General features: G+C 38.4%; 1 protein-coding gene across 1 annotated transcript; it reads left to right on the top strand.

Annotated features, from left to right (window-relative positions):
- The first annotated feature begins 52,681 nt into the window (after nucleotides 1–52,681).
- On the top strand, nucleotides 52,682–53,176 carry LOC141628761 (uncharacterized). The gene has a single exon (XM_074441854.1). It carries the CDS (start codon nucleotides 52,682–52,684, stop codon nucleotides 53,174–53,176), a length of 495 nt encoding a protein of 164 aa, XP_074297955.1.
- The last annotated feature ends 18,913 nt before the right edge of the window (nucleotides 53,177–72,089 follow it).

The following is a 72,089-nucleotide window of genomic DNA, read 5'->3' as shown; positions in this document are numbered from 1 at the left end:
ATAAATTCCGTTCATGGAGACTGCCTTGCCATAAATCATATTGTGTAAAGAGAAAATGCAACTATTATTCTCTATTACAAATGAAAAACCAAGTTTGTCAAGTGCAGAAACTGAAATAATGTTTTTCGAAAGACTGGGTACATAATAGCAGTTATATAAAAATAACTCAAATCCGCTAGGAAGCTGGATCATGTATGTTCCCCTTGAGACGGCAGCCACTCGTGCTCCATTCCCAACACGCAGGTCCACCTCACCCTTTACGAGGGGTTCGATGTTTTGAGCCCCGCACATGATTACACGAGATGAGAACCACAACCAGTATCAAGTACCCAAGTTCCGTAACTTGCGTGGTTAATCTCAATCATATGAATAAAAGTAGAAGAAGAAGAAGAAGACATACCAACAGGTTTAACACGACCTGCCTTTAAGTCCTCATGATAAACAGAACATGTACGCCTCCAATGCCCAGTCTTGTGGCAATGATGGCATTCCATGTTTTCATTCTTGCTCTTTGTCGCGCCTGATGAGGTGCTCGACTCACCAGGCCCACTCTTACCTGAACCTGACTTCTTGAACTTCGGTTTACCCTCGCGCTAGGTTTGCCTCGAGCTTTGCCCTTACCTTTCCCCTTGTTTGTCACAACGAGAACATCCTGTTTCAAGCTCCCACTGAACTTCATGTCCTTCTCGGTCTGTACGAGAAGGGAGTGCAGTTCATGGGGACTTTTCTTCAAATCATTCATATAGTAATTCGCTCTAAATTGCGAAAAACCATCGTGGAGTGAGTGAAGCATGCGGTCGATCACAATGTTCTCGCAGATCTTACAATCAAAGGTCTCAGACTTCTCGACATTCTCAATCATGCTGAGAATGTGTGGGCTAACTGGTTGGCCCTTCGGGAGTCTCGCATCAAAGAAGCGAGTGGTATGCTCATAGGTTACGATTCTCGGTGCTTTCGAGAATTCCTTGGTGAGCGTGGTGAAAATCTTGTTCGCACCATGGGCTATGAAGCGTTTCAGCAAATTGGGTTCCATTGCAAAAATGAGTACGTTTTTAATCGCACCGCTTCCATCTTTGAAATCGTTAAACTTGGTGATTTCAGCAGCTCTAGCCGTGGGACCTGGGTTTGCCGGGATGGGCTCTAATAGATATTTGAGCTTCCGTCAGCGGCAGCATTCCGTAATGCCGCCTCCCGGTCCGCGAAGTTTGATCCATCATTCTTGATCCGAGTAGACCGATTCATCCGATTCATGAAGATCCGAAGCCAGGACTCACGGTCCAATGTGGCACTTGGCATTGGGTTATCTGTAGAACCAGCCATTTGTTTTTAGCAGTTTAAAAGTTCGTGATCTACACTGAAAAGAAAGAAAAACAAAAACGAAATAAGCAACTCATCGAGGTGATTTAAGTCTATTTAAAAAATTCATTTTAACGTGTAGACTTGCGCACTTGCATAATTGATCTCCCTCAAGAATGATACAAGTGATCCCAAGACTCAATTTCTCTAAATTGATAAGCCAACTGTTTAGCTAATTCTTCCGTAAGAACTCTTGGTCGATAGATTTCCGTAAATCCTATCTATAGTCCACCATAGTCACAGGATCGTACGAGTGACCATAGTGTTGAGATAAAATAGGTCAATCGGTTCCAACTTACCCGACGTAGAAGGGGTCATATTATGCCTACCGACGAAGAAGGGACTCATTGGAGTTTGACCTATAAAGACTATTCTCAATTTTTGTTTATACGAGGAAGATCCCATCAACTTAATTATAATTCATATTAAGTGAACGAATAACTAGCGTCTGCGTGAATGAATTAATTTAGGTGATGGCTTAAAATCATGTGACATAAGAATGTCAAAGAAAACTAACTCGTGACCTCTATATGTGTCAGTTTTCATGCAATAATTAGGTGGTTTGGTTTTTAGGCGGAACATGATGCATATTATCGTTACGAAAAAATAAATAAAAGAATGCAATACGTAAATAAAAATTCCTAGTGTGGCCTATCCTAGTAAAAAGAACATAAAACAACTTTGGAATCCACCGTAGGACCCGAGAAGCTTGTCTTGATGTTCCATCTTGATCCAAGTAGCGGGAGTGAGCATCCGGTCTCCTTCTTTAGTCTTCTCAAAATGACAATTAAAATTTACAAAATATAAACCTATTTACATTCTAAATAAAAACTGTAATTAAAAGAAATAAAAGGAGATACGAGATCTCAAAATACAACCAAGACCGTGTTCCATCATTACGGTAACACGTTCTACTAAGGCCACACTAAGTTACAACCGTTTGCAAAAATAAATAAATACGTAATTAAAAGCATTCAAAAATCAAAAACGATAAATAAAATGCATCAACTAAAATTTAAATTTATTCGTGACATAATTCCGTAATTATGTTAAATTTGTCCAAACCACCAAAGACAATTAAAATTATATGACAAAACCGCTTTAGTCAAGTTAATTTTAATCCGAGATAATCCGTTACTATAAATCGTTTTAAAGTAACTTAATTTTACGTGGGTGAACCATTTCACTATCAAGCGTGAGCATAAAACCGTTTTATGCAATAAAAGGCCGAAAAAAACAAAAAATTTTTTTTTTTTTTTTCAGTCGTCTGTGGCGTGAAAAGACCCAGAAATTTTTTTTTTTTTAAATGCTGAAATTGCCGAGAGCATCAAAAAGCCAAAAAAAAAAATTAAACGGCTCAAAATCGTGAGCAACAAGAGATCAAAACAAAACGGTTTGATAAAACACAATTGCAATTTTAATCTAATCCGTATAGAAATCAAACCACAATTGTTACATCTTCAACATATTGCAATAATTATCGGTTAAAATTACAACATGTGAAGAACGATAGAAAACAAGAGATCGAATGATCTAACAAAAATGTGTGGCACGCAAATCGATGCAAAAATCAGAAAAAACAAGAAGAGGCCGCACGGTTCTTCAAAAAAATTTTCGAGACAAAAATTTGTGTCACACGAAATTTTATGCAATCATTTTGATAGATCTCTAACATATTGCAATGAATATCGATTACAAAACAATATGCAAAGATCAAAATGAAAACAAAACAAACAAACGACAACCAACACCGTGTAACCAAGACACGGATCCCAAGGCACAAGGAAAAAAAAACGCAGCAATTAAAAAATTGCCGAGAAAAAAAATGGCTGCCGAGACAATTTTTTTAAACAAAAATTCATCGATTCAAAATTCGTTTGATGAAAATCACATAGAAAAATTTACGTGGCCTCGCTCTGATACCACTTGTAGGGTAATATCCGTATAAAACCCATAATTTGAAGGATTATAACGCAAATTTTATACGTGATTAAATGTCATAAACGAAAACAACAATGAAACGATAAAGATTAAGGAATAACCTTCGGTCCTAGTGCAAAATGGCAATGAGAGATCAAAGTAGATCTCCTCCTAAATGATGCACCCAAGATTGTCCGAGAAATGCCCTTGTGCTAGAATGAATCCTCTAATTGCCTTGCAATATTGAGAGGATTGTTTTGTGAGTTTTCGTTGGATGAGAGATCCGAATTTTGAGAGGCAATTTTCTCAAAAACCCTAAAATTTTCTCAAATGAATGATTAGGTTACAAAAGAGGAGAGACTCCCTCTTTGTATGGTTCGGCCGTGAGCTTTAGATGAGGAGAGTGGGCTTTCCACTTTCTCTTGTTTTTGACTCATGGTACGACCCGAAATGCGCTAAATGTATATGACACGGTTTAATCATAAATCGTCATCGGTTATCGGTTATTAAAGCATCAACTAATAATACGGATTAGTTGAAACATTAATACATGTCCGACAAAGACGATATTGTATAATTATATTTATTCAATATACATTAATCAAATATAAATCGTTTATATTCAATTTTACGAATTAACAGCTTAATTCGCTTTAGCCATTATTATTTAATCCGTATTAAATAAAATATCTCAACATCACATTTTTGACTAATTAATAGTCAAATAACTCAGACTAACTGGTTAGTCAAATTTGGCATCTACATGACTGTATTTTCATACCGTCACATCTCTCAAACGTATCCTATAGGTGTGACTTTTAGGGACCAGTTGATCACCGCCATCTGTATGACAATAACGTCAAACTTATCTAGCAAGCGAACCGTTATTGATAAACGTGGACCAACTGATTATGATACAAAAGTATACCCTTTGATCCTTTTAGAGATTTATAAGTCCTTGCACTAACTGTAAAGGACACCAGCCCCAACACAAACAAAGTGTTTGGGTATTATGTTTGTAAACTGAATAAGTTTGAATATTATATATATACACGAACTTTGCAATTTATTTCATTTTGCATAAATAAATTTTACTACCCCCATCTCATTTTTATTGTCCTTTTTTTTTCAAATTTTATTATCCCATAATTATTATCCCCTTTCTAGATCTACTAAGGAAAAACTTTAGTCAACCAACTCGTCGCAATCAACCTCATTCCCACTCAAAACAACTTTTAGCCCACTACTTAATCCCTTCGATTCACACATAAAACGGTCTAAAATGCAAAGATTTAATATCTCTCTTGAAAAGTCCATGTAATTAACAGAAAACTAACTGCTACTTTCTGAACTTCATCAATTTTACATCCCGTAAAGATTAAGTTGAACATGACAAAAAAAAAATTGCAGAAACTAAGGTTTTGTTTTATAACGACAGATTGAAATTTTTTTTTAGCATTTTGAGAGTTTTTACACTATTTAAATAACAAATGTGCTATTTTGACTGTTGATCATCGACATATTGAAATAGTAGATTGTGGTATAATTTTCTGTTTATGCATGCACATTTGTCACAACCCAGTTCGGCATAGGGCCTTTTAGCCTTATAATATCTCATTTTTTTAATCGGAAGTTGTTATAAAATTGGATATTATAAATATATCAAAGGGTTTTTTCCTTCTAATTTAATAAAAAGTTAACAAATACTTATGAATAATTTTTTAATATTAATAAATTGAAGATAATTAATTTATTTCCTGTTTTTACTAATAAAATTGTAAAATAATTAATTAATTCTCATTTCTAATAAGAAAATCATATTCCTAATTATAATAGAAAATTTTTAAATAATTATTATCTCCTAATTCTAATAGTATAATTAGTAAAAAAAAACATAATAAATTGTTAATTTATTTCCTATTTCTAATAGGAAAATTGTAAAATAATTAATTAATTCTCATCTAATAGGAAAATTATATTCTTAATTATAATAGAAAAATTATAAATAATTAATTATCTCCTAATTCTAATGATAATAGTATAATTAGAAAAAAAAAAGTCTCCTTTACTTATATATATTGATTTACCCCATCAGTTATAATTTATATGCAAATAAGCCCCACACAAGATTTTCAGGTCAATTTCTCGCCAGAGAAAAATTACATGGCGCCGTAAATATAACCACAATAAGACTAACTATAACCCCCTCATCTCAGACTAAACTTGGTGGAAGGGCTACTTTTCCAACAGGTTAAAATGTTATTAAGCTTACACTTAACCCCCCTATTATTACTCTGTATTACACCACATATCCATAATTCAATACCCGCTATTCTTTACTGTTAATTCCATTGTACCAAAACCCCCAAAATTCTAATCTTACCCACTCAAGTTCTGATATTTTTCACGCCATTGTTAAGCATTGAATTGCTTCCGCCATTGTTTATTTTACCTTGAAGATGACTATGACACATGTATTCATCCCAATTTCTCCCATTTTCGTTTCCTTTTCAAAATTTCCCCAAAATTTCCACATTCTTTCTCAACAGAATGTTGCCTCCGCGAAATTCCCCAAATTTTCCACCTTGGAGATGACTATGACACATGTGACTCCATTGCCGATTCTAGAACCTCCGCCTTTGCGAATTTGATAAATTTGTTTGATTTTCCAGATTATAGGGTTCTGATTTTGTGAATTTTGTTGATTTTATTGGCTTATATCAGATTTATTTGTGTTATATTTGATATGATTGTACTGCATCTTTGTTTTTGATGTGAGATAGAATGATAGGTAAATTGTCTGTTGTTAGAATGATGTTTTGATACGAGTATTGGTTCAGCCTTCATTCTCCATTATTTTGTTTTTCATCGAAAGTTTTTTGATTTTCTGATGTTGGAATGATGTTATTTTAAAGGGTTTTTTTGTCTCACACAAAATAATTGAGATAACCTTTATAATGGAAAATTTCAGGGAAAAAAAATAAGGGAGGGAGATAAGAGATAAGTGAAAAGAATGAAAGAATGGAGGAAAATTGAAGGTTTAATAAAGGAGGAAGACTGCTAGGAGAAGAAGACTGTTTAAAAACAAAAGAGTGGGCCCCAATATGATACTTAACCGGAAATTCCAAGTTAAAAAAATATCAAGTTTAGTCTGAGATGGAGAGGTTATAGTTAGGTTTATTGTGGGTTAAATTTAAGTTGGGATTAATATGAGAATACCACCAATAGGTTGGATTATTCTTGTTAATTTTTCCTATATTATATGCGGATACACTTTGTGTAAATTGTTAAAAGTTTTAACACCAACTCTCGGATACGTTTCATGCTATTTGTGGATACATTTTTTTTTTTTGCGGATACACATGTCATTAAAGCCAGACACACATCTTATCAAACCCAGATACACATGTCACTAAAGTCAGATACGCATCTTATCATAGATCTATGAGAAACGCATTTCCAGATACACTAGCTAGTACCTCCGGATACACATGATATTAATATGGTATACACATGTATCCAGTATTAATACCAAGTGTATCCCGATAAATACCATGTGTATCTGGGGTGGTATTTTGTGTATCCACTTCCACCACCGTCATCACAGCCCCCACCACCACCGCCACCACCACCAGTGCCCTCACCACAGCGACCACCACCACTGCCGCCACCACCATTACTAAGTTGACCCGACTAACACTACACTACTACCACCACCATCCCACAAACAACACCGGCTACATCACCCCCACCACCGCGAACGCCACAACCACCACCACCACTACCCCCAACCACCATCATGCTGCCGTAACAGTCACCACACCACTAACAGTCATCAAGATCGAGAAAAATCACCCACATCTGAGCAGTCAGATTTCCCATTACCTGTTACCTGACGATGATAACTTCGCTGAACCTTCTCCTTCGTATTCGCACCTCCACGAGCGGTAGCACAACCTCCGACCACTGTCGTATATTGGCGCGCACCAAATCGTCGTTCAACACACCCTACCACACTGACCACCATTGCCACCAAAATAACACCACACTAGTCACCTACTCACCTCCATATCCAGTCACTCAATCCGTGAAATTTGTGCTGCACCACCACCATCATAGCCGCCTCAGATCCACCACATCTGACACCAATTGTGCCATTTCTGACCGGCAATAACATAGTTGATTTTTTAAAAATAGTCTTCATTTGTTTCAGATATACCACCACATCAACACGGACCATCTCCACCTTCAATCACCGCCATTCCGAGCCCATAATTAACCACGAACTGCCACTCCCTAGCTCGTTGACTTCAGGCCACCACTTCACGCATCCACCAGCAGCTGTGGTGGCACCAACATTACCATAATAAAACTCGGAATCAGAACCTGAATTGAATTGAGCTCAGATGCGATAGCAGCCACTGCTGCTCCTTCAATTCGAGCAACCCAGGTTCGACAACCGCCAGAGAGAATGGCGAGCCTGCTCACACAATCACCTGACCTTTTCCAACCATCTATAACTACCTTTGCCTTCGTATTCGCACCTCCACGATCGGTAATGATTGGAGCATGACCGGATGACAAATGAAAAGATAGGAGAGCACGAGGGTTCACCGACGGCCTGCAACAACTAATATATTAGCCGCTGGTACATCGGCGTCGGAGTCGGCGAGTTGAATGAGTGGGGTTAGAGATGAGGAGAGAGGAAGGATGAAAATATAAGATATGTCGGGGACGAGGAGTACGTCGCCGGCGTGTTTGACTGGTGATGGGACATGAAGAGCGGTGACTGGAGTTGAAATGGGGGAAGATGGTTGGGAGCCTACTGATGAGTGGATAAGGGAGAAATAAATGGATTGGAGTTATTTTGATACGCAGTAAGTGGAGTACGTCCCTTCATTTCACTAATTCAAGGGTTATTATTCAGTTCGTACGATTCGCATCGTAAAATAGTTCGCACAGGATCCTGATTATATATATATATATATATATATATATATACATATATATGTATATACATATATATGTATATACATATATATGTATATACATATATATGTATATACATATATATGTATATACATATATATGTATATACATATATATATATATATATATATATATATATATATATATATATATATATATATATGTATATATATATGTATGTATATATATGTATATATATATATGTATATATATAGAATTAGGATCACATGAGTCAACCAAATATTTTTGAGTCCGTGAGTCCAGTGAAACAATATCACATACTATACTAAACAATATCACGCATCATATTAAACAATATCACTCTTACTGAACCAAATTCGCCCTCTGTTATTAACTTCTTTTCTCATACTTTTTCTTACACCAATCAGTCCCAGCACCGGAGTTCCGCCAAACACCATCATCCTCGCGCACTTTCCCGCCTGTGAGTCGATTTTGGCGGCGTGTTCGTCGGAGTTATCACATATTACTTCTTATATATTTTTTTCCTCTATTGTTCTCTTCATTATCTTCGTCTATTTCATTCATCGCTGGCGTTGAGACCGCTAATTTAATGACGTCAGCGTTGTTCTTAGATGGAGGTTAATGGAAGAAGGATCGTTGATTGTATGTTTGTGAGGGGTGGTAACGATGGTCGTGAGACAGACTTGTGTGCCGTGGTGGTGATTGTTGTGGAGGTGAACGTGTGGTGGTCGGTCATGGGTGGTGGTTGTTGGGGAGGTGAAGGGGTGGTGGTGGGCCGTGGGTGGTTGTCGTCGACGAGTAGTGTCACTGACAATAGTTTTAAGCCTTCTTTTTACTGTTTTCGTTGTATATTTTCCGTGATATTGTTCAGTATAAGATGTGATATTGTTTCCTGTAGTGTTTGATATTCTTGTGTATAGGCTGTGATACTTAAGTGAACTCACGGGACTTAAATATTTAAGTAGACTCACCGGATCTTATATATATATATATATATATATATATATATATATATATATATATATATATATATATATATATATATATATATATATATATATATATATATATTAAATCAGCCCCTCGTAGCCTTAGGTTAAAGTTGTTCAACGGTCCCTATTAACAACACTTTATTACTGTCTCCTTCCCACACACCGTCACGCATGCACTACTCCTTCTTCCTTTCACCCATCTCACTTTCACCCCCGCAAGCAACTGACGCCGACAACCGACGCTGACATCGAATCTCGACGACAATCGTCATCTGACGTCAGGCTCTTCTACCGGCGTTTTGCCAGAGTTCGAATCTTCAACGATTCTCCACCATTGATGGTTGTGTTGTCAGCAATCCTTGTTCTCCTTTCTCTAATAACGCACCTGCTCTGATGATGTCACATCAATGCAATGAGATTTCTAAGATTTTATTTCGTTTATTTTGCAGATCTAATGTTCTGATCGAAAGTTGAAAAAAACGGAACCTTGATATATGCGATTGTGGGTTAGCACAATTGGTTGCTGGTGTGTGAGGTGGTCAAGATTGGGTGATGTGGGAGTGCGATGGAGGAGCGTGTATCACCGAAGGTCGAGTCTGCCAATTATGGTGGTGGGGACGGTGGGGGCACGACGGTGGATTGTGGCTGTCTAGGGAAGCTCGTGGTGTCGTCGGCGCCGTCTGGGGTGGTCGGTGATGTCGCCGTCGATTTATATGGTGAATAGTGATGTGGCCGGCATTGGTCATGGTGGCTGGACGATGACGGCTGGTGATGGTCATGGTAAAAGGCAATGGTAGTTTATGGTTGGAGGTGGGTACATAAAGTATAGCCCCTAGACACACAACCAACTGTTTCTAGATACACAAATGGATGTCTGTATCTGAGAGTACTAATTTGTGTATTCGGAAGTATGAACTTGCCAGAAGTATTATATTGTGTATCCGAGTAGTTCGTACGATTTGCACCATAACTCGGTTAGTACTGAACCCGCCTATATATATATATATATATATATATATATATATATATATATATATATATATATATATATATATATATATATATATATATATATATATATATATATATATATATATATATATATATATATATATATATATATATATATATATATATATATATATATATATATAACTTGATCCAAGTCACTCGATCCTAGTCATATTTTTGGCGCCATGTCATTTTTCTCCGGTGAGAAATTGACTTGAAAATCTTGTGTGGGGCTCATTTGCACATAAGTTATAACTGATGGCGTGGATTTGCACTAAAAAGAAAGAGATGGGGCTAATTTGCACACAGTATCAAACGTATGGATTGTTATATTTATGGTTTTACTCCTTTTTTTTTACAGTGAAAGAAAAGATATACTCAATGTCTAAAACTATAACTGATTTTGCTATAGAATGAGCACTCCTATTAAGGTTTCTAGTGCAATAAGTAATGGAATAACAGTGAGTAGTAACTAGTAAATTATTAATCAATACAAGGATGACCTTTGCATAATGATCCAAAACAGCATTGCCAGCAATCTGAAAGGCCAGATTCAAACAGTCTGTAGTAGCTTCAATATGCCTATAACCACGTCCAATAGCATCAGAAATCGTATAGTGAAGCGCAGAAGCATCATTTTAAAAAGCATATCTTGCCCAGAATTTTGCATGATTTTGATGAATGATTGTACTGGCATCATTTAAAAACAAAATCATCCTGCTACAACTTCAAAGTCCATCTTTCATGCAGCATCACATTTAATTCGAATGTAGCTTGAACAACTACAACTATATGATGGTACAAATTTTGAATCTTGGTCGCTTTAGAGTTTAAAGAATTATCAAGAGAAAACTCATTCTTAGTGTAACACCCCCTTCTTACCCGGCCAAGGTAATGGGAGGATGTTACCATCTCGGTTTCCCGAGGCGGTGAAACCGGAGTTGTAATTAAGAAACAATTAAATATAGGTAAATTATTTCGTGAATTACATAACCATAAATGAATAAATGTGAACTATACAACTTGACTACCATTTATGTCATCTAACAACTATCATGTACTCGACTCCAAGTCCATGGCTAGTCCCGTCTCCCACGTGACATCAAAACAACCTGTACTTAACCTACTCCCTATATGATTGGAAATATCATATGGATCGACACAGGCCACCTCGGAAATAGGTGACAATTACACAAACACACAACACGTCAGTTTCAATAATTAAATATAAGACACAACATGATAAACAACTATGCAACAAGCCAATGGTATGAATGAGATACAATTATACAATCACCACTCTGGTACCGGGACACGCCTAGAAGTACCCATAACCACCGGTGCCAGGGACACGCCCACAACAACACACCTCAAAAATAGGTACCGGGACACGCCCAGACGTACCGGGTCCGGAAGCCAACCGGATCCCCTGCCAAACGTCGTGTCTCAACCACACGAGCCCCTCCATACTCAAGCCATTAATGTGCACATCCCTCTTAGAGTGGGAAGCTCCAAGAGGCGACTTAAGCGTAAGACGGTCTCCCAACCGCCTTACGTCTCCTCAACAACCATAGTAACACCCCCAAAAATATCTAATGTCTACACTAACACATCTAACACAATATGCACATGGATGTCAAGCATAAAGTTTTCCCACTAGTTACAATTACCAACATGCCTCATGATACCATTTCCACATTAATATGCTATTATGCAATTCGATTAACAACATAAGACCAATGCTAATGATCCATTACCATGCTTCAAGAAAGTCCTACCAATGTCATGAAACCAACATCAATTACCCATTAATCATATTAAATGCAACACATCGATAATAACACATGTAAAGATTCTTATTATTGAAACCGAGTAGGATTAACCTACCTTTTAGCATACTCCATAAGCAATCCAACATAAGCAAGATTCGTCTCATAAGACCGTCTCATAAAATCATCTTATCCTACAATACCACACAACAACTATCACAATTTATCCTATACTATTATACAACACAAATCCCCTTATTAGTACCCACCAATTACCCATATTACATACACTAATTACTAATTAATTACCTAAACCAAAAACCCCCAAAAGTTAGGGTTCATACTGTTGAGTTCATTGATCCAGTACTTAAGAGAGGGAGGGGTGAATTAAGTACTCTTTTTAATATTTAAACCGAAAATAGCATTCACTTTTGATTCTGTATTAGTACATAGGCGAACTAAACAGCCTCGATGACTTTTCAAACAATATGAATTGTGCTGTACTGTTCTGATTGTATGCGTGAAATAAAAACTATGAAAATAAACGAGAAATAAAGCAAATAAAGAGAAAAGGCACGAGACACAAGATTTTTAACGTGGTTCGACCTACTATCTAAACGTCTACACTCATCCTCTCTCTTATTAATATTTTAATTATAACCAAACCCGATTACAAAGAAAACCCCCATGATCAACCCCGATCGTGTGACCCGAGTACAACCCCGTACCCCAAAAACACTCTCTCACAAACTGAAAATTACACCACGATTTGTCTCCTTATATGGTTCAATAAATTAGAACGATGGAGAATAAGATATCCCTATGAGTAATAGGAACTTGAGCACTCGAGAAGGGCTTAAAATGACACGGCTTAAAAACAATTTTGCACAACGATTTAAAGGCTCACGATGAAAAAATGCTTTTGCAAAAATTATAAAACTTTTTAATGCTCAAACTCGGTAGTCCTTTTCACTGGATGTTTGCATCTCTTATATAGAAGAAGATTGTTATAATTTCACTCCTATATTTTAGGAAACAAAATATCTTCAAATAATATCATATAATAAAATATTCCATAAAATATTTTGACTTCTTTTCCAAGGCAATTTCTTAACTAAATTAGAAAATAGTATTTTACACAAGATAAGAAAGTTTCTAACCAAATAATTTCAGTCAAAATTATATTTGAATATAATCTTTTGTTTCGAAAACTTTTGTTAGATAAAATCAGAAAAAGATCACAGCCGCGTTTTTTAAGAACCAATTAGAACTGAACATCTTCTAGGACTGTTCAGAACATACTTAAGAACTATACCCTTACAATCAGCTAGACGCACGAACAAGACTTGAACAATTACTTCCAACTCCTTTGACGGTTGAATCTTGTCCTGCAACATTTCATTTCTAGCCAACATATTATTCAAGAGGTAAAGAAACGATTAAGGACTTGTCATCATCAACATATATAGTTCTATAAATTCCCCCTTTGATGATGACAAGTCCCTTATGACTTATGTTCTGCCTCAACATAAGATTTCCAAGACAATAGCCAATAACATTGACTTCCATGACAATGAAAATTGGAAACATACAAGAGCTATTAAGATCAGCTAACATAATATTAACCACTAGTTTTGGGAACGCAAAAAGAAAATGATCATAGTCAAAGGTCTAAATCTAAATAGCTATTAAGTATTATAAGTCCGTCAATCTTTCCCCCTCTTGACATCATCAAAAGGAGAAAGAACGTCGAAAAGAGCCAATGCATCCATCCATTGTCAAAGAGACAAGGAAGTAGCTACCGGACACAATCAGATAAACATCATCATAATAAGTACAAGACAATCTATGAGAGTACCATCAGAAAACATATTCAATAAAATGATGTAGGCAAAATAAAACGGGGCAAGGGAAGGTAAGGTAAGGAAAAGGCTAAGGTAAACAGGCTAGGATATGTGAATGGAGGTAAGATGGGCAAGTTTGTTGTTGATAGTCACCATCCCTTTCTCAACCATCCCGAGACCATAAGCCACTTCCTCCGAGAGAACCAACTGAGAACGAACAACATCAATAGTCCCATGAGATGTACTACACACGACAACATCATAACCGTGTCCACTTAAGCCAATCAATAACTCGAATATGCATCTTACGTAGTAATCCATTTGTCATCCTATCATCCACGACCAGTGACACGGCTATCGCAACCATATCAAAGATAAAACCTAATGGCCTCAACTAAAATGTAGTAGAGGCAGTCGAGTATCGAATCCACAGGGAAGTAATGTAATTATAGCTGTCTAATCCTAATCCTACGGTAACAATTGGGGGGGTTGTTTGAATTTGGTTCTAAACTACGAAGTTTGAAAGGAAGAGAAATAAAGTAAAGAGCAGTAAATGCAATAAAATATGATTGAACTATCAAGAGGAGAGGGACATGTGGGGAATTCGGTTCACTACGGTAGTCCTGCGACTCAGCTGTAAATGATTCAGACGAACTAATGTGAGACGGATGTTGAAAGGTCCTTTCGGTCTACTTTCTGCTTCACTCGATCGAGTAGATAAACTACTCGATCGACCAACCTGTTCTTCCTGTTCGCTCGATCGAGTGGAAAAACCACTCGATCGAGGGCTTTCATCTTCAGTTCTGCTCCATCGAACACCAGATTTCAGTCGATCGAGCAACAGCTTTGTCGTGAGCCCTTTTTTCTCGACAGTACACTGTTCACTATCAGTATTAGCTTCCCTAGGGTCTGATTTTGACACTTCCGATCCCTCATAAGAAAGACCGCTTCTCAATTCTATCAGATTTACCGTCTCATGTGGATTCTTCTCATTTTGAGTCGGTAAATGACCCTGCTTTCTCGAGGATTGATTTACAGCAAGTTGGGTAACTTGAGTCTCAAGTGCCTTAAATGACGCATCCTTCTGTTGATTTTGTTGATCATTCAGCTGCAAATGCTTTGAAATGGATTGCAACATAGACTTTATCTCTCCTATTTCATTCACCCCACCGGAAGATGATGCACCATGGTTAGGAGGATTGAAAGAAGGAGGCTTCTGAAAGCTTTGTTGATTCTTGTGTGGAGGAATATACGTCAGTCGTCGCCGATTCGGAGGAGCAAAGTGGGATTGAGCACATTCTCGACCGCTCCACCTCAAATTAGGATGGACGTTCGGCTCGTAATAATCGTTGTTCCGCTGTAGTGTGGGAAGGCAAAGACAAGACTCATAGGAGTTGGGACAATGATCTGAGACATGTCCCTCTCCTCCACATCTTCTACAGACGAAAGGACCGTCTGACACAGCATTCACCTGATACATCCCTCCTTTGGAAGCTCCTCCCAACTCATATTTGTCAAATCTCGCAGTAAGAGCTTCAAGTGCAGCGACAGAAGAAGATTCAGCAGCTCTTCTTTGATTACCTCTAGAGTTCCCATATTCAGCCTTATGGGTGGCCAAATCATCAAAGATCTTCCACCCCTTAGCCTCTCCCATATTCTCAGCAAATCGGCAATTGGCTGCAGCATCCAAAATAGCCCTCTGATCGTCATACAACCCGTTATAGAACTGATTGCATAGACTCCACTTTTCGAACCCATGGTGCGGAATGGTTCGCACCAACTTCTTGAAGCGGACCCATGCCTCGTGAAAGTTCTCGCCAGGCCCTTGTTTAAAGCTCGTTATCTGAGCTCTAATGGCAATAGTCTTCGATGCAGAAAAGTACTTCTTATAAAATGCTAAAGCCAGTGAATTCCAGACAGTTACACCGTGAGCAGCCCGGTCCAAATCTCTATACCACTCCCTTGCAGCATCGCAAAGTGAGAAGATAAACATGGTTTCTTTTATTTGATCCGGTGTCACACCAGTTGGTGGGGGTATGGAGCAGCAATAATCGATAAAGGTCTCCATGTGCTTAGCTGCATCTTCATTTGCAGCTCCCCCGAACTGGTTCCTTTCAACCAATTTGATATAAGAAGGCTTTGGTTCAAATTTTCTTGCCTCCCCTGGTAGTACAAATCCCTTATAGAGATTTTTGCTTTGTCGGTTCGGAGAGGATGGCGATGGTTGCTTCTTCGGCCATTTCTAGAAAGTCCGGAGAAGTGACATTTCAGAGATGAATTTGAAATCGGAGATGAAGGTGGATCTTCCTCGAACAGCTCGTTCTCGTGAAAGCTTGACAGTACTCGGCTCTTCCTCTCGTCGGTAATACCCTTTGTGATCGTCTCAACTCGCGCAAAGATTTCTCAAGCTCAGGATTATAAGGCAATAATTCACCACCCTGTGACCTGCGCATAAGAAGAAACTACAAATAGGATATAAGAATAGTCTAAGGAACAGATGTCCCTTAAACTGAAAAACAGACTAAAATAAAGACAACCAAAAAATTAGAACAATTGCCTCCCCGGCAACGGCGCCAAAATTTGACACGGCTATCGCAACCCTATCAAAAATAAAACCCAACGGTCTAAACTAAAATGTAGTAGAGGCAGTCGAGTATCGAATCCACAGGGAGGTAATTTAATTATAGCTGTCTAATTCTAATCCTACGGTAACAATTGGGGGGTTGTTTGAATTTGGTTCTAAACTACGAAGTTTGAAAGGAAAAGGAAATAAAAACAAAAGCAATAGGGGCAAAAAATCGGTTTAAACTATCAATAAGAGAGGGACAAGTCGGGATTTCGGTTTACTACGGTAGTCCAATAACTCAGCTGTAAATGACTCAGACGAACTAATGTGAGACGGATGTTGAAAGCTCCTTTCGGTCCACTTTCTATCCTAAAAATACCACTAACTTAACTTTCATCCTCATTAGGGTAGTCTGCTGTTTATAGCAGGCATTTTTAGTCCAATCTTTCGATCCAGGATTAATTTTAGCCAGATTAAAGGGTGACATAGAAGCGTGCACTCAACTAGGTCGGATAAATACAATTAAATTGCCATAGTGGCAGAGTCTCGTAATCAATTCATCTAATTCAGTTACTACGTCGTCATAATTCTACCGCAGATTCCCTAATCCCAACATGAAGGGAGTTTAGCTACTCATATCGTTAATTAAACTAACAGCAAACAATTTTCCAGCAGTAAACATTATAAATAAACAATAAATTGCAATAAGGAAAATTAGGGCAAAAGAAGTAATAACACAAACGAGAAATTAAAGCAAACAAACGATTAATTATTATTAGAGGGAGAGAAGAAATTACAATCAATGCGAATCCGGCGTAAAGAACACAAAATCCGAGTAAAAGCAATCCCGAAATAAAGTAACAATAGAGGAAGAAAAGCAACGTAATAATGTTTAACAGTAGAGTGTTTGATAATATGAAAGATTATCCTAATTAACCTAGTAAAGCGTGCTTAAATAGCAAAGAAAAAGAGTTTAGCGAAATAAAACATCACGTGGACTAATTAAAGCCCAAACGCATCAAAACCACTCGATCGAGTGGATTAAAACCACTCGATCGACCAATTCTTCAGCCAAAACAGTTCGATCGACTAGAAAGCTACTCGATCGAGCAACAGCTCTTCTTGCAGCACAAGGTCGAGTGAAAAACCCCTCGATCGATCATCAGAAGAAGTAAAAACCACTCGATCGAGTGGTTAACTGCTCGATCGAGTAACTATATCTTCATTTCAGCTCAAGTCCGCGTCTAAGTACCTCATATTGCGTGCCACAACGCTTCCAAACACAGTATCTCACTCAGGAAAATCCCGTCTCCTCTAAATGCATGCAAAAAGGAGGAAAAAGGGTACGGATCCACTACTTTCGCGATCATTCCTACAAAAAGGACAAAATGCACCAAAGTAGCCAATTCGGGGCAAAATACCATAAAAACAGTATAAATATGCATAGAAATACGTGCTGAAATAGGCTAAAAAGACTATACATTAGGCACGTATCAACCAGCTAAAGACTATCCTCGAACAACACGTCTCTTATGTAATGAAATATAACTGAGGCAAGATTCACGTGCTTAAACTTCATAACGTGATACATTATCATAGGCAAATCGGAAATAGAGAAATTTCCCTTAGAATACACCCGAGGAGTTATGGTACGGCGAATGCAATTGAACACAAATTGGTGACTACCATCAAGGGTTTGGGGATGAATGGATGTTTTTATATAAGCATTTGGGTCAAAATATTGTAAAACATCAAATGGAGCAAGGCCATTCACAAGCTTCAAGGCCACCTTCTTCGCTTTTTTTTGGGTCACCGGAGCTTTCCCATTTTGTTTCCCCTCTGCAGCCACAAGTTTCTCAATCACAACCCCTTTATGATTGCGATGAACTGTCTTTGAAATCGACTTTGTCAAGCAAATAGTAGAGGCATCAGGTTGTGTGTCATGATTTTAGCGTCCCTCGATTTCCGTAGCCAGTTGCTCGGAAATAGTTGCATAGGCGGTAGAGGTGGTGGTTGGCTAGGTGATTGGTTTGGGTAAAGGAAATGGGTTTCGGGTTGAGCTGGTGGGTTTGGTTGTTTTTGGTAGTGTGGTTTTATTTCGCCATTGATGAAGTCGAAGTGAGGGAGAGGGTTACGGTTACGGTTTGGAGGAGTGTTTAATTTGGGTTGGTAATTGTGAAAGGAGGAGGGAAGGTTTATTTAGGTAAAAAGATTAGTGGAGGTAAACATGGTAGATGAGGGAATATTTATCGGTGATTTGGTTCAGGAATATGGGTAAGGTTGATAAGGGATACAGTTAAAATTACTTTGCCAAATTTGTACATGAATATGTAATCATAGTAACAACTCAAAAGATACGTCAACTTATTACTAGTCTATTTGAAAGAAACGACTAGAGTAAGTAGACTACAACCAAGCTCAATAACGAAAAGGAGAATCTTCCAACTCAATATCATGACTACTCCATTCTAGTCAATCATCGAGGAATTAATTTTAGGACAAAATTGACTATGAGCCACTATTCAAAAGACCTAATTCTAATCGGATTTTCTCAAATTGCTCCTTAGCCAATGGTTTAATGAAAAAAAAATCGGACAACCGATCTTCAGTTTTACAAAACTTTAAGCATATGTTCCCTTTTTCTACATGATCATGAAGAAAGTGATGACAAATTTCAAAAAACTTCTCCATGAAATATTGTACGAGATTTTTTGAAAAAATAATTGCACTCGTGTTATCACAAGAAAAAACACACGCTTAAAAATCATACCAAAATCCCGTAATTGTTGTCTAACCCATAGGATTTGAGAGCCACAATGAGTAGCATCTGTATTCACTTTCTTCGGTGGTTATGGTTGAGCTCTACCTGGATAGCGAAAATTCAATCGGAATCAGTTAAATCATTTTTAACATTATGAGGTTCTAATTCAAAAAGGAATAATGAGCACAAAAGTTATGTAATGAAGATCTCGTTTTGACTCTCTCATGAATATTGGTCAAGATGTTATCGAAAGGATGTGAACTTTGATGCTTCCATCATCGTGGAATAAAATTTTCTAGCATAAATTAGGATTGAACAGAACCTGTGTCTGTTCGAATCGCTTCAGTTTTTGTATTTGTGTTTCTTGAACCATCTGAGCTAGTGGAAGCCATATTTTTATTTGCATTAGAATCTCCGTCTGTCTGTTCATTTCCAGAAGTATGTGTAGGTGCTTCTTGATTGGACACTATCCCGTTCTGTTCAGCCCCCCTGAGTTTGTGGACTCTTCAGCATTTGTTCCCTCCAAGGACGAGGGTTCTTTTTCTAAATCAGGAGGGTCATCACCTATAAATCGAATCTCGAAATCATCATCATCCTATAATTCAGCATTGAGAACATCAATTTCATCAAAAATTACATGAAGATTTTCTTCAAAGCACATAGTTCTCTTATTATAGACTTTATAGACCTTGCGTTCATTTGAATATCCTATAAAAACCGCCTCATCGCTTCTTGGATCAAATTTTCCCATATAATTTTTGTCATTTTTATGAACATAGCATTTTCATCCAAACTAGCGAAATGTGAAATATTTGGCTTACACCCATTTTGTTATGGTGTTCTACGAACGTAGAAGTTATGTTCAACACCATGTTCCATGCAAAATGATATAAAAGACTCATATTCAGATTCTATTTCATGATTGGTTCTAATGGAGATCAATTTATGACCTAGTTTGTTTTGGAGCCTTTTCTTCAAACAATAAAATTCTTCAAAAATCTCACTTTTGGTATGTAAAAATAAGGTCCAAACAAACCGGGAATAATCATCCACTAGAACACATACATAAAGACTTCCACCTTGGCTTCTAATACTCATGGAACCACACAAATCCATGTAAATGAGTTCTAGAGGCTTGGTGGTGCTAACGAACCTTTCTGATTTAAATGAACTTCAGACATGTTTGGATTGAGCACAAATTTCACAATCTCCTTCACTTTCAAATTTGATAGATGGTAAACCATCCACTAAATCGAGTTTGCTAAGTTTGGTCAATAAGGAGAAACCTACATGCCCAAGTCTTTTATGCCATAAATTAGGATCGTTTTCCATAATGGATAAACAATTAATGGTTTCCCTAGAGATACTCCCTAAGTCGACCACATAAATGTTTTTAACATGCCTACCTTCCAGAACAGTTTCATTTGTACTTTCTTTGATTACATGACAAAGGTTTGCATGAAACTCAAGTTTATTTCCTTTGTCACATAATTGAGAAATACTAATCAAATTGAGTTTAAGACCCTTTACAAGCAGCACATCATCAATAGAATGTGAAAGAGACTTACCAACTTTGTCAATGCCAACTACCTCACCTTTTTTGTTGTCTCCAAAAGTCACATTTCCACCATTGTAGGCCGTTAAAGAGAGGAATTGGTTTCTATTACCTGTCATAAGTCGTGAACATCCGCTATCTAGATACCAACGGCTGCCTCCTTTCATATGACACTGCAAAAGAGATTAGTTAGAAGATTTAGGAACCCAAACAAGTTTGGGTCCCTTCTTATGACGTACATTATCTAAACCATCTTTCCTAATCCACATCTTCTTGACAACTCTTATGTTTTGATCCAGATGACCTAACCGTTTTTTACAAGCGTTAAATACATGACCTGTGTTTCCACAAAATTTGTAAATGATATATTCAGGTAATCCCACATACTTATGCTTGCGAAAATCTCCCTCGATGGGTTTAGGTCTCTTAGCAATTTCAGCACTGGCGTCATTCTATTTTGAACAGTCAGGAGGTGTGTTTACTTTCTGTTCAGGGACCCAGACAATACGGTATTCAGAAGCATTTGGCCTGAAGTCGGAACAAGAGTCATAGCCTAATCCAAGTTTATTAGTGTTCTAAGATTTATTAACCAGAAAACAAGGACCGTACTGCTACCTTCCCATTTAGAAACAACATTTCTCGCATTACTTAAATCAATTTCAAGATTTTTGACTTATACGAGTAACTTTTTATTCTAATCAAGATAAGAGTTGTAACCAACATTAAATCTATCAAACTTAGAACAAATTTTAGAATAAGAAGTTGAACTAGTAGCATGCATCCTTTTAATCTCATCTAGTTCCTTAGCTAAAACATGGATTTTGCTAACAAGAGACTCGTTTTCAGCAGTGCGTTCAGATTGAACAGTCTGGTCGACTGTTTGTTTTTTAATGTTCTTCAGGTACGTTTTAACTCAATATTCTCCTCCGCTATACTTTCAATTTCGAATTGCATAGCATCAAGACGTCTATTTTGTTCATAACTAGTGTCCAAAGTCTCGTCAAGCAATCTTATAATTTTTTTTATATAGATCTAATTTGAACTTTAAAATTTGAGAGACTTACCTCGTCATCGTACTCGCTATCTGATGCCTCAGAATTAGCCATGAGGCACTTGACGGAGTCAACATACTTCTTAAGTTGTGTCCTTTGTTTGTAAGATATGAGACAAAGTTTTTCTTCTGATTCTTTGATGGGTTCATTATCTTCTGAATCAGACTCACCCCAAACTACATCAAGTATTGCACGTTTGTACTCTTGCTTAGATTTTTTATGCCTATCCTTAGATCTCTCCTCATCCCATTTCGGACAGTTTCGTACTTGGTGATCTTCATCACCGCATCCGAAACAGCCCATTATAGACTTTGGTTGTGGTGAAGAAGTCGAAATAGATTTTTTCGGCTTATAACTTTCGAACTTTCCTTGATTTTTCTTTCTAATTATTTTGACAATTCTTTTCGATAGCAAGGCAACTTTCTCCTCAAGATCACTTTCATTATCACTTGAGAAGGCATTCAAGCCTAATCCCTTAGCTTTGGTTTCCTCATCGACATCATTATCAAGAGTTCATTCGTGTGCCATAAGAGATCCCATTAAAGCTTCATAGGTGAGAGTGGTCAAATCCCTGGCCTCTTCAATGCCCGTGATCTTTTGTCGCCATCTCTTGGTAAGAATTCTTAAGATTTTTCGGACAATGTCCTCGGTTTTAAATTGTCGACCAAGATTTGAAAGCTCGTTAGTTATGTTTTAAAAACAGGAAGACATACTCTTTATCGAATCGTCATCTTGCATCTTAAATGACTCGTATTGTTGCATTAAGAGATCAATACGTTGTTTCTTTACTTGCACAGTTCCCTCATGGGCTAGTTCTAGACTATCCCCAATTTTTTTGGCCGTTTTACATCATGCATTACGGCTTGTTTTCGATTCGTCAATTCCGGATTGCAGGAGTGATATAGCCCTAAAGTTTTTCTCCGCTTTTTTTTTTGTAATCATCATATGTGTAGTCCTTGGGTTCTTTTTCACTAGACACACCATTAGCATCAATGGTAGTAAAAGTAAGGGGATCATTTTCGATGATTAACCAACATTCATAATCTGTTCCTCGTATGAAATGCATCATACGATTTTTCCACCAGCCATAGTCCGCGCCATCAAAGACAAGATATTTGACAAATTTGGAATTCATTGAAAAAAAAAAAAAGATAAACAAATAAACTCAAAAGGATCAAAATCTTTGCGCTAAGACAATTAAAAGCACGAGGCTCCGATACCAATTGTTGAGTTTATTAATCCGGTACTTAAGAGGGGGAGGTGGTGAATTAAGTACCCTTATTAAAATTTTAAGCGAAAAGAGCATTCACGTTTGAATCTGAATCAGTACACACGTGAATTAAACAGTCTCGATGATTGTTCAAACAATATGAATTGTGCCGTACTGATTGTATACGTGAAATAAAAACTATGAAAATAAACGAGAAATAAAGCAAATAAAGAGAAAAGGCACGAGACACAAGATTTTTAACGTGGTTCGACCTACTGTCTAAACGTCTACGTCCATCCTCTCTCTTATTAATATTTTCTTTATAACCAAACCCGATTACAAAGAAAACCCCCACGATCAACCCCGATCGTGTGACTCGAGTACAACCCCGTACCCCAAAAACACTCTCTCACAAACTGAAAATTACACCACGATTTGTCTCCTTATATGGTTCAATAAATTAGAACGATGGAGAATAAGATATCCCTATGAGTAATAGGAACTTGAGCACTCAAGAATGGCTTAAAATGACACGGCTTAAAAACAATTTTGCAAAACGATTTAAAGGCTCACGATGAAAAAATGCTTTTGCAAAAATTATTTCACTCAGTAGTCCTTTTCACTGGATGTTTGCATCTCTTATATAGAAGAAGATTGTAATAATTTCACTCCTATATTTTAGGAAACAAAATATCTTCAAATAATATCATATAATTAAATATTCCATAAAATAGTTTGACTTCTTTTCCAAGGCAATTTCTTAACTAAATTAGAATATAGTATTTTACACAAGATAAGAAAGTTCCTAACCAAATAATTTCAGTCAAAATTATATTTGAATATAATTTTTTGTTTCGAAAACTTTTGTTAGATAAAATCAGAAAAAGATCACAGCCGCGTTTTTTAAGAACCAATCAGAACTAAACAGTTTCTAGGACTGTTCAGAACATACTTGAGAATTATACCCTTACAATCAGCTAGACGCACGAACAAGACTTGAACAATTAATTCCAACTCCTTTGACGGTTGAATCTTGTCCTGCAACATTTCATTTCTAGCCAACATATTAGTCAAGAGGTAAAGAAACGATTAAGGATTTGTCATCATCAACATATATGGTTTAACACATATTAAACATAAAAGGGTAGATCTCAACTTACAAGCTGGAAGGTATGAAAAGAAAGGTGAGAAATCTCCCAAACCAAGCTTGAATCCCATGTAAGAAGATAGAAAGAATGAGGATAAGTGTTTCAGATTTCCTTATCCCGTATTCCGACTCAGCGCCACTCGATCGAGTGACCCTCACTCGGTCGAGTGCAACGCGGTTCCTAGCATGACCAGTTTTCCTAAAACAGTCACATCTCACTCGTTTCTTGGTCATTTTGGGCGTGTGGCCTACCGTTGGAATCTTAAGAGAACAAGCTATCACCTCCAATTAGAATCACATTAATACCATGTCTAGATCTCAAGTGATGACAGTTTTAAAACGATCCTTATATAGGCGGTTATTATAACAACTCCACTAAGTCTAGTATAGGTTATAATCGGTACACTTTATAGTTATTCTTCACTCCCGAGGATCCTCTCACACATCCCAAGGTTCCTTTATGGGTCCCAAAATATCCAGGTATTAGACTTAGTAGTACACTTTACACAACACATACTATCAATAACCAAACGGGCGTCATTCTTCAAAGTGCTCATCGAAGAAGCAATATCCACCATAGACATTCTGAATTTAGAACCATTCCTCATACACCAGATCCTCCATAGATTACTAACAAAAAAGGCTATCGAAGAACCAAATTTGTCATTCTTTTTAAGCAACAGAAGCCAGTTAATAATCCAGGATTGAATTGAAATTAAAGATTGTTGCCATATGAAGTTCTAATGGCAAGAGGAGAAGCAGCACAAATCCTAGAAGTAAGAGGAGAATCCCTAAAAAGATAACGCTGTGTCTCAAGCTGATAATTAGAGGAACAGAAGCAACAGTAATAATTCCAGTCAAGTCCCCGCTTCCAAGCTTCCTCACCAATAAGTAAAGATTTTGATAAAATTTTGCATAGGAAAGTTTTCCATTTCCCAGGAATAGATAAAGACCATAACCTAGTTTTACAAAAGGCAACAACATGCATTTGCATTAGTCCTTTTTAAACATCGTTTATGCACTGCAAAGTGAACATTGGAGTGTCCATTGTTCAGAGCATATTGTCCCTCCATTCAACTTTATGGTTATTCTCCTTTAATATGGATATATCCGTCTTAATATTAAAACGCGTCAAGTACCATTCTATTTGTGTATATATTACAAATATGTTCCTAGGCAGAACCTTTATCTGATACCATGAAAATACGATATCGGGTGAAGGTTTTTGTATTATGTTTTCTTAAAAAATAATACAAGACTTATGATGTGTAATATATACACACAGAAAAAATACGGTAACAAATACAAGTACAAGGAATATAAATACTACGGCTCATACAAAATACTTTCTTTGCACATAAGTTTTCACCCCATTTCTCTAATATATGCAAGGAGTATTTTATTGAAATAGGATGAAAATAGGTGTGTGAAGGGAGTACAATGACACAAATACTACCATAACCAATTTAACTAAGTTTATGTGTATTTTTTCGAGCTTCTATAATTTTTTATATATATTTTAATTTTTTAATGTCAAAAATTAAATTCTAATTGAGCTCATATATATTATTTTTGAGTTTCATTATAATTTTTAAGTTCAGTATTTTTATAACGAAGCGCGAATTCTATCAAATAAAGCTCATGATTTGTAAATCTAAGTTCAAGTAAACACATGATAAAGCTTGAGTTTAATTCTATACAACCAGTACAAATGGTTGTATAGTCTACTTACTGGTACAATGTAGCACTTAAGAGGCTTTACATTGATGTATGTTTTAAAACCGCAAGTGTACGGTGTTGTTGTAGCACTTGAGGGTCGGTTCACGGGGAGTTTGTTATGCAATACTAGTCTATTCTAGCTATGATGTTTAGCTAAGTCGACAATAATTGAGTTTGGTTTTTAACTAATCAACTAAACTAATTGAATTAAGATGTAATTAAACTAGATATGGAAAATGAGCAAGTAGACGTAAAAGTTGTAATTCAATAAATTAAAAGGCCTAGGAGCCAATTTCCCACCAACAATTCGTATTTATCGTCATGATTCCTTTTTAGTTATTTATTGGGGTGATACGTAAGGAGGATATGGCTTTAATTTGCCTAGCACCCCTCTCAGGTTTGCACTAGGACACTAGACCTCCCAACTACCCTGCCTCTCGGACTGAGAGTTGGAACTCTTAGTTGAAACCCGAGTACCCTAGAAAATTGCATTTTCCCAAGTTACTCTAGGACCAACTAAGGTCATTAAGTTCTCCTCATATTCCGAGTTATCCCACTTCTCCTTTCGACGACCGCTTTCAAACTCAAAGCTAGAGGTTCTCCCCCTTGGTTATCCCTTTCGGTCTTAACCTAGGTTAGCAAAAAGGTCTAAATTGGGTACCCTATTCCTGACCAAACCGAATCTTGTCGATGTACAAGGGTAACAAACCAACATTACCCACAATAGACCAATACAACAAATCAATCCTCTAGCCAACACTTACTAATCCTCCCCAATAACTATTTTTATTGGAATCAATAAAATAAATCACTCAGGTTGAGGTTAATCGAGTCCTAGTGATACGGTTGTTTATGTACCAAAAATAAATACCTAAATATAACTAACAGAAGCTAGCGATAAGTAGAGTCGATCTCCACAGGGAGGCAGTATCTGAAAGTCCATCTATCTAAGTCACAAATGGGGGTTTTGTAATGGATTTTCTAAACTACTAAAGGTTTAAGGGAAAGAGAAATAGGGAAAGAGCAATAAGGCAGAAAAATAGTAGACAAGTTATCAGATAAAAGAGGTATGTCAGGATTTCGGTTCACCATGGTAGTCTATCGACTCAGCTGCAAATAGCCTAGACAATCTACTGTGAGAAGGATATAGGAAAGGTCCTTCCGATCCACTTTCTATCCTAGATTTCCGCTAACTTAACTTCCGTCCTCATTAGGGTAGTCAACTGTTCATAGCAGGTCTGTTCATTCCAATCTTCCGATCCAGGAATGAAATTAACCAGATTAATGTAATTTAGAAGCATGCATTCAACTAAATTGGTGTACAGTTATATTGCTATGGGGACAGATTCTCACAAGTAAACCACCTAGTTATTCGCTACATCGTCGCAATCCTACCATGGATTCCCTAGTCCTAACATCAGAGAAATTAGCTACTCATATTACTAATGTTGTCAATATTAATAACAGTGAATGAATTAATTGAAAGCATGATGAAATAACAATAAAATTGCATAAATGAAATTAGGGCAAAAATTAATGATAAGAGAAACAAAGGATTAAAGCAATTAATAACAAGATTAAGATTAATAAAGAGAAGAGTGATTACAATCACAAGAATTCTGGCATAAAGAACAACCCAAATCCGAGCAAAGAAATCCAAGAGCAAAGTTACAGTACAAAGTTTAAGGGAAAGATTAAGAGAGTAAAGTGTATTAAGAGAAGTCGTAAAAGGTAAAAGAATAAGTCTTTTATTAACCTAGTTACGACTCCCTTATATAGGGAAGTGAAAATTAACAAAACTAAACCTATCACGGGATAAAAATCCCGAGTATAATAGCTAAATACTCGATCGAGGACTTTTATATCACTCGATCGAGCAAATCCAAGATAAAACCTCTCGATCGAGTACTTTATATACTCGATCGAATACTTATTAAATAGGCATTACTCGATCGAGTATAAAAAGGAGTCGATCAAACACAATGTAACACCCCGTATTTTATAATAATATTTTATTATAAAAGTATTATATTAAATTTATTATCTCAAAGTGGATGAACGTATTTTGGAAATATTTATATTTATCGTCTTCGTTCTCTATTTTATTATTTCCCGTTTTGATATACTTTCGGAAAGGTTAAAATGTCCGTGCACGATTTTACTATTTTAATTTAATAGTTACTTTTCCTATTTAAGCTTTTCTAGCGTCTTAATAATATCCAGTTGGATTTGTAATCAGATAATCCATTGTATAAGCTAATGGACCATAAGCCCACTAGTTAACCTCCTCTATTCTTATATAAATACAAAACCCTAAAGCTAGCAAGCAGGTTGCTCATTCTTTTCTTTCTCGCGTGAAATCTAACCTAGCAGGCAACCTGCTCTCTTTTTCCTTCCGCGTGAAACGTGCGGCGTCTTTCTCTCCTCCTTCTCTTTTGTTCTTCTTTTCTCCCTTTGACTCCATTGTTGAATATCTTTCTTTCTTCCAAACTCATACACAAATTATATTTTCATAATCCTTGCTCTTATCTTTACAACATAATCATCTCCAAATAATTTTATGGGGATTATTTGTATGGACCTTTTGACCTACCTTTAAGGTCTCTTATTTTTAATGGGTAAAGAAGAAGGAAGAGTATTTTTATGGTGCTTTCATGGAATTGGATTCGGGTATACTATAATGTCGGTTTTTGAGGACGTTTGCACGTGTTGGAGACAAGGATTTGATGGTCGTGTCTTTCTTGGAGGTTTTCATTAATTTGCACCATTAATTGCTAAAAACGTAACTAGGTGTTTTCTTTTAATTGTGTTTATGCCAATTGATGTAATTAATATGATTTAATGAATGTTTTGTATGATTAGTACATGTTTGATTGTTTATTATCATGTTAATTATGTTTTCACGCGTTTGTATATGTTTTAATGTATTAATTATATATCGTATGTTGGTTATGTGTTTATTATGGGTGTCATGAGCGTAATTAGGGTTTACGAATAAACCCTAGTGGCGGCATGATAGGCGGCCAAGAGTTCTCTCCAAAGTTATAGCTAAAGCTAGTGTAACCTTGATGATGATTCAAGTGTTATAGCTAAAGTTAATACAACTTTGGGTAGTTACTCTAGTTATGGCTGAAACAGGTATAACCTTGGAAATATGATTCAAGGTTATAGCCGAAGCTACTATAACATTGAAGTACGAGTTAAGGTTATAGCTGGAACTAACGTACCCTGAGATTTATGGCTCGAGGTTATGGTTGGAACTAGTATAACTTTGAGTTTCGTGTCAAGGTTATGGTTGAGGTAAGTATAACTTCAAGTTATATGTGTTGAAGTTATAGTAGAGGTTACTATAACCTCGCATCCAGAGTCCATGTTATGGTTAGGGTTACTATAACATTGAATGGTTATTGTTAAAGTTATAGCTGGAGTTACTATAACATTGGGTTGTGTTGTGTTCAACGTGTTGTGTCCTTGTGTTTGCTTATGTCTTTGGTTGCTCTTATTCATATGATAAGTAGGATGGTCAGTTATACTATCCTATGAGTTGAGTCGTGATGTTGTTCACGCATGTTGTACAGTCAGTTATACTGTGCATTTGTTTGTTGGCTAGTGGTATAGATGACGTGCGGTATCAGTTATATACCAAACGGAATGAACTAACGCCACCCATTATGGGATTTATTTGGTCTATGTTCGGGGTGGCCAGATTTCGATTATACGTTCGGGTCCCGAGTGTCGTTCGGTGTCGATTATTGCATCGAGAGGTCCGGCCAGGTCTTAGGCATATAGGCGGTGGTGATACGCTATACATAGTACCGTGGAGTATCAATTATATACTTCACACCGACGGGGAGTCGATTATCCGATCCGTCGATCGAGTATCGATTATATGCTCGACGAGTTAGAGTGTCAGTTATACGCTCGAGTCGATGTTCGTTTTATACCTTATGCGTATTGTGTGGAAGTATTGGTTACATACTCTAATTGGTATGACGTGTGGTGTTCACCCGATTTGCTATGCTTCAATGCTAGCTTCGTGCCTTAAGTTGTCGTGGGTCGTTTGTCACTACTAGTCTTGCAAGTATTCATGGTCTAGTGGTTGCATATGGTCTAGGTTTGCATGATTGCGTCCGTTAATATTGGTTAAGTCATGGTAAGCTTTGTTGGGTCTTTCATGAGTATAGATGATCTCGCATGTTTACTGGTTTTACATTTCATTTGTTAATGATTGTTGATTATATTCAATTGTTGTAAACATGACTGGGAGAGCATCTAGTTACTCCCGACTCATTGTCGACCCCCTTCTCAGGTTGTTCAGATTGTTGTTGTTTTGGATGATATCTTGCTGGGAAGTTCTGTGTGGCGAGATGAATAATAAATTAGGACTTTACTTTATGTTTAAGAACCTTTCGAATAATGTATTAGTTTGTTTGGAGTTAGTAGCGAACCGGATTTGGGCTTGGTGTTTCCGCCACCTTGACCCTTTTATCAGTATCGTACTCTGATATTCATTTTATATAAGTTTTTCGTTTGTTTTATAATCCGGGTTGTTACAGTTGGTATCAGAGCGAACACGCTCCCAACTCTCGCATAGTTAATGACTAAATTAAATTGACTTAGTTAATGAGTGAGAGTAAATGGGGTAGAAACAATTAAGGACTTGTTTGTTTGTGCGTTAATGTTTCGTATAATTATTAATTGTATGACATGTTTATTCATGTATTTGTTTGTTTAAGCACATGCTTGTTTGTGCCTTAATATTTCATATTGTTATTTATTGTATTACATGTTTTATTCATGTATTTGTTTGTTTATGTCTTAATGTTTATCGTTATTAATTGTATTAAATGTATATTTTATATATTGTGCTGTTTATGACTTGATGTTTTATTTCATCATTATTTGTATAAAATGTGTTTTCATGTATGACTTTTTCGAGCATGCATCGTTGATTTTAAAATACGGTCAATTTTGAAAATGTCCTTTACGTGTTACGTGTTACACATGTCTTGTATTTTGGTTATATGTCGGTCAAAACTTTTACTCCTTGATAACCCGAGATGTACTCTTATCGTACTTTCATCCTTTTGGGTCATTTGGTTGTGTTGTCCTTATTTGAGGTGATTTCGAGGTTAATCCCTTTGTGGTTTCTTGAGGTATCAAGTTAGGATGGATTGGCAGGTTGGGATGTTCAAGTATGAGAGAAAAGAGCATTTTGTTATTATGAGTTTGGTAATGAAGAAGTTTACTTTGGGATTAGAGGTTTTTGAGATGAAGTTTACTTTGGGATTAGAGGTAGTTATGATGATGTTTCCTTTGAGATTATAGGTGTTAAGTTCTTTTATGTTCTTGAGGAAATCCTTATTGATGATAGAGGGTGATGATTTGTGGCATAAGATGTATGATTGTGATTTCATAGTTTCACGAGAAGTGAAAGACATAATGAGTAGATTTCTCTTATGGTATTATTTGGGAATGTTGAGGCTTATGTTTTTAATGGTTAGAATTGTTGAGTTTTGTCATGCGCTAAGGGAAAGGTTGAGCGAGTTATTTATGGATCGAGAGTAGAATTTCATAGTTTCACGAGAAGTGAAAGACATAATGAGTAGATTTCTCTTATGGTATTATTTGGGAATGTTGAGGCTTATGCTTTTAATGGTTAGAATTGTTGAGTTTTGTCATGCGCTAAGGGAAAGGTTGAGCGAGTTATTTATGGATCGAGAGTAGAGTAATAAAAATGAATTGAGAGTTATCTGGAGTTATGATTGAGCACGTTGGGAATTTTGGAGACTATGCTTGTTTTTAATTGGAATACTATATTTGAGGAGTCAGAATCATTAATGGCTATGAGTGAGTTATAAAAGATTTTATGATTTATCTGTTGAGGAGTTATTTATTGGTCGTACCTTTTAAAGGATTGGTTGAAAGTGGTGAACTGTAATTTATGGACTTGTGAGATGTTAATGTTAAAGTGTTCTAGCGTTGACTTACTGAACAGACATGTTGCCGATGATTATAATGGATCGTGGTGTTCATCTTTTGAGAATATATAGAGATTGCTATGGATGGATTCTTTAAGTGTGTTTATATGGAGTTCGTGAGAGTGGAAGGACTTGAGGGTTGATGTCTTGAGGGTTTATGATTTTGAGAGTGATATTCTGAGGAATGTAGTGATTGTGAAGGGGCAATTTATATAGAGATTTGTTGGTCCTAAGGTATTGTTGAGATACGATGAAAGGATGTTTCGAGACGTTGTTACCTTAAGTGATGATTGTACGAGAATTGTAAGACTCTGGTTATCGTGCTTTGTTTATCTTGTTTTAAGGTGCGTGTCTTTGAGAAAATAAAATTGTTTTTGAATCGTCTATTCTTGTCATCCTTGCACGTGTTAACCATACATCTTCTATTTGGGCCTTCAGACCAAAGGTTTCTTTTATCTTTGTCCTGTGTCTGTTTCATCTATCGTTACTCTTTATTTGTTCTTCATTTCAGCTTCAGTTCCTTCTTCTTTGAACTTTTGTAATTATACTTTTCAAATTGATTTCTCTTTAAGATTTTACTTCCTAAAGCTATGTGATGTTTTGTCTCGTTTCATTGCACGGAAATATTTTGCTTTGGTTTACAAGTTATTTATTCTTTCATAGTAACTTGAAAATGTTTGAAATCTCGTTAGAGGTATTTGTGATCATCTCGTAGGGGGAACTTGGATCCTTGGTGAGCGATGTTAGATCCTTGAGTTTGATGTTTGGTTATTTGAGGATGAGAACATAGTATCATTGTTGTATGTGAGTATGCTTTGGGATAACATTTAAATTTTTGGAAAAGGAGTATTAAAGGTCTTATACTAAGCTTTGAAATTTTGAGGATGTTTTGCTTTGAGGGTATATAGATGTTTGTTTGTTGTATATGGGGTTAAAGATGCTTCATTAAGAGTATGAGGGTTTTAATTAAAGGACATAGATTTATACAGCCTTTTGTGGACTGGTAGTGTTAAGCTAGTGTTCATGGATAGTAGATTGTGACACAAATTGAGGTTATAAGCGTTGTTGTTATATGGACAAATGATAAGATTTGTATGGTGATATCATTTTAAGAGCGATGATGGAATTACGTTATCGGTAGACACGTGTGTTGTGGTACAATAGGTACTAGCTTAACCTATGGTGTATGATTGTTGGGTGCGTAGTAATGCCGTGATCATGAGTGTTCAAAGGAAATGATAGGGTCTTGCGAGTGCGCCTGATGTTTGTCATGAGATTGAGGTTGAATAGGATCTTGACAGTTTAGTCAGAGTGTGAGGTTTGAGATTGATGATTTTAGAAAGTAGATATATATCGGGAATCATCGAGATTTGTTAAAGCCTTTTGATGTTTGAGAGTTGTGATTGGTAGTAAGCACTACTCACTTTGAGGATATTAGAGTAGGAGTGATTATAATGGCACTAGTGAGTGAAAGAGTTTTTCTCATTCGAAAGATGTTCTTTGTTTTGAGATTATGTGTTTGGGAGTTTGGTTAATGCTAGATCTTGTGGAGAATGGTAAAATTAGAATTGGAGTATTTGTTAAGGGTTATGTGGATTTGGAGTGATAGTAACGAGTTCACAATTTTGAGAGGTCGTATATATTGTTTAATGATGGTTAATGGTAGTTAGATGAGTGTTTGAGATATGAGAAATAGATGTTGTACCTTGTGGAATTTTACTTATAGGTGTTGAGTGTACTTGGTGGAAGTGAGGAACTTAGTGATATTATGGCTTATGAGACGTGATGGACTTTGTGAGCGTCAACCACATGATTAAAGGTGAAGCATGTGTGAAAACATTGTGGTCGTACGACGACTAGGTCGCACTGAGATAAGAGAGACTATTCGGGATGGAATTAACTTAATGATCTTTATGGACTTCGATGGTATGAGTCTGATGTGACTTTTGAGGTTCTAGAGTGTGTGAAGTTGATAACAACATTGAGGTTTTGGGATATCTTTCTTTGGTTTGAACTTGGATAAGGATCAGAGTGCGCAACGGTTAGGATTCCGAGATGACCTTTGTTGATGATCACTTGTAATTCTTACCTTCTTTTGATCTTATCTTTGAAATTCAAGTTTCGAGGACGAAACTTCTTTTTAGGGGGTTGGATTGTAACACCCCGTATTTTATAATAATATTTTATTATAAAAGTATTATATTAAATTTATTATCTCAAAGTGGATGAACGTATTTTGGAAATATTTATATTTATCGTCTTCGTTCTCTATTTTATTATTTCCCGTTTTGATATACTTTCGGAAAGGTTAAAATGTCCGTGCACGATTTTACTATTTTAATTTAATAGTTACTTTTCCTATTTAAGCTTTTCTAGCGTCTTAATATTATCCAGTTGGATTTGTAATCAGATAATCCATTGTATAAGCTAGTGGACCATAAGCCCACTAGTTAACCTCCTCTATTCTTATATAAATACAAAACCCTAAAGCTAGAAAGCAGGTTGCTCATTCTTTTCTCTCTCGCGTGAAATCTAACCTAGCTGGCAAGCTGCTCTCTCTTTCCTTCCGCGTGAAATGTGCGGCGTCTTTCTCTCCTCCTTCTCTTTTGTTCTTCTTTTCTCCCTTTGACTCCATTGTTGAATATCTTTCTTTCTTCCAAACTCATACACAAATTATATTTTCATAATCCTTGCTCTTATCTTTACAACATATTTATCTCCAAATAATTTTATGGGGATTATTTGTATGGACCTTTTGACCTACCTTTAAGGTCTCTTATTTTTAATGGGTAAAGAAGAAGGAAGAGTATTTTTATGGTGCTTTCATGGATTTGGATTCGGGTATACTATAATGTCGGTTTTTGAGGACGTTTGCACGTGTTGGAGACAAGGATTTGATGGTCGTGTCTTTCTTGGAGGTTTTCATTAATTTGCACCATTAATTGCTAAAAAGGTAACTAGGTGTTTTCTTTTAATTGTGTTTATGCCAATTGATGTAATTAATATGATTTAATGAATGTTTTGTATGATTATTACATGTTTGATTGTTTATTATCATGTTAATTATGTTTTCACGCGTTTGTATATGTTTTAATGTATTAATTATATATCGTATGTTGGTTATGTGTTTATTATGGGTGTCATGAGCGTAATTAGGGTTTACGAATAAACCCTAGTGGCGGCATGATAGGCGGCCAAGAGTTCTCTCCAAAGTTATAGCTAAAGCTAGTGTAACCTTGATGATGATTCAAGTGTTATAGCTAAAGTTAATACAACTTTGGGTAGTTACTCTAGTTATGGCTGAAAGAAGTATAACCTTGGAAATATGATTCAAGGTTATAGCCGAAGCTACTATAACATTGAAGTACAAGTTAAGGTTATAGCTGGAACTAACGTACCCTGAGATTTATGGCTCGAGGTTATGGTTGGAACTAGTATAACTTTGAGTTTCGTGTCAAGGTTATGGTTGAGGTAAGTATAACTTCAAGTTATATGTGTTGAAGTTATAGTAGAGGTTACTATAACCTCGCATCCAGAGTCCATGTTATGGTTAGGGTTACTATAACATTGAATGGTTATTGTTAAAGTTATAGCTGGAGTTACTATAACATTGGGTTGTGTTGTGTTCAACGTGTTGTGTCCTTGTGTTTGCATATGTCTTTGGTTGCTCTTATTCATATGATAAGTAGGATGGTCAGTTATACTATCCTATGAGTTGAGTCGTGATGTTGTTCACGCATGTTGTACGATCCGTTATCTTTGTGCATTTGTTTGTTGGCTAGTGGTATAGATGACGTGCGGTATCGCTTATTATACCAAACGGAATGAACTAACGCCACCCATTATGGGATTTATTTGGTCTATGTTCGGGGGTGGCCAGATTCGTCGTTATACGTTCGGGTCCCGAGTGTCATTCGGTGTACTGATTATTGCATCGAGAGGTCTCGTCGTGTCTTAGGCATATAGGCGGTGGTGATACGCTATACATAGTACCGTGGAGTATCAATTATATACTTCACACCGACGGGGAGTCGATTATACGATCCGTCGATCGAGTATCGATTATATGCTCGACAGGTTAGAGTGTCGATTATACGCTCGAGCCGGTGTTCGTTTTATACCCTATGCGTATTGTGTGGAAGTATTGGTTACATACTCTAATTGGTATGACGTGTGGTGTTCACCCGATTTGCTATGCTTCAATGCTAGCTTCGTGCCTTAAGTTGTTGTGGATCGTTTGTCACTACTAGTCTTGTAAGTATTCATGGTCTAGTGGTTGCATATGGTCTAGGTTTGCATGATTGCGTCCGTTAATATTGGTTAAGTCATGGTAAGCTTTGTTGGGTCTTTCATGAGTATAGATGATCTCGCATGTTTACTGGTTTTACATTTCATTTGTTAATGATTGTTGATTATATTCAATTGTTGTAAACATGACTGGGAGAGCATCTAGTTACTCCCGACTGATTGTCGACCCCCTTCTCAGGTTGTTTAGATTGTTGCTGTTTTGGATGATATCTTGCTGGGAAGTTCTGTGTGGCGAGATGAATAATAAATTAGGACTTTACTTTATGTTTTAAGAACCTTTCGAATAATGTATTAGTTTGTTTGGAGTTAGTAGCGAACAGGATTTGGGCTTGGTGTTTCCGCCACCTTGACCCTTTTATCAGTATCGTACTCTGATATTCATTTTATATAAGTTTTTCGTTTGTTTTATAATCCGGGTTGTTACACACAATTCTACTCGATCGAGTACTTTCCAGCGCACAATTCCTGCTTCGCGCATTGAACTTCAAACGGCTGCCATTTCTTCGTTACTTGGGAAAACAGGGCGTTTACGGTGGCGTTAGAAATATAAGAGGACAATATTTCATCTCTAATTAGATTTACCTGAATATCTGTTGTAGAACTCTAGATATGACTATTCAAAGTAGGCACTAGTAATTTGATGTACTTCCTTTGCTCGCCTAGCTAACTTACTTCTTTGCGCATCTCAAAATAGTAGTCTTAAGGCTCCGACTCAATTAATATCCTAAATGCATGCATAGGGACAGGTATTAAGCTTGATTATGCTCCTATTTGGTTCATTCCTGCAAATAAGACAAGAGAAACCAAAGTAGACAATTCGGGGGACATTTGTAGCTAAACACTACACAAAATGCATAGAAATGCGTGCAAATGAAGTACGAAATACCTATATAAAATGCACGCATCAAATCTCCCCAAACCAAACCTTTGCTTGTCCCCAAGCAAAATAAATGCAAACTAATGAAATGGAAATGAAAACTCAAAGCTAGCTATAAGCTGTCTACTTGAACCAAATTAATGCAATTAAAAATTAACAATCATAGCTACAGTAGTCAATACGCAAACGAGTTATAAGATATTCATAAATAAGGCTGACCTATCGACCTTGCAAGACAAACAGAATCGGACTCTCACGTGGTCACTCTTCTCTCATGAAGCAAAGGGTGAATAATTATGTGTAAGAGGGAAAGAGAATACAGTCACTCACCTAAACTGCGGCCTACATAACATGCATGCAACAAAAATGATAGACGATTCAAGTACTATACATTCCAACCAACAATGTCCGTCACAGCCGAGGGCTTACAAAAAGTATAGGAAAGAGAGGTTCAGGTGAAAAAAGGCAAAATAAATTATGGGAATGTGAAGGTAAAGCGTCAAGCTAGCTCCTAAACAAGACCATATAAGACTGTCCGAATCTCAATTGACTGAAAAATAAACACAAGTGCCCTTCATGGCACATAACTCACTAACCAAATATACTATCTCCTCAAAAATATAGGAATAAAATGGAGGAGTGAGACCGTCACATGATAAAAATAAGCACAATCGGTCTCTATTATTCAACCAAACTCAAAATTTTCCAAACTTTTTCTCTTTTGATTTCACGTGGGATTTTCACACATTTTTTTCAATTTTTTTTCAACTCTTTTTTCTGATCTTTTCTCACGTGTCCTTTTTTTTTTCCTTTCGTTCTTTTTTTATTTTCTTCATCCTTTCTCATTTTCCTACCAACTCCAGACAATAAAAATGAGCCAAACTCGCAACATGGATCAAAATACCACAACAGTCACACTAAACTAGCTTAACAAGGCAGGCTAATTATGGATGTAGCTAATGGGTCAAAAAGGCTAAATTTGGCTTATGTGGAGTTAGATGGGTGAAAAATGTAAGAAAAGGAAATTTGCAAGCACCTCCCTGCATGTGACACCGACCACAAACCCGAATGTATGCATTTGAATAAATGTGCAAAATTGATAAACATGCTATGCAAGGAGTACTACTCTCAATTCCTATGTAAACCGGTCATGAATGTCACCAGTTATATGGCTCTAAAACTAAGAATTTATAGAGTAGGTTGCCAATTTATCAGGTCAAATCTAAACAGTCAGCTAAATTTGAACAAAAAATCGTAGATATGCGTAAGACTCAGCTAATAACTGTCAATAGAGTGCAAGGCTCAAGTAAAAATGACAAGTTACAGTGCAGTATCATCACGGAAATCTACCGTTCTGACTCAACCTATATGAAAAATGAAACTTGAATATTTTTTGATTTTTTGAATATTTTTAATTTTTATGGGATTTTGATTTTTATGGAAATAAACAAGCAATGCATACAGAAATTAAACGTGATAACAGAAATGCAAATAAAAACAAGATGCAGACACAGATATGGATGCATAACCTCCCCAAACCAAACCGTACAATGCCCTCATTGTACCTAAAACAGGGAAAGGAAATGCAAACTAAAAAGGAGAGAGAGTGTAGAAGCGGAAAACTTACAAGATAACGCGAAGAAGGGACCTCCCCAAACCAGCCAGCAACATGGGAGGTCACAGCTAGCGGCTTCAGAGCAGCTAAGTTGCGAACAGAATGCAAGAGTACCTGCAAATTCGCAAATAGCAACCGCACAAAAGTACTGCCAAAACCAAGAGGCTTTAGTTTTTCATAGTCTATAGCCGAGTAGGCTAATTATTAAGGCACATAACAAAACTAAATTGTTTGAAAAAAACAACTAAATAGTTTGAACTCCGGGTTGCCTCCCGGACAGCGCTAGTTTCAGATAGGTCCCAGCTCGACCTTCTTTTGTCTACCAGCAACACAAAGCAATCGCCCACTACTAGGCCTCTGACTGGAAGCAGTAACTTCAGCAATCGTCAAGTCTACTTCCGGCCTCCACAGCATGGCAACGGAAGAACAGCAGCTTCTCCAATCATTGGGATCCCAATCTCTAACGTCGCCACGCAGCAACTTCCTAGACTGCATAGCTTCCTCAAAACCTCCTCCAGGGTCATCTATCTGGGTAGTTCCAGACTTCAACTTGAGAGCACCTATCTCACCTCCCAGGTCCTCGAGCCTGTCAAGACCTGTAAAAAGAGAAACAAAGTAATGTTCCTCCAATTTGCTCCCAAACTGGAGCGGAGGTGTTATAACAGCAGCAATATGTGACTCGTAAGGAATATCAGATGGTATCTCCACGGACTCTATAGGAGGGGTAGCATCAGAAGGCATGACTCGCATAAGTTCCCTACATGCATTAGACTTGCTAAAAACCAAATCCTCTCCTCCTACCTGAAAGGTAAGTGTCTTAGCCCCGACATCTATAATTGCACCAGCAGTGAACAAAAATGGTCTTCCCAAAATAATGGGAGTGTGACGGTCTTCGGGTATATCTAAAACAGCAAAATCAACGGGAATAAAAAATTTCCCTATCCTGACAGGTACATCATCCAGAACTCCTTTAGGCCGTGATAAAGAACGGTCGGCCATCTGTACAGTAATGCTAGTATGCTTAAACTTAGTCAAACTTAATATCTTAGCAAGAGACAAAGGTAACACCCTGACACTAGCACCAAGGTCACATAAAGCATTGTTGATTAATTGGGTCCCTATATGACATGGTATGGAAAAACTACCTGGGTCAGACAACTTAGGAGAGGTCCCAGTCTGAAGAAGTGCGCTGCACTCTTCAGTCATAGCTACAGTCTCAATAACACTAGCATCCCTCTCCTAACATAAATTATGCTTAATAAATTTAGCATAAGAGGGTACCTGGGCCATAAGCTCATTATAATGCTCACCGACGTTAAGAACCCATATAAGATCCAGGAATCCGCGGTGCGGCAACAACCTTCGTGGAAAAGGAACTTGAATTGGATAGGTTTTGACCGTATTCTCCTTCATATCGTCATTCGGGATAGGCATGGGTGACGATTAAATAGTTTCCGAGGCTACAAGGACTGATCGAACAGTGTCATTTCTCGATCAAACATGTGCAAGCCTTCGATCGAACGATTCCTCTGCAATAGTGTTCGGTCGAACACTTCTTTTCTCTCTCGATCGAATGCTTTTGTCTCAACATTGTTCGATCGATCACTTGAGTCCTCTCGATCGAACGCATTCTCAACACATTTTCTCGATCGACCGCCAGCAGGGGGTCGACCGAATGGTATTCCCTCCATAATATTCGATTGAGTACTCGGGATGTCACGATCGAATTTAATGCTCAGGTCAGCACATGCATCAGTACAAACTGCGTGAACAGTACCAACATCAACAGACAATGGAATACTCTCGGTATGGATTGCATACGCCGTCTCATACTGCTCTTCCCCAGCAACTAATTGATCAACATGAATCTGTAGCTTCTTTATACAGATGTCAGTTTTCGCATAAGACTTCTGCGTCGTTAATGCAAATGCCTCTATCATTGACTTCAGTTCAGCAAGCTCAACTTTTTCGATCAACCCATTTACTTGGGCCTGCAACCTCTCAAGATGGATGTCTTGAGCTTTGGATTTTTCCACACTCGAAATCAAGATATTTGCAATTGGGAACAATTTCTCGAACCCATCATTCTTTTCAGCAGGAGGGGTGTGTTGCGGTGGGTTAGCATAACAAGGTTGTTGAAGACCTTGTTGTTGCAGCGGTTGTGGTGGCACCGGTTTAGGAGGAGCAAAACTTTGGTGACTTCCACAACCCCAAGACTCTTTCCTCTCCCAATTGTCAGTTCTCACGTTTGGAACTTCAAAATGGGCTATAAGTTGGGAGACGGATGTAATCTTGGCTAAAGAATCGAAGGTACTCAAGCCTTCCCTTCGATAATCTTTCTCCGAAATCTGTCTAATAGACCAGTAGACCTATCAAAACAGCACTAAAGGAAAAGATAAGAACTGCCTCAAGGAATAAATCCCTTGAGGCACAAGACAAACGAAAATAAAAAGATAAATAGGCCAATTGCCTCCCCGGCAACGGCGCCAAAATTTGATACGGACGTTTCTGTACCAAAAATAAATACCTAAATATAACTAACAGAAGCTAGCGATAAGTTGAGTCGATCTCCACAGGGGAGGCAAGGTATCTATCTGAAAGTCTGTCTATCTAAGTCACAAATGGGGGTTTTGTAATTGATTTCCTAAACTACTAAAGGTTTAAGGGAAAGAGAAATAGGGAAAGAGGAATAAGGCAGAAAAATAGTAGACAAGTGATCAAATAAAAAAGGTATGTCAGGATTTCGGTTCACCATGGTAATCTATCGACTCAGCTGCAAATAGCTTAGACAATTTACTGTGAGAAGGATACAATAAAGGTCCTTCCGGTCCACTTTCTATCCTAGATTTATGCGAACTTAACTTCCGTCCTCATTAGGGTAGTCAACTGTTCATAACAGGTCTGTACATTGCAATCTTCCGATCCAGGAACGAAATTAACCAGATTAATATAATTTAGAAGCATGCATTCAACTAAATAGGTGTACAGTTATATTGCTATGGGGACAAATTCTCATAAGTAAACCACCTAGTCTATTCGCTACATCGTCGCAATCCTACCATGGATTCCCTAGTCCCAAAATCAGAGAAATTAGCTACTCATATTACAAATGTTGTCAATATTAATAACAGTGAATGAACTAATTGAAAGCATGATGAAATAACAATAAAATTGCATAAATGAAATTAGGGCAGAAATTAATGATAAGAGAAACAAGGGATGAAAGCAATTAATAACAAGATTAAGATTAATAAAGAGAAGAGGGATTACAATCACAAGAATTCTGGCATAAAGAACAACCCAAATCCGAGCAAAGAAATCCAAGAGCAAAGTTACAGTACAAAGTTTAAGGGAAATATTAAAAGAGTAAAGTGTATTAAGAGAAGTCTTAAAAGGTAAAAGAAGAAGTCTTTTATTAACCTAGTTACGACTCCCTTATATAGGGAAGTGAAAATTAACAAAACTAAACCTATCACGGGATAAAAATCCCGAGTATAATAGCTAAATACTCGATCGAGGACTTTTATATCACTCGATCGAGCAAATCCAAGCTAAAACCTTTCGATCGAGTACTTTAGGTACTCGATCGAACACTTAATAAATAGGTATTATTCGATCGAGTAGAAAAAGGAGTCGATCGAACACAATTCTACTCGATCGAGTACTTTCCAACGCACAATTCCTACTTCGCGCACTGAAATTCAAACGGCTGCCATTTCTTTGTTACTTGGGAAAACAGGGCGTTTCCGGTGGCGTTGGAAAGCTAAGAGGACGAGATTTCAACTCCAATTGGAATCACCTTAAAATCTATTGTATCACACGAGATATGATTCTTCAAAATTGGCACTAGTAATTTGAAGTTCTTCCTTTGCTCGCCTAGCTAACTTACTTCTTTACGCATCTCAAAATAGTAGTCTTAAGGCTCCGACTCAACTAATATGCTAAATGCATGCATAGGGATAGGTATTAAGCTTGATTATGCTCCTATTTGGTTCATTCCTGCAAATAAGACAAGAGAAACCAAAGTAGACAATTCGGGGGACATTTGTAGCTAAACACTACACAAAATGCATAGAAATGCGTGCAAATGAAGTACGAAATACCTATATAAAATGCACGCATCACCTAGTTAAAGGATTACTCACTAATTATGTTAATTAAGACTAAACAATTGATAAAGATTGAAACTTTGAAATTAAACATGGTGAAGTTGTAGTTTCTACTAATTAACATGCAATTAACAAAATAAAGATGATGGAATACTAATAGGACTAAGATTCAATAAGAACTAAGCATGAAGAAGGAACTTTATAAATAAGTTACCCAATTATTTAAACTTGGAATCAACAAATATGTAAACAAATGACAAAGTAAAAAAAAGAGAGAATTAATACCAATAAAGAAGAAACAAAGAAGAACAATGAAAGATTAAGCTTGGATTGACAAAGATTGAGTCACAAATTACAAGGTAGTTGAGTTTCGCTCACTAAGATATGAAAATATAATTCTAGATAGATAAAATACATGGGTTCTATGTTTAAATAGTAGGTTTACAATGCACAAAACGACGTAGTTTAGGTAGTAGGTGAACCACGCCAAAACTGGAGCTGGGCACGGTGACAACCGCACGACACTACAGTTTGGACATGACGCCTTGGTGTCTTGTGGAGAACGTCATGGCAGAGAACCATACGGCACGTCACATAGGGCACGATGCCTTGGTTCCTGGAAGAGAACGGCACGCCTTCGATAACGCCTTCAACAACATTCCTTCTTTCTTTGTCTTTTGCACTTTATTGACTTATGTCGGGTCGTGGGTCAGTATTATGGTCCTTGGGCTGATCCTATGCCATGGTATATTCTTGTTTGGCCTCCATTTTCCCTACAAAAGCAATGCAAAGGGAGCAAAACCGAAACGTATATCCAAAAGGCTGGTTTTGAGCAATTTAAGTAATTTAAGTCATTAATGTGCACATAACATGCATACAAGTGAGTTACAAGTGAAAGTTTTAGGCATAGAAAGTGAGTCAATAACGTAGTTATCAAATCTCCTCACATAAAACTTTTACTCGTCCTCGAGTAAACCAATTAATGCTCAAACCATGACCCCTATTATGTAAGCGGGATGCACAAATAAGAAACGCTTACGATTATTCAAACTACTAAGCTGATTGAGTATTAGCGCACTCTACGCCCTTTCAACTTACGTAATTTCACTTATGAGGGAAAAACAAAATTAGCAAGGCAAGTAAGGTCTTGCACAAAACTTAGACACATCTGTCATAAGGGAACAAAGAGACAAGTAAGGATGCATCAACAAAAGTTTAATTTAGCCAAATTCCTCATCTAAATGACAATTTTATTTCAAGATAAAAAGTTTTGATCGGGGAAAAACCATCTCGGGGTTTCAACAAGGTGCCTAGTCCCAAAAGTTAGATCAAGAAACCCTTGCTAACAACACAACATGCCTATGAAATGAAGTCAAGGCGGGAAAAGGGGAGATATAGCTTAACTTGAAATGTAAAACCCCTTAATTTCTAAGGCTGCAATCGACCGAGTTCACCGAGTACTCGACCGAGTTCACCGAGTACTCGACCGAGTTCACCCAGTACTCGACCGAGTACTCAACCGAGTACTCGACCGAGTGGAACTCACTCGAACGAGTGATGGACCAAGTAACACCTGGTCATTTTGTACTAGCGTTTGGAATGAGTCACTCGGCCGAGTGGCTGGTGCACTCGACCGAGTTAAGGCTCACTCGACCGAGTGACCTGTCACTGTCCTTTATTCCACGTGAGAGCATGGTAGGTGAACCTTAGCCTTTTAAACTCTCTTTTTCATATTTTCCCCCTTATTTCTCACCAAACCTTATCTTCATATCTCTCAAAATCACACAAAACACTCCCAAATCTTATCCTCAAGCCATTATGAAGCATGATGGATATTTATATGTGGGCATGTTGATGTGTTAAGTTGAGTTATTTATGGATAGGAAAGTGTTAATCACATGGTAGTTATTGCCATGCGTATATCTTGTATCATATCTATGCTTTATTTTCCGTGCTTGTGTTTAGAAACATGCGGAATAGGGTTATATGTGGAACTACGTGAGTTGGAATATGCATGAGGCCCTTAAGGGGTGTACTTGGTCTAGTGGATGGGAGAAACTCGGTCGAGCTTGAGGCACTTGACCGAGTGAACCATCCACTCGACCAAGTAGGTGACTTTCCAGAAGGTCTGAAAAATGCCGAGTTTGGTGCACTCGGATGAGCAAGTGGCGTACTCGATTGAGTGTAGTTCACTCGACCGAGTGTTCACGGGCACTCGACCGAGTGGGCATTATGGCAAATCTAGGGAGTTTCTGGAAAGAGGGCACTCGACCTAGTAGGGGTCACACTCGTCCGAGTGAAGGTTCCTTCGACCGAGCGAAGCACCCAACTCGTCCGAGTGGTCCTCTAATGTAGTCAATATCACTTGTCTCTTGTTGTGAGACATATATTGACATTTTCCATGGTTATTTGAACTAGAATGGCGCCAAGGAGAGCTGAATTGGAAACCGGACCACCTCGTAGATCCGAAGAAGAAGTGGATCAAATTATTTCGCAAAACGAGGCCCTCATGGAGGCCCTCAAGAACGTGATGAGGAGGGAGATAGTGGTCGATGCCACAACCATAACCAACGCCATGGCACGTTATCAACCCACCAAGCATAACGGTGTTGGAGAGCCAATCCTCTTTGGCAATTGGATAAGGGACATGGAGAATATTTTTAAGGTAGTGCGGTGCCTGGATGAGCTCAAGGTTGAGCAAGCCGCGTTCTACCTTGGAGGACAAGCCGGACTATGGTGGTAAAAGGAAAGGGAGGCAATTAGGGAGTACTACAAGGAGCAATGGGATGATGTTATTCAATGGAAAAGTTTCAAGGTGGAATTGAGATATAAGTTCATCCCGGAGCATGTCCGAAGCAAACTCCGTGCGGAGTTTAATAGCTTTGTATAATTCCACAAAATTCTGGCCACAGTACACTCGGTCGAGTAGGCGGTACTTCGCCAAGTAAGTCGTCGAATGCTTTTAGACAGGCTACTTTTTTAGGTGCACTCGGCCGAGTTGTGAGGAACTCAGTCGAGTAGGGCGTACTCGGCCGAGTACTTCAGGTACTCGATCAAGTACCGAGTCTGACGGGTTAATTTTTGTGGTTCGATTAGGATGATAAGGGAGTTATATAGTTCGCTAAACACGTCGTTAATCACAGTTTGGAAACCTAAAAATATTTCTAATCTCCTCTCCAATCATCCTAATCATATCCTAGCGTCTTGTGAGTGGATTCTTGAGCTTTTGGAGTCTGTAGTTTCGTGTTCTACCGCATTAGTAAATACTTTTTATCTTTAATCAGTCTAATCACTTTTGTTTAAGATTAATTAAACCCTAATCTGAGTAATTAAGGGGAATGGTTGAATTAGGGATTTATCTTGATGCTAGAATTGTTGTGTATGATTGTTAGGTGGAGATTTCATAGAGGAACAGCTCTAGCATTGTGTTGTGATTGATTGCGAAATTGCTAACAAGGTAGGGTTTCCCTACTCAGTCCTTTGTACGATTGTTGTTCATTTGATGTGGTGATTATTGGTTTCCTATTGTGATAGTACTTCATTGATTTGGTATTATTGGGTGTTATTGGTATTGATTGTGAAGCCATTGTCAAGAGATGGTCTTCACCCCCATGTTCGCCCCTTATGGTTCCCGTCACAAGGGGGATGTGCACATTAGTGATTTGAGATCGCTCGTTGCGCTGAGCGAGGCTTATGTGGCAAGGCTGCGGTCTCCCACTGGTAGTGTGAGTAACCTATTGCGATGGGTTACCTGGCAGATCTGGGCTACGGCTCAGATAATGATACTTAGGGGTTGGAATTTGTATTGTTACAGGATTTAGATTAGATGGTTATTATTGTTGTTATAGTATGCTTTATTGTGTAGTTGACCGGCCCCTTTTCTGTTGTTGCAAAACCTGCGGTGATCCATTGGGGGATGGTGAGCAGATATCTAGCAGGTATTGGTTTTTGAGCTCGTTGTGGGATTGGACGGGAGATCTATGAGACTATCAGATTTTAGCTTCTGCTGTTGTTTAGACTTTTACTTGTTTAGTTGAGTTGTACTTTATTTTGGTTTTGGAACTTGTAACGTTGTTAAACTTTACTTTATATTCATAAACATTTCATCATGGTATCTTTGATATGTACTACCTCGGGCAACCGAGATGGTAGCACTTCCATTTGATAAGGTAGGCCCGAAGCTAAGGAGTAGCAAAGGGTAGCCCTTGCTACCCCAAACCCAGAAACAATCGATAAAGAAGATGATTTTACGATATCCCAAAAAGCAACTGACTGTTAATAAAGTATAAATATAAAAACAAGACAGCAGAAGATACATCAATCTGCTTTGGTGTAGTCGTAAATGTTTTCTACCTAACAGAACATGGGTTTGACTCCTAATATAAGCATTTTTTTTCTAAATGTTTTTTTTTATCTAGCTTAACCTTGCTTGTCTTCTCATTTGACTTTTAATTTATTTATTTTTTAATTTATTTTTCTTTCTCCTAATTTTATCTCCTCTTGTTCCTAATTTACTTCTTTCATCACTTATATTTTTATTGCTTTTCATTTTATCAAGTTTGATGTATATACTCCGTATCTTCTTCTTAGTTCATTTCTTTTTCCATTATAATGATGATTTTTTATTTCTCTTAAACTCTTAAAGTGAAAATTTGACCAAAAAACAAGTTTGTTAAATGCATACGAAAACATATAAAATTTGATAATGATATAATAGAGTCATATTAAATGAAATCCCTCATATTTTAGTTATACTTGATGGTCAAATGACATATTCACACAAAATATTTGATTGGAAACGGTAATCTTCTAAGACGTGAGAAATAATTAATAACATATGGAGTAGCATAAAGTCATAGCTACAAAAAAATTTATCGTATGCTCAAAATGAAAGATATGATTAATAAGGATAATACTAAAACAAGTCATTTGTAAAAAAATCTACTTTTCTTAACTTTACAAGTCTTTTAGCTGAATTTTTTTTTTTACAATAACTTCGCTATCCAATATTTTAAATCCTGGCTTCGCCCCTGGGCCTTAGTAAAACACTTTGGTAAATGGGGGTGTTACAAAGTGGTATCAGAGCGACGATTTTGGAACCTAAAACTAATGAACAAAATAAACATAGGGTGTCTAAATAAAATGAACCCGGGTAGGAGTTGTGTGTAGCTACCGCAAAGGTTTGGGAGACATTCTAAAACCGCAGTAAGGGCCTCATAGCTCGGAGTCGGCCACTACGGGGTATGTCTTGTGGGGATCGATGAATGTTTGTGTTTACATATATGTGTGAAAAGAGTGGATGTGCATGTTGTGGTTGAAGATAGTATGACGTGAAATGGATGAACATGGTATAAAGTAATTAATGTGAGATAGCAAGGCATGTTGTATGTTTTGATTGTTTACGTTCTTGTTGTATTTGGTTATATGAATATGTGAATAGGCTGTTGGTTGCGTACTTCTAAACTTGCTAGGAATGTGTTGGGAGTCGTTTTACCATGATTCAGCCGAGTGTTGCAGGTACTCGACTGAGTAGAGGGTACTTGACCGAGTAAGAGTATTTGTGAACTTGGCAGTAGCTACTAGAATATGACCACTTGGCCGAGTAGAGGCAGTACTTGACCGAGTGGGGCCTACCCGATCGAGTACTTGAGGTACTTGATTGAGTATGCTTTATATGCATTTTATCTCAGCTACTGGAATCGGAGCATTCGGCCGAGTAGTCAGTTATCTCGACCGAGGACCTATGTGTACTCGACCGAGAACCTCCATGTACTCTACCGAGTACCTCTTTGGCGGACGTGATATTTGTTTTGAGCCGTAGGCTATGTGCTTACGTTTGTCATGGTTTTTGAAGCTAAAAAATGCCACCAAAGAGATCCACTGCTTATATCCAAGCTTCTGAGATGAGCCTAGATAAAATCGGTAGGATGATCGAACGGCAAGAGGCGCTCACTATGGCCCAAAAGAATGTGAGAAAAGGGAAGGAAACAACGGTGGATGCATCCCGTTTGGGCACCGCTATTTCCCTCTTTAACCCTACCACCTATGAGGGCACCGATGAACCTAAACTGCTCGACAACTGGCACCGGGAGATGGAGAGTGTATTCGAATTTATTCATTATCCGGAGGATATGAAAGTGGAACAGGCTGCGTTCTACATGAGAGATGAGGCTGGAGTGTGGTGGCACCGTGAGAGGGAGGCTACATGGGAGTACTATAGAAACTTGGGTAAACCTGCAATTCCTTAGGCAGAGTTTAAGAAGGCGATGAGGAACCACTTCATTCCAGAGCATATTCGTAGTAGGTTTTGACACTTTTGCTATGACTGATAGCATGACCGTGGCTGAATACTATCACAAGTTCAATGAACTGTCGCGCTATGCGTTGGACATGTAGTTGAGCCAGCTGAGTCTGGCTCTCCGTTCTAAGAGAGGACTATCGCTGAAGATTATGGAGAAGCTACCAGCTGGGGTGATTTCTAATCTAAAGGAAGTCTATGAGAAAGCGAGGCATGTGGAGACGTTGGTTGACATGGCCAAGCAGGCCAAAGAAAAGGGAAGTGAGAAGAGGAAAGCGGAGAGTGAGGGTTACAATCTATCGAGCTACAAGCATGATAACCACAACCATGCTAGTGCTTATTCTGGAGGGTCTAGCTATTGTGGGGGGATCTTGTGTGTGAGGAAGAGGTGGTCGTTGTATGAGCGACAACTCTACCTTGCAATGCTTCAACTTTGGTGGGGTAGGCCACAAACGGTTTGAGTGTAAGAGTGCTGGAGGAGAAGGAGGAGGCTTTCCGCGATCTTATCAGTGGAACTATTCGCAAACTATGAGCTAGAGTTTGGCGAGTAACAGGCCAGCCGGGTCATGGAACAACCAGAGATGTCAGATCAACAACAATGGCGGTTATAACGGCAACAATAGTGGATCCTATCAGCACCCGAAAAATAGTGTGACTCAGAATTCGGTGGCTAAGCCTTCTACATCTATGACTATTGTCCAAGGGGGAGGTCAGAAGTACAGTGGCCAACTATTTATGATGGGTAAACAGGGAGCTGAGAATGATGTGCAAGTTATCACTGGTACTTTTCTTGTTAATTATAAACCAACTCTCGTTTTATTTGATTCAGGGTCAAACCATTCGTTTGTGTGTAGAGATCATGCTTAACCATGGGTTTGGGGGAGTATGAATTGGTGAAAGATAATGTGTTTATACCATCGGGGGAGTCAGTGTCATGTCATTAGTTGTATAAAGGGGTGTCTATAGTGGTTGGGCAGGTGGACTTACAAGTTTACTTACTTGAGTTTCCTATTGATGGGTTTGAGGTCGTAGTTCAGATGGATTGGTTGGGTAAGTATGAAGCCAAGATAGACTGTCGTCAAAATAAAGCATCCCTAAAAAGTCCTAAGGGAGTTAGAGTGTCATATCGGAGATTTGTTGTAAAACCCGAGGTAAAGATGATTGCAGTGATGACTTTAAAGTCATGTTTGAGGAAAGGGTGTCCTATGATCCTTTGCCATGTGAGGGATACTCAGGTGGAGAAGCCGTCAACAGCAGCGATACAGGTGGTAAGTGAGTTCGATGATGTCTTTCTGGAAGAGATACCAGGGTTACCTTCTAAGAGGGACATTGATTTCAGTGTTGAGCTTAAACCAAGGACAAGACTTATATCTAAGGCTCCGTACCGTATGGGACCAAAAGAGTTAGAAGCTTTGAAGAAGCAGCTGAACGAGTTATTGGATAAGGGATACATTCGACCTAGAGTATCGCCGTAGGGTGCACCAGTCCTATTCGTGAAAAAGAAGGACGGTAGTATGAGGTTGTGCATCGACTACAGAGAGGTAAACCCTGTTACCGTGAAGAACAAGAATCCTTTGCCGAGGATTGATGATGTTTTTGACCAATTGAGTGGAGTCGGGGTATTTTCAAAGATTGATCTGAGATCGGGTTATCACCAGTTGAGGATTGCAGATGAAGATATTCTTAGGACAGCTTTTCGGTCTCGGTATGGTCACTATGAGTATGTGGTGATGCCTTTCGGGTTAACTAATGCACCGGTAGTGTTCATGGATCTTATGAACCAGATCTTCAGTCTGTTTCTGGATAGATTTGTGGTGATTTTCATCAATGACATCCTAGTCTATTCTAAGACTAAGGAAGAGCAAGAGGAACATTTGAGGTTGGTATTGCAAACTTTGCAAGATAAACAGATGTATGTTAAGTTGTCCAAGTGTGAGTTCTAGTTAGAGAAGGTGGCCTTTCTGGGCCATGTGATTTCCAAGGATGGTGTAGCCGTGGATCCTAGCAAGATTGAGGCGGTGTGAAACTGGAAAACACTGAAGAATGTTGCTGAAATTCGGAGTTTCTTGGGTTTGGCTGGCTATTACAATAGTTTCATGAAAGATGTTTCCAAGATTGCTAGACCTATGAAAGCTTTGACGAGGAAAAAGACCAGATTTTGTTGGGATGAGAGTTGTGAGACGGCGTTCCATATATTAAAGAAGCGTTTGACTACAGCTCCCATTCTAGCTTTGCTCGAGGGAAGTGAGAATTTTGAAGTTTACACTGATGCTTCGAAGAATGGATTGAGATGTGTCTTTATACAAAATGGAAAAGTCATTGCCAATGCCTCGAGACAGTTGAAGCCGCATGAGGAGAAATATCCTACTCATGATTTAGAGTTGGGTGTGGTTGTATTTGCTCTAAAGATGTAGAGGCATTACTTATACGGGGCAACCTTTAAAGTGTTTTCAGATCATAAGAGTTTGAAGTACATCTACACTCAAAAGGATTTGAACATACGTCAGAGAAGGTGGATGGAGCTGATTGAGCACTATGATATGGAGATTATCTATCATGAGGGAAAGGTTAATGTGGTTGCAGATGCATTGAGTAGAAAGAGTGTGCATTTGTTATGCACCGCCATGTCATTGACTAAATTGAAAGATGAAATTACTAAGATGGGGATTCACATGATTCGCAAGGGAGATGCCATAGGTGATTTGACTATCGAGCCCGAACTTTATGATGACATAAAAAGGAAATAGGTACTTGATCCCAAGATTCAGGAGTGGAAGACAGGGGTGGAGAAGGGTACGGTTTCGAGATTTTCTATCCATGCTGATGGGAGTATCCGATTTGATGGGAGGTGGTGTCTGCCTAATGATGCTGAGTTGAAGAAATTGATTATGACGGAGGCTCATTGCACTCCCTATTCAGTACATCAGGGGGGTGATAAGCTCTATAAGGACTTGAAGAAGACGCTATAGTGGCCCGGTATGAAGAAAGAGATAGTGGAGTTTGTGGCTAGGTGTGTGACTTGTCAAAGAGTCAAGGGAGAACAACGGAGACCACAAGGTAAGATTCAGTCACTTGAGGTATCGGAATGGAAAAGGGAATTGATTTATATGGATTTCACTTTGGGGTTACTGAGAACTCAGCAGGGTGGGTAATAATATGATTTGGGTAATTGTCGATTGTCTTTCAAGTCAGTTCATTTTATTCTAATGAAAGATACTTGGAGTAAGATTCAACTGGCTCTTGGGTACATGAAGTATGTGGTACGATTACACAGGTTACCAAAGGATATTATGTCTGATAGAGATGCGAGATTTATATCATGATTTTGGCAACAGTTGCAAGAATTGATGGGGACTACCATAAAGATGAGTACGGCGTTCCATCCTACGACAGATGGTCAAACTGAAAGGACCAACAAGACCTTTGAAGACATATTGCGAGCTTGTGCGATGGAGTTTGGTGGGAGTTGGGAGAATAGACTTAATTTAATTGAGTTTTCATACAATAAAAGCTATCACATGAGTATTGGGATGGCTCCATTTGAGACGTTGTAGGGGAGAAAGTGTAGGAGTCCAGTGTGTTGGGATGATAGCGCTGAAGCTGTGGTTTTAGGACCACAAATGGTACAAGATATGGTTGAACAAGTACACTTGATTCGACAAAAGATAAAAGTTGATCAAGATCGGCAAAAGAGTTCTGCGGATTTGCGTCGCAGGGATATCAAGTTCGTGGTGGGTGACAAGGTCCTTTTGAAAGTGTCACCTATGCGCGACGTTTTGAGGTTTGGCAAGAGAGGGAAGTTGAGCCAGAAATTCATAGGTCCATATGAGATTTTGGATCGGGTAGGTGAAGTAGCTTATCGGCTAGCTTTGCCACCGTCTCTTGATTGGGTGAATAATGTATTTCATGTGTCACAACTTCGAAAGTATATGAGTGATCCATCTCTTGTGCTTGAGGTTGAGAATTTTAAGCCGGATGAAGCTCTCACTTATGCGAAGGTGCCAAAGGAGATATTGTATCGTAAGATGCGCAAGACAAGGAATGGTGAATACGTCTTGCTTAAGGTGCTACGGTCTAATCACAATGTTGAAGAAGTTACATGGGAGCCGGAATAGGCAATGAGGGAGCATTATCCACATCTTTTCGATCACGTATGTTTGGTTATAAGGTCGTAACCTTTGTCTTTTAAGGGGGGTAGGAGATAATCGCATATGTTTGGGTAATTTTGAGATCGGTATGGTCGTGTGATCATAGTTTGGCTATGGTTGAGTTCATGGTTAGTGTCTTTTGAGTTGGGTGTTCTTTTCGAGTGTATGGTTATGATATGAACATTATTTGCGCACATTTAGTCCCCTAATTGAGCCTATTTTGCATACTATTATAACATTCTATGGCCATTTTATCCGTCAAAACCTTCCTATTTGCTTTTTTATCGCATTTCATATGTTTTGTAGAAAAGGAGATAATAAGGCGGAAATTCCCGTCTTTTCGTGCACATTTGGAAGCTTATTGATGATAATAGATGGACTAGTATGAAGAGGAAGCAAGGACTAAAGACCAATCTCGCAAGAATAAAAATGGAAATGAGCAAAAAGGGGAAGAAAAGAAGAAGAACCACGGCTGAAGAACAATCCGAGCGGATTGTCTCAAATCCGCCCGTCTCCACAAAACAATCCGAGCGTCCTGCTCATTAATCCGCTCGGATTGCCCCACTAGAATCCGTCCGGATTCTCCTTAATCCGCTCGGATTCCACTACCAGATTCCGCCCGTCCCGACCCCAATAGGCACGGATTCCTTCACAGCATGATTTCGTCTTCTCCAAGCTTCAAAGAAAGACTCCCTTCCTTCAAGAAATACCGGAGTCTCCTTGCTCAAACTTAAAAAGTGTAATTACTAGTTTAGCCCTTAGTTAACCTAATGCATCCCACCTAATTTCCACCATAAATACCCCATCTTTGTAATTAATCAGGCATGTTGTTTTTGGGTAGAAAATCCTTTCTTAGATTAGATTAGGAGTAGATTAGAATAGATTACTCTTTAATCTTTCCACAAATTACACATTAATCTCTCCTTAATTATTGTTCAAGTTTATTATTCAAGTTTATTATTGGGTAATTGAAGATTATTGGGTTATTATTGGGAGATTGACAACCTTCCATCAATCAATCAAGTTTCTTCTATTATTCTTTGCTTTATTGTTTGGATCACCTCAAGTTTGGTATAATTCCTTTACTCTTTAATCTTTATTGTTCATTTCCTCATTCTATTATCATGTTTATACTTGTTGTGATGATTGACACCATTAATGACATGTTTCCCATGATGATGAGTGAGTAGTTACTTAGTTAGGATTAGTGGGTAATTAGGGGAAACCAACATGGGATTGATTCATGCTTAATCTAATATGTTCACATGATTAAATTGCTTGCTTGTTGTGATGTCAACTTTATGCACATGTTATGTTTGATGAAATGCTAAGCCTATGAATCCTTGCATTTTTACCATCTCTTATCTACTCAACTTGACTTGTAAGATATAAACCAACTCGAGTCTTGTTAGACCATGCATAGAAGTTGAATAGGAGGAAAGTAAGTCGACTTGTAGGTGTTGTACAATCTAATCGATTCGCCCTCAGGGACCCAACTCTTCCTATGAACCGTAAGACATAACCCAACTCGGTTCCCCCACAACAATAATTGCTTGCAACTTTGTAAACATGTTTGTATGATCAACACCATGAATCCCCTTTGACCTCATGATATCCTAGCACTTTCTATCTACATCTTTCCTTTTATTGCTTGTTTTGCTTTATTGCTTCCTTTAGTCTAGACGCAACTACAAACCCAAACAAATCGTGACACTAGCATAAATTGAGATAGATAGATTTAGAGCCCAAAGCACACCGTCCCATGGATCGACCTCGACTTACCGCTAACTAGTAGTTTGTTGAGAATTATAAATGTGTTTGATTGGATGAGTGACGACATCGTCCACGTCAAAATGGCGCCGTTGCCGGGGATGGTGCTATGTGATTAAGTTCTTACTTGTTTGTCTATTTTAATTGTGCTTTCACCTTGAGGAACTTGTTCCTCAAGGATTGTTCTTACCGTTTTTGTGTAGTTTCCATGCTTGTAGTTATCTCTTTGTCTTAAGTAATGATGACTCAAGACATGTGTTGTGGAGTATGTGGTGGATCTTTTGAGTATGACTATGGGTATGGGAGTTTGAGGAGCAAGTCAACACAAACCTACCTTATTATTTGTACAACGAAAATCCTAACCACTACCCCAATTTTTCTCACCAAAATTACCACACCCAATATCAACAACAACCACCCACTCAATACCCGTTTCACAATGAACCTCAAATACCACAATACAACCACTTTCACACCTACCCACAACAAGAAGATGAACCCATTCAAAACATGATCCTCCAAATGATGGGAGACCAACAAAACTTCTTCAAACAAATGCTAGAAGAGAGCCGAAAAGAAGAAGATGTTCTTAAAAACATCGCTATCCAAAGAAAGGAATTGGGGATTCAAATTGCCCAATTAAAAGAATTCCAAGCAACACCTCACCACCGTTCTTTGGATATTGAGCATAAATGCGAGTTTGAAGTAGTGACATTTGACATGGAAGATGAAAAGTGGGAGGAGCCAAGTTCCTTGAGCTCTTGTGAATATGAGAGTGTTGTGTTTGATGAAGAAGACATAAGGTTGAGCAAACCAAATGTTCTTAGCCTTTGTGAGTATGAGGGTGTGTCCTTTGATGTGAACGGTGGAGTGTTGAAAAAAGAGCTAGATGAAGCTCCCATTCATGATTTACGTGAAGATAGCAACAATGATGATGAACCTATAGGAGAGATTCACAATATCACCTTGCTTGAGGAGCCTATCCTTGAGACATTTGAGATACCTTATCATGAAGAAGAACGTCCTTCCTTTATCCTTCATGAAGACCACTTGGCACCTATCATGGAGCCAATGATCATTGAAGAGGATATGTTAGATCTTCTTCAAAAAGCCAAAGTGTCTTACAAGAGTTATTTGGTAAAAAAGCTCAAAGAGAAAATTGCTCGTGAGGCTACTTGTGAGGATTTGGCACCCATAATCTCAACTCCTATGGTATCCGATCATCAAAGTCATGAAGACTCTCCTTCCACCTTGGAAGGATTGAAGAATCAAAATGCTATCATCATCACCAAAATTGAAGGAGAAGTTGGTAAGTGGAAGTCCACGGATGGAAATGAACCACACTTCACGCTCAATCTTAACAAGACTCATGAATGTGTTTACTTGAAACATTGGGAAAGCTCTAACGCTAAGGAGGAGACAAGAAAAAGAGCATTTTACAAGCCTCCTTGGCCAAATTTCATTTTCAAATGGAGCAACCCATACTTATGCTTGTTTGGAGCTTGCTCACAAGCTTTTGATCTTCTACTAAGAGCCTTAAGCTCTATGGATAAGAACTTCTACAAATTGAACTAGTTTGGTGGAGTCCTACCTCAAACCACCATTTGTAAGATATTTCTTGAACCCTTTTATTTTGTATAATATTGTACATTTTATTTTTGCATTTAATTTCTTGCATAAGAGAGAAGAGAGAGAGTCATCTTACATGTTTCCTAAAGCAAATTTCAGAAAAGGATAAGGAAAAAGAGAAAATCAGTGAAAAGGGGTTTATTATTTCACGAAAGAAGAAAGAAGGAGGAGAAAGAAGTAGAGATACTCGGATCCAAGAAAATCCGCCCGTCCAGGGCCCACGGAAAAGAAAAAGCTGAAACTGAGGAAGAATCCGTGCGAATTCCAAGAAATCCGTCCGTCCCTTACAATCCGTCCGTCCTCTTCACGGGACGCCCGTCCCAAATGACGTCCAGAAGCAAGATTTTAATCTGCGCTAAAATCCGTGCGGATTATCAAAAATCCGCCCGTCCTGATCAATCCGTCCGTCCCGTACGAAATCCGCCCGTCTTGCCTATCGAGAATCCGCCCGTCTCGACTTGAATCCGCTCGGATTGTACTGTTCATGCGTGAAAAAACGGGTTAGGTCCAACCCTATCCGTTCGGATTCCCTTCTTCTTCTATATAAACACCCCCCTTCTCCCTCATATCCTCATCTTATCAAACCCTAAAACACTCTCATCAATCCTCTAAATCACCTTCATATCCTCAAAAACACCCACATCACCCCCATCACCAACATGAGTTCCAAGGGAAAGGCCAAGAAATTGTTTGATTCGATCGGAAAGAAGCGCAAGGGATCATCCTCTTCAACACCACGAGATGTGATAATGAGGGGAGGTATTGAACAACTCAACAACTTCCAAGAAGTGATCTTCCTATCCGACGACCACCGCGAAAATTTCGTCGAACTTCTAGGTAAGAAATACGAACCTACTCAATTTGTTGACACTAGGGTGTTGGAAATCCTTAAGATAAGGTACCCTACGGAGGCGTTCTTCAATGGCCTTGGCATTGGGAACTTTTTCCATGCTCATGAAGAGACTTACCTTAGTCTCACCCTTGAGTTCTTGAGTAGCCTTCGCATTATGGCGGATGCCCGCAACAATTTAGGCATGGAGTTTAGGTTATGCAACCGAGACCATGTTCTTTCTCTTGAGGAATTTGCCTATGTTTTTGGTCTTCAAGTACCCACCGCCTATACCGAAAAGCCCGATAATTTTAATGTGGATTTTCTTTGGAAAGCTATCTCCGGGAGGAACTTTACCCATATAAAGCGTTGCTATACATTTGCTATCCAACATCCGGTGATTCGATTCACCGAACGCTTTGTAGCCGGGTGCATCAATGGGAGGTACGAGCAAGATCGGTGTACTCTCATCGACTTAACTTTTCTTGAGTCTCATTTGAATGTTCGAGCGGTGAGGCGTTATAACTTCAATACGCCACTTGAGATACTCAATAGGTTCAATGACTTTGCTCAAGGGACATCTCAACTTAAAACCTTCGTGATGGGAGGTCTAATTACAATGTTGGCTAAACACCTTTGCCCCGGGTTCAATGCCCGAGGAACCTATATTCCTCTTGAAGGGAGGACTTTGATTGATGAGCACACCATCTTCTATAGTCACCGATGGTGCAACTACACTCAAGATGGGAGTGTGGAATGGTACACCAAGGGTTGCACTTCGATGATCCTTGAAGGATGGAAGATACCGGGCATTGACCCAAGATTGAGTCCATACTCTCCTCCACCAAGCTACCTCCTTGATATCCAAATTCTTGATAATCCCCCTCAAAGGGAAGAGCCACGCCGTCAACCACCTCGTGGAGGGCCGGGGATACAAATGCGCCCACCTTCCTACGTCCCTATCCCACCTTACCCCATTCCGCATACCCCATTCCAACCGGCAATCCCCAATACCCCGGGTATTAATGATTTGATGGCACTCATGAATAGAGTGGACCTTGGGGTTCATAAAGGGAGGGAAGACAACTACTTAGCCCTCTACCCCCAATACTATAACATGGCTCAACAAGGGTATATTGACCCCAATGGTCCTAAGCCCTCTTGGGCACAACCGGAGCTCTTGTTCCCAAATTATGGGGACCAAACTAGGAGTCGAGGCGATGGAGGGCATTCTAGCCAAGGAGGAGGGTACTCGGGTCAAGGAGGAGATTTTGACCAAGGAGGATATTGGGGCCAAGCTCCGAGACATGATCAAGCCGGAAGCTCTTATGGTTATGGCTACGACCAAGATGAGGATGACGAGTGAAAGAGGCCTACTTCACCACTTCCATTTGTATGATACCCATCTCTCCCTCTCTCTTTTATATTTACATTGCATTTAGTATAGCATTTAGCTTGCATTTGTATTATATTTCATATTGCATTTGCATTAGTTAGTCCATTTACATTAGTTTGCATTGTAATATATATCACATGATTCATATAGATAGTTGCATATAGATTAGAATTCATGCATAGTTACTAATGACCAAACCTATTTCTTTTCTACACTAGAAATAGTGTTTAAATCGGTTTGGGGAGGTTTGATCATAAGTGACCATAGTTTACTAGAAAACATGCATCATATAGTATAGTTTAGATTGCATTCACTTGTTATATATGTCATATAGAATTGCATTTAGTTAGAGCATGCATTCATTCATATCATATCATATTGCATTTGTACTTCAATTTCCAAAAAAATCAAAAATCCAAAAACATGTTTTCCTTTTTATTCCTACTCCTACATGTACATTGAGGACAATGTCCAAAATAAAGTGGGGGATGGGAATTTATATTCCAAAAATGCATAAAAATTGAAAAATTTCGAAAAATCACAAAAATATGTCTTTTAATTTCATAAAAACAAAAATCATAAAAATTTGAAAAATTGAAAAATCCAAAAACAAGTTCATTTCCTTTGTAGTGTAGACTTGTATATATTGTTTTGTATATATTGTGTTTGTTCATCCTTTTTCACATTGATTGACTACGCCACATCCGAGACATGAGGATATTGAAGACCGCATGGTATGATCTTTCCAATCTCCTTTTTCCTCTTTATGTTAATGACTATGTGGCTTTATTTTGATTGATGCGGTAAAACAATGTGAACTTAGGACTTGCATTTAGTTTATTTGGCATACTAGTTGGTAGAATCATTTGCATTAGGATGTGTATATGTTAGTTGCATCATGGCATGTAGTTGCATGTTAGAAAAATTTTGTGAAACCGTCTACTTGGGAAGCTTGACAAGTGTATATAGGCCCTAGTAGATGCTTTTTATTCTTAAGACTTTGCTTGTTAGAATACTTGTAAAACACCCTAGGATGTGTCATGCTAGTATCCTTTGACCCATGGTTTAAGGCCTAGTCGAGAGTACCTTGTGGTGTGATAACTCCTTGGCTATCGTTTATTCTAAGGTGATCCTTGAAACCATGCATCCATCCATCCATTCATCCATGTTCTACCACACATTTTGTCATCAAAGGGAATGGGCACAAAAAGAAATCAATTTGAGTTCAATAACATGAAAAGTGAAAGAAAGTTTGCAAAAATGTATCAAATGAAAAGAGGAGCAAAAATAGAACTCCTAAGCTTCAAATACAAGGCACCCTCATTACTAAATGGGGTGACTTTGAAAATGTTCAAAAAGAAATGCAAAGAAAAGTTGAAAGTTGTCAAGTGTTGAAATGCCAAAAATCAAAAAGAAATGGCAAAAAGAAAGTATTCTCAAATGTTATATGCCACAAGAAATTGGGGGGAAAACAACAATGAAGGCAAACTCCCAAAATGAAACTCAAAAACTATCGATCCCTTTATCCACCGTATCCATTTTTGTGCATGGTAGAGAGGGGACGACCCTTCTTCTTGTCTAGGCAAGAGGGGGAATTCCGCGATCCTCCAGTGTTTCTAACACCATAGGGAGTCTACTCTTGACAAAAGCATTTAACGATTGAGGACAAAGGTACCCTAGCTTGACACCTTTTGGAGGTGATTTATTGGTATCCTTCTAGGCTTAGTAGATTGAACAAATTGCATCTATGAAGGATTGTGTACCCTTGAATTGCTTCCCTTGTAGATAATTTCCGCCACTTAGATGAGGAAAGTGGCTATTCTTTTGTAGATGCATCCATTATTTGATTTTGTGTGCTTAATGTTTGGATGTGTCGCCATTTTGGCAAGACCCACCTTGCCTTGCAAGAAGGCATCCTACCTCATGGTTGTCTTGTTGTGAGTTGAAGGGGCGGAGTGAGACCCGCTAATTGTCTCATATCGGTTATATTAGTAGGTTAGTTTAAATAAAGGTCTAGTTTTAGTCACCTCTTTACTCGGGACGAGTAAAGGTTCGGTTTGGGGATATTTGATGTGAACATTATTTGCGCACATTTAGTCCCCTAATTGAGCCTATTTTGCATACTATTATAACATTCTATGGCCATTTTATCCGCCAAAACCTTCCTATTTGCTTTTCTATCGCATTTCATATGTTTTGTAGAAAAGGAGATAATAAGGCGGAAATTCCCGTCTTTTCGTGCACATTTGGAAGCTTATTGATGATAATAGATGGACTAGTATGAAGAGGAAGCAAGGACTAAAGACCAATCTCGCAAGAATAAAAATGGAAATGAGCAAAAAGGGGAAGAAAAGAAGAAGAACCACGGCTGAAGAACAATCCGAGCGGATTGTCTCAAATCCGCCAGTCTCCACAAAACAATCCGAGGCGTCCGCTCATTAATCCGCTCGGATTGCCCCACTAGAATCCGTCCGGATTCTCCTGAATCCGCTCGGATTCCACTACCAGATTCCGCCCGTCCCGACCCCAATACGCACGGATTCCTTCACAGCATGATTTCGTCTTCTCCAAGCTTCAAAGAAAGACTCCCTTCCTTCAAGAAATACCGGAGTCTCCTTGCTCAAACTTAAAAAGTGTAATTACTAGTTTAGCCCTTAGTTAACCTAATGCATCCCACCTAATTTCCACTATAAATACCCCATCTTTGTAATTAATCAGGCATGTTGTTTTTGGGTAGAAAATCCTTCCTTAGATTAGATTAGGAGTAGATTAGAATAGATTACTCTATAATCTTTCCACAAATTACACATTAATCTCTCCTTAATTATTATTCAAGTTTATTATTCAAGTTTATTATTGGGTAATTGAAGATTATTGGGTTATTATTGGGAGATTGACAACCTTCCATCAATCAATCAAGTTTCTTCTATTATTCTTTGCTTTATTGTTTGGATCACCTCAAGTTTGGTATAATTCCTTTACTCTTTAATCTTTATTGTTCATTTCCTCATTCTATTATCATGTTTATACTTGTTGTGATGATTGACACCATTAATGACATGTTTCCCATGATGATGAGTGAGTAGTTACTTAGTTAGGATTAGTGGGTAATTAGGGGAAACCAACATGGGATTGATTCATGCTTAATCTAATATGTTCACATGATTAAATTGCTTGCTTGTTGTGATGTCAACTTTATGCACATGTTATGTTTGATGAAATGCTAAGCCTATGAATCCTTGCATTTTTACCATCTCTTATCTACTCAACTTGACTTGTAAGATATAAACCAACTCGAGTCTTGTTAGACCATGCATAGAAGTTGAATAGGAGGAAAGTAAGTCGACTTGTAGGTGTTGTACAATCTAATCGATTCGGCTCCGGGACCCAACTCTTCCTATGAACCGTAAGACATAACCCAACTCGGTTCCCCCACAACAATAATTGCTTGCAACTTTGTAAACATGTTTGTATGATCAACACCATGAATCCCCTTTGACCTCATGATATCCTAGCACTTTCTATCTACATCTTTCCTTTTATTGCTTGTTTTGCTTTATTGCTTCCATTAGTCTAGACGCAACTACAAACCCAAACAAATCGTGACACTAGCATAAATTGAGATAGATAGATTTAGAACCCAAAGCACACCGTCCCATGGATCGACCTCGACTTACCGCTAACTAGTAGTTTGTTGAGAATTATAAATGTGTTTGATTGGATGAGTGACGACATCGTCCACGTCAAAATGGCGCCGTTGCCGGGGATGGTGCTATGTGATTAAGTTCTTACTTGTTTGTCTATTTTAATTGTGCTTTCACCTTGAGGAACTTGTTCCTCAAGGATTGTTCTTACCGTTTTTGTGTAGTTTCCATGCTTGTAGTTATCTCTTTGTCTTAAGTAATGATGACTCAAGACATGTGTTGTGGAGTATGTGGTGGATCTTTTGAGTATGACTATGGGTACGGGGAGTTTGAGGAGCAAGTCAACACAAACCTACCTTATTATTTGTACAACGAAAATCTTAACCACTACCCCAATTTTTCTCACCAAAATTACCACACCCAATATCAACAACAACCACCCACTCAATACCCGTTTCACAATGAACCTCAAATACCACAATACAACCACTTTCACACCTACCCACAACAAGAAGATGAACCCATTCAAAACATGATCCTCCAAATGATGGGAGACCAACAAAACTTCTTCAAACAAATGCTAGAAGAGAGCCGAAAAGAAGAAGATGTTCTTAAAAACATCGATATCCAAAGAAAGGAATTGGGGATTCAAATTGCCCAATTAAAAGAATTCCAAGCAACACCTCACCACCGTTCTTTGGATATTGAGCATAAATGCGAGTTTGAAGTAGTGACATTTGACATGGAAGATGAAAAGTGGGAGGAGCCAAGTTCCTTGAGCTCTTGTGACTATGAGAGTGTTGTGTTTGATGAAGAAGACATAAGGTTGAGCAAACCAAATGTTCTTAGCCTTTGTGAGTATGAGGGTGTGTCCTTTGATGTGAACGGTGGAGTGTTGAAAAAAGAGCTAGATGAAGCTCCCATTCATGATTTACGTGAAGATAGCAACAATGATGATGAACCTATAGGAGAGATTCACAATATCACCTTGCTTGAGGAGCCTATCCTTGAGACATTTGAGATACCTTATCATGAAGAAGAACGTCCTTCCTTTATCCTTCATGAAGACCACTTGGCACCTATCATGGAGCCAATGATCATTGAAGAGGATATGTTAGATCTTCTTCAAAAAGCCAAAGTGTCTTACAAGAGTTATTTGGTAAAAAAGCTCAAAGAGAAAATTGCTCGTGAGGCTACTTGTGAGGATTTGGCACCCATAATCTCAACTCCTATGGTATCCGATCATCAAAGTCATGAAGACTCTCCTTCCACCTTGGAAGGATTGAAGAATCAAAATGCTATCATCATCACCAAAATTGAAGGAGAAGTTGGTAAGTGGAAGTCCACGGATGGAAATGAACCACACTTCACGCTCAATCTTAACAAGACTCATGAATGTGTTTACTTGAAACATTGGGAAAGCTCTAACGCTAAGGAGGAGACAAGAAAAAGAGCATTTTACAAGCCTCCTTGGCCAAATTTCAATTTCAAATGGAGCAACCCATACTTATGCTTGTTTGGAGCTTGCTCACAAGCTTTTGATCTTCTACTAAGAGCCTTAAGCTCTATGGATAAGAACTTCTACAAATTGAACTAGTTTGGTGGAGTCCTACCTCAAACCACCATTTGTAAGATATTTCTTGAACCCTTTTATTTTGTATAATATTGTACATTTTATTTTTGCATTTAATTTCTTGCATAAGAGAGAAGAGAGAGAGAGTCATCTTACATGTTTCCTAAAGCAAATTTCAGAAAAGGATAAGGAAAAAGAGAAAATCAGTGAAAAGGGGTTTATTATTTCACGAAAGAAGAAAGAAGGAGGAGAAAGAAGTAGAGATACTCGGATCCAAGAAAATCCGCCCGTCCAGGGCCCACGGAAAAGAAAAAGCTGAAACTGAGGAAGAATCCGTGCGGATTCCAAGAAATCCGTCCGTCCCTTACAATCCGTCCGTCCTCTTCACGGGACGCCCGTCCCAAATGACGTCCAGAAGCAAGATTTTAATCTGCGCTAAAATCCGTGCGGATTATCAAAAATTCGCCGTCTCGATCAATCCGTCCGTCCCCGCACGAAATCCGCCCGTCTTGCCTATCGAGAATCCGCCCGTCTCGACTTGAATCCGCTCGGATTGTACTGTTCATGCGTGAAAAAACGGGTTAGGTCCAACCCTATCCGTTCGGATTCCCTTCTTCTTCTATATAAACACCCCCCTTCTCCCTCATCTCCTCATCTTATCAAACCCTAAAACACTCTCATCAATCCTCTAAATCACCTTCATATCCTCAAAAACACCCACATCACCCCCATCACCAACATGAGTTCCAAGGGAAAGGCCAAGAAATTGTTTGATTCGATCGGAAAGAAGCGCAAGGGATCATCCTCTTCAACACCACGAGATGTGATAATGAGGGGAGGTATTGAACAACTCAACAACTTCCAAGAAGTGATCTTCCTATCCGACGACCACCGCGAAAATTTCGTCGAACTTCTAGGTAAGAAATACGAACCTACTCAATTTGTTGACACTAGGGTGTTGGAAATCCTTAAGATAAGGTACCCTACGGAGGCGTTCTTCAATGGCCTTGGCATTGGGAACTTTTTCCATGCTCATGAAGAGACTTACCTTAGTCTCACCCTTGAGTTCTTGAGTAGCCTTCGCATTATGGCGGATGCCCGCAACAATTTAGGCATGGAGTTTAGGTTATGCAACCGAGACCATGTTCTTTCTCTTGAGGAATTTGCCTATGTTTTTGGTCTTCAAGTACCCACCGCCTATACCGAAAAGCCCGATAATTTTAATGTGGATTTTCTTTGGAAAGCTATCTCCGGGAGGAACTTTACCCATATAAAGCGTTGCTATACATTTGCTATCCAACATCCGGTGATTCGATTCACCGAACGCTTTGTAGCCGGGTGCATCAATGGGAGGTACGAGCAAGATCGGTGTACTCTCATCGACTTAACTTTTCTTGAGTCTCATTTGAATGTTCGAGCGGTGAGGCGTTATAAGTTCAATACGCCACTTGAGATACTCAATAGGTTCAATGACTTTGCTCAAGGGACATCTCAACTTAAAACCTTCGTGATGGGAGGTCTAATTACAATGTTGGCTAAACACCTTTGCCCCGGGTTCAATGCCCGAGGAACCTATATTCCTCTTGAAGGGAGGACTTTGATTGATGAGCACACCATCTTCTATAGTCACCGATGGTGCAACTACACTCAAGATGGGAGTGTGGAATGGTACACCAAGGGTTGCACTTCGATGATCCTTGAAGGATGGAAGATACCGGGCATTGACCCAAGATTGAGTCCATACTCTCCTCCACCAAGCTACCTCCTTGATATCCAAATTCTTGATAATCCCCCTCAAAGGGAAGAGCCACGCCGTCAACCACCTCGTGGAGGGCCGGGGATACAAATGCGCCCACCTTCCTACGTCCCTATCCCACCTTACCCCATTCCGCATACCCCATTCCAACCGGCAATCCCCAATACCCCGGGTATTAATGATTTGATGGCACTCATGAATAGAGTGGACCTTGGGGTGCATAAAGGGAGGGAAGACAACTACTTAGCCCTCTACCCCCAATACTATAACATGGCTCAACAAGGGTATATTGACCCCAATGGTCCTAAGCCCTCTTGGGCACAACCGGAGCTCTTGTTCCCAAATTATGGGGACCAAACTAGGAGTCGAGGCGATGGAGGGCATTCTAGCCAAGGAGGAGGGTACTCGGGTCAAGGAGGAGATTTTGACCAAGGAGGATATTGGGGCCAAGCTCCGGGACATGATCAAGCCGGAAGCTCTTATGGTTATGGCTACGACCAAGATGAGGATGACGAGTGAAAGAGGCCTACTTCACCACTTCCATTTGTATGATACCCATCTCTCCCTCTCTCTTTTATATTTACATTGCATTTAGTATAGCATTTAGCTTGCATTTGTATTATATTTCATATTGCATTTGCATTAGTTAGTCCATTTACATTAGTTTGCATTGTAATATATATCACATGATTCATATAGATAGTTGCATATAGATTAGAATTCATGCATAGTTACTAATGACCAAACCTATTTCTTTTCTACACTAGAAATAGTGTTTAAATCGGTTTGGGGAGGTTTGATCATAAGTGACCATAGTTTACTAGAAAACATGCATCATATAGTATAGTTTAGATTGCATTCACTTGTTATATATGTCATATAGAATTGCATTTAGTTAGAGCATGCATTCATTCATATCATATCATATTGCATTTGTACTTCAATTTCCAAAAAAATCAAAAATCCAAAAACATGTTTTCCTTTTTATTCCTACTCCTACATGTACATTGAGGACAATGTCCAAAATAAAGTGGGGGATGGGAATTTATATTCCAAAAATGCATAAAAATTGAAAAATTTGGAAAAATCACAAAAATATGTCTTTTAATTTCATAAAAACAAAAATCATAAAAATTTGAAAAATTGAAAAATCCAAAAACAAGTTCATTTCCTTTGTAGTGTAGACTTGTATATATTGTTTTGTATATATTGTGTTTGTTCATCCTTTTTCACATTGATTGACTACGCCACATCCGAGACATGAGGATATTGAAGACCGCATGGTATGATCTTTCCAATCTCCTTTTCCTCTTTATGTTAATGACTATGTGGCTTTATTTTGATTGATGCGGTAAAACAATGTGAACTTAGAACTTGCATTTAGTTTATTTGGCATACTAGTTGGTAGAATCATTTGCATTAGGATGTGTATATGTTAGTTGCATCATGGCATGTAGTTGCATGTTAGAAAAATTTTGTGAAACCGTCTACTTGGGAAGCTTGACAAGTGTATATAGGCCCTAGTAGATGCTTTTTATTCTTAAGACTTTGCTTGTTAGAATACTTGTAAAACACCCTAGGATGTGTCATGCTAGTATCCTTTGACCCATGGTTTAAGGCCTAGTCGAGAGTACCTTGTGGTGTGATAACTCCTTGGCTATCGTTTATTCTAAGGTGATCCTTGAAACCATGCATCCATCCATCCATTCATCCATGTTCTACCACACATTTTGTCATCAAAGGGAATGGGCACAAAAAGAAATCAATTTGAGTTCAATAACATGAAAAGTGAAAGAAAGTTTGCAAAAATGTATCAAATGAAAAGAGGAGCAAAAATAGAACTCCTAAGCTTCAAATACAAGGCACCCTCATTACTAAATGGGGTGACTTTGAAAATGTTCAAAAAGAAATGCAAAGAAAAGTTGAAAGTTGTCAAGTGTTGAAATGCCAAAAATCAAAAAGAAATGGCAAAAAGAAAGTATTCTCAAATGTTATATGCCACAAGAAATTGGGGGGAAAACAACAATGAAGGCAAACTCCCAAAATGAAACTCAAAAACTATCGATCCCTTTATCCACCGTATCCATTTTTGTGCATGGTAGAGAGGGGACGACCCTTCTTCTTGTCTAGGCAAGAGGGGAATTCCGCGATCCTCCAGTGTTTCTAACACCATAGGGAGTCTACTCTTGACAAAAGCATTTAACGATTGAGGACAAAGGTACCCTAGCTTGACACCTTTTGGAGGTGATTTATTGGTATCCTTCTAGGCTTAGTAGATTGAACAAATTGCATCTATGAAGGATTGTGTACCCTTGAATTGCTTCCCTTGTAGATAATTTCCGCCACTTAGATGAGGAAAGTGGCTATTCTTTTGTAGATGCATCCATTATTTGATTTTGTGTGCTTAATGTTTGGATGTGTCGCCATTTTGGCAAGACCCACCTTGCCTTGCAAGAAGGCATCCTACCTCATGGTTGTCTTGTTGTGAGTTGAAGGGGCGGAGTGAGACCCGCTAATTGTCTCATATCGGTTATATTAGTAGGTTAGTTTAAATAAAGGTCTAGTTTTAGTCACCTCTTTACTCGGGACGAGTAAAGGTTCGGTTTGGGGATATTTGATGTGAACATTATTTGCGCACATTTAGTCCCCTAATTGAGCCTATTTTGCATACTATTATAACATTCTATGGCCATTTTATCCGCCAAAACCTTCCTATTTGCTTTTCTATCGCATTTCATATGTTTTGTAGAAAAGGAGATAATAAGGCGGAAATTCCGTCTTTTCGTGCACATTTGGAAGCTTATTGATGATAATAGATGGACTAGTATGAAGAGGAAGCAAGGACTAAAGACCAATCTCGCAAGAATAAAAATGGAAATGAGCAAAAAGGGGAAGAAAAGAAGAAGAACCACGGCTGAAGAACAATCCGAGCGGATTGTCTCAAATCCGCCCGTCTCCACAAAACAATCCGAGCGTCCTGCTCATTAATCCGCTCGGATTGCCCCACTAGAATCCGTCCGGATTCTCCTGAATCCGCTCGGATTCCACTACCAGATTCCGCCCGTCCCGACCCCAATACGCACGGATTCCTTCACAGCATGATTTCGTCTTCTCCAAGCTTCAAAGAAAGACTCCCTTCCTTCAAGAAATACCGGAGTCTCCTTGCTCAAACTTAAAAAGTGTAATTACTAGTTTAGCCCTTAGTTAACCTAATGCATCCCACCTAATTTCCACTATAAATACCCCATCTTTGTAATTAATCAGGCATGTTGTTTTTGGGTAGAAAATCCTTCCTTAGATTAGATTAGGAGTAGATTAGAATAGATTACTCTTTAATCTTTCCACAAATTACACATTAATCTCTCCTTAATTATTGTTCAAGTTTATTATTCAAGTTTATTATTGGGTAATTGAAGATTATTGGGTTATTATTGGGAGATTGACAACCTTCCATCAATCAATCAAGTTTCTTCTATTATTCTTTGCTTTATTGTTTGGATCACCTCAAGTTTGGTATAATTCCTTTACTCTTTAATCTTTATTGTTCATTTCCTCATTCTATTATCATGTTTATACTTGTTGTGATGATTGACACCATTAATGACATGTTTCCCATGATGATGAGTGAGTAGTTACTTAGTTAGGATTAGTGGGTAATTAGGGGAAACCAACATGGGATTGATTCATGCTTAATCTAATATGTTCACATGATTAAATTGCTTGCTTGTTGTGATGTCAACTTTATGCACATGTTATGTTTGATGAAATGCTAAGCCTATGAATCCTTGCATTTTTACCATCTCTTATCTACTCAACTTGACTTGTAAGATATAAACCAACTCGAGTCTTGTTAGACCATGCATAGAAGTTGAATAGGAGGAAAGTAAGTCGACTTGTAGGTGTTGTACAATCTAATCGATTCGGCTCCGGGACCCAACTCTTCCTATGAACCGTAAGACATAACCCAACTCGTTTCCCCCACAACAATAATTGCTTGCAACTTTGTAAACATGTTTGTATGATCAACACCATGAATCCCCTTTGACCTCATGATATCCTAGCACTTTCTATCTACATCTTTCCTTTTATTGCTTGTTTTGCTTTATTGCTTCCATTAGTCTAGACGCAACTACAAACCCAAACAAATCGTGACACTAGCATAAATTGAGATAGATAGATTTAGAACCCAAAGCACACCGTCCCATGGATCGACCTCGACTTACCGCTAACTAGTAGTTTGTTGAGAATTATAAATGTGTTTGATTGGATGAGTGACGACATCGTCCACGTCAGGTTAGTAGGTTGGGTTATGCTTGGATGTATCAGGTATGGTATGAACTTCGGGTACGAAGTTCGCTTTTAAGGAGGGAAGACTGTAATACCACGGAATTCTAGTCACAATAATATGATCGAAAAGGGTGAATTACCACAATCTCCCTCACCAAACAACAAAAACAACCCTCCATAAAACCCTATTGGACACAGTCAAGAATCTTCCCTAGACTGCTCTCATCTCATCTCTCCTGACGATGAGAAAATTCATGCAATTGACGAAGATGGCATACAAAGCGCTATAATGATGCTCTCCGTCTCTATCAACAACATATTCTCAAAGCTGCAAGTGGCTATCGATGATTTGAACACTCGTGTAGCTAATTTGGAGAAAAGGTTCGGCAATACTGAAAATGAACCTGACCATCAAGGAGAAAACCAACCCTTGGTTCACCAACCAACAACTATTGAAAATGAGGAATCATCTAATAGTTCGGACACCCATGAACCTATCAACAAAGAACATGAAATTCCCTCATCAAATACCCCTTCAAAATATCAAGCAACATCCCAAAAATTGTCCATTGACAATGACCAAATCCTGCTTCCGCCCAGTATTGACAAAAACAAAAACAAAAACAAAACTCACAAAAACATCCTAAAAAACACCAATGTTGAAATCAGGGGAAAACATTAAAGGGTATTCACTGATCTGGGAATAACATATGGCACCGCTATCGAGATACTTGCTTCAGAAGGAATGCTCCAACCCATTGGTCCGACTCCGGACAAACCTGAACACAAAAGAGCTCGATCCTGGGATGGTAATGCCTATTGCCAATACCATCAAGGCAAGGGCCATGACACCGAAACCTTTTTCAAACTCAAGCATGCCATTCAAGATATGATTGAAGCTGGCAAAATCATAATTGCACCTCTCAGTCAAGACAATCCTCCTGGATGTCTCAAGTTAAACAACAAGGTTAAACGTTCTCAAAGGACATTCACCAACCTCAACACAACCTATGTCGCAGCTCTTCAAAAGCATGTGACTGAAGGGAAGCTACAACCAATCGGGCCCACTTCGGACCCGTCTGAATGCAGGAAAACCCGTTTCTGGGACGGCAATGCTTATTGCCAATATCATCAAGGAAAAGGTCATGACACTGAAATGTGCTTCAAACTGAAGCATGTTATTCAAAATATGATCGACAATCATGAACTGATAGCTTATTGTCTATGCCAACAAAGTGATGAAGACAACCCTAATAAACATCTCTTTCTGCAAGGAGATGAAAGCCTCATGGACTATTGTCCTCATATCATCCCCAACAACGAGAGTGAAGTGCGCAAGTGGGTCAATGCTCAAGACCAGGCATTCAAGTCATTGGATGCTGTGAAAGAGACCTTCGAGGAGGAAGGTGATGATTAGGAGTCCGTATCTACGGTTGAGTCAGAGTCCGAGTCCGAGTCTTAGGCTTTCTCATATCTATCCTAGTGTCTGTCCTTTTATTCCTAAGTGACAAACTGGGGGTTGCCCCCATGAGTCACACGTATTCATCGAGTCTGTGCTAACATCTTATTTATCTAAATAAAAGCACGATTTTCAACTATCATATATTCTCCCCTTTACCATTTCTCGTTGACAACGAGAATTGATTTGAAATAAACAATATGTTTCAATTCAATGTGAGTACACTCGAGTGACGTCCCGTACCGAGTAAGCAGAGGACTCGAAACTCCGTGTCCATTATCTTTACCTATTTTATGTCTGGCAATAGAAACCTTTCATTAACACCCGATCTAGAACGAGCACTCAATTAAAGGGATCCTACGACGAACCTAGATGACAAACCAGAACATCTCCTTATTCATGATCAATGACGGAAGGCAAGCCCATTCCCCACAAAAACATCACATCACCAAATATCAACCTCTCACCAACGGGTACATCCCCGTCTGCACCTCTACCTTCCTCGAACGAAGGACGGCAAAAAATCAATATATCCAA

This window comes from Silene latifolia, chromosome Y (genome assembly GCF_048544455.1).
Source record: "Silene latifolia isolate original U9 population chromosome Y, ASM4854445v1, whole genome shotgun sequence".
NCBI classification, from domain to species: domain Eukaryota; kingdom Viridiplantae; phylum Streptophyta; class Magnoliopsida; order Caryophyllales; family Caryophyllaceae; genus Silene; species Silene latifolia.
Note: the sequence above shows the minus strand (reverse complement) of the source record. Positions and strands in the feature narration are given on the sequence as shown.

Coding starts and splice junctions, on each gene's coding strand:
- LOC141628761 (XM_074441854.1), top strand. CDS start 52,682: ATGGTACAAGATATGGTTGAACAAGTACACTTGATTCGACAAAAGATA.